At 47.7% G+C, this 72089-nt stretch overlaps 1 pseudogene; it reads left to right on the forward strand.

Annotated features, from left to right (window-relative positions):
* Positions 1-10974: 10974 nt before the first annotated feature.
* LOC144828102 (6-phosphogluconolactonase pseudogene) lies at positions 10975-26136 on the forward strand (annotated as a pseudogene).
* Positions 26137-72089: the final 45953 nt, after the last annotated feature.

Below are 72089 nucleotides of genomic sequence, written 5' to 3' on the forward strand. Positions count from 1 at the left end.
TGCAGTATTAAAAACACATACACACATGGGCATGCAGAAGTTTTAGACCTGATACTCTTCATGGAGTGTTTCCCTAAACGTTTTGCTTTTTTCTCCTGGGTTTAGCTCATTCTCTTGTAGTGGCCTTAGGCACTTTCCTACTGAAAATGCATCGTGAAAGTGTGTGTGCTCTTCCTACACACGTTAGGAGCGGTGATTCCCTGATGTTTTTAAACATGTGTCCAGCCTGCCATTGCAGGCCGCTGAGCGCACTTGCACCTATGGTCTTCTAAAAATGTACCCAGCCTGCCATTTCAGATCTGTGATTGGGCAATTGTGCTTCAGCTCAGGCTGGCCACTCTAAATCACCAGCCATCCTGACAGGACCTTTCACTACAACTAAAGACCCCATGAGTATATCTTATGGGGTGAAACAAGTGGTAGATGAAAGGCCGGGCAGGTACACCTGTGTGTTCCCTGGCCAGGTAGCGAGGAATTCCCATGTGTGTTTTCACTACCTATGAGGTTTGCTCTTCCCTTAGGCTAACATGGGAACATGGTTGAAATTACTTAAGGCTGCAATAATGGATTGCAGTGGAGCAGCCTCATTGTGTTTCCTATTATGGGATTCACAATTGCAAACCCTTCCTGGTGGTAAATGTGGTTTTGTCATTACTAGCTTAGAAATGCCTCTCCTAGAAAGTGGGCATTTCTCTGCTCTAAAACTCTTTTGTGTGCCTTTGAGCTTGACTCCAGTCCACACTGAAGGATGGTGGAGCACATCTGGGCAGTCCATAGTGACATCTATAAAACATTGGGCATGCAACTGGATTGACAGATGTTGGACTTGGCCCTTTTTGCAGGGTCGTCACTGAACTTTTTGCCTTCCTCCTATATTTCTTCTGACCTGTTGTTGGCTATTTTATGACTCTGGGCACTTTACCACTGCTGATCATTGCTAAAGTGCATATGCTCTCCCTATTGTAAATTGATGTATTCATTGGTGATTCCATGATTGACTATTTGGTTTACTTGTCAGACCCTAGTACAGTGCACTGAGTGTGCCCAGGGCGTGTAAATCCAAATGTTGCTAGTGAACTTGCAGCACTGGTTGTGCCACCCACAGAAGCGGCCTTGTAAAATGTGTCTAAGGTATGCCATTACAGAGCCTACCTGCAGTCTGGTACTATCATGCTGACTGGGCAAGTGTACCGACTTGCCAGTCCCTAAAACTCCCCTTTTCTTCATATTAGTCACCCGTATGGTAGGCCCACGTGCAGGGTGCATTGTAAATATAATACAAGCCCTGATGTGTGTGGCATGTCCTAATAGTGAATTACAGCCATTTTAGTTTTTCACTATTTTAAGGCTACCTGTTCTCCATAGGCCAGAATGGGCTACTAGATTATTACATGTTTATAAACCTAGCAGACTCAGAGAACATGGTAGAAATTCGAGTTTAGTATACCTGGACTCAGAATAATAAAATACACCTATTAGTGAAGTTTATTTTTATATTCTTTTGTTTGCAAATACCACTTTTAGAAAATAGGTACTTGCTTGCCTAACCATTTAAGCCTGCCTCTGCGAGGTTGTGTATTCCTTGTCTGGAGTTTGAGTGGCAGGGTTGGGGGATTCCAGGAGACAGAATGAGTCAGCCCAGTGGTGAATAGAGAGATCTGCATCTAGATGGGAGAGAGGAGTTGCACCTGGAACCTGAAAAGGACTGTGCCCGCCCCCCACAGTGCAGGCTCCACCCCCTGTGGTGCGTCTGATGTCTCTGCCCTGCACACTGTAAGAAGAGAAGGAAGACTGTCAACAAAGTGCTCCAGGACTGTACTTGCCTTCCACAATGTTGGCTCCACCTCCGGTGGGGCATCTGATTTGCCTGCCCTCCGCTGTGAAAGGAAAGGAGAAGTCTGGTAAACAGAGTTTCAGAACTGGTTTTGACTGGGCACAGGCTCCTCTCCGCTCAGAGAACAAAGGATTTTGGGGTATAAATATTGGCACCCTGATCCCATGAAATTAGATCACTTCTGGACTTACAAGACAAACCCTCTGCTGCGGAGAAGGAACCTGAAGAAACGGAGGAGAGACTATTCCCAAGCTGAAGTGCTGCTTGGGGGATTGGCCTGCAGTGGTTGCCTGACTGCCAAAGAGTGGAGAAAGAACTTTGTGGACTTTTCTTTCAACTTGTGCAATGATCTCCAAGGGCTTGGAAGAGAGCTTGCCCCCTGACCGAAGTCCAGGGAACAGTGGACTTCACCAGCCTTTGTGAATTGCTGCTGGAAACAAGTGGCTACAGAGGCATGGAGCTGTGACCAACTCTCACGACCGGCCCGGTGTCCTGTAGGCACCGCATCAAGCAACGTCCGACTCGACCAACACAAAATCTGCGCTCACAGACTCCGTCCTGACGCCGTAGCCTGCTCCTCGCCTGGGAGACACCGCGACGCGCAACGCCTCGCTACACCGAATCAAACTGGTCTGACCGACGCGGTCACTGCTGCTGACTTCGAGTCCTGTGACCGCACCGGAGTTGGGCACTGCCTCGCATGCTTCGCAACGCACCGCCTGACTTGCACCGCTGTCCGGACTGATCATCGCCAGCTCCCGAACTCCGGCTCGCTCGCCGCACTGCAAGCACCGCATCGAAGCACCGTCTCACCCTGCAACGCAATCCTTGGATCCACCGACTCTGTCAACGGCCCGCTGCCTGCACCGCATCAAGGGACAACGCATCCGGCAACGCTTTCCTTCTGCTCTGCAACGATCACCGGAACCAGCTCGCACATCCGTGCCGGCCGCCCCAAGTAAAAGGTACTGTGACTGAGTCTGTCGACCATTGAGTGGGCCCGTACCGACGCGGTCCGCTGGATTTGCTAGACTCAACAACGCTGTAGCCCGTCCGGGCTACCGACTCGCACAGAACCTTGACTTAAGCCTTTTTAACAATAACTCTTGAAAGCTAATAGTATTGTGGATTCTTTTTGTCGTTCATTGGTCTTGTGGTAACTCTATATAAAATATACCTTTTTTTGATATAATACCTGGTGTGGTGTCCATTTGTAGTGTCGCGGCCCAGCAACAAGAAATTTGGGTAGCTCAGGAAGTGAGCTTTGTTGAGTTGGAGGTGGAATCCAGCTCAGAGGGTGGCAGCAATATTCAGTTATCTAGTGCTGAGGGAGTAGTACACATGCCCAGAGATGTGGCACCTGACTTGGAGGGGGTTAACATACACCAGGAGGTTCAAGTACATGAGTTAGCTCCAGTAGTGCGCAGTGTCCCTGAGGGGAATAGGGTAACTGGCATAGGGGTTCATAGTCCTAGTGGTGGGAGGGACACTCTACTGACTCTAGATGAGAGGTGCAGGGAGAGGAGTTCCCCCAAAGCTGAAGTCCTGTTATGTGAGTATGAAGACTGGCAGGAAGAGTGTGGGTTGTGTGACAGAGACAGTCAGATGCTATCTTGCCATGCTCAGGAGAGTGGTGTGGAGTATGTGTGTGAGGTACTGGATGGTGAGGTGAAGGATACTTTGGTTAACCCCTGTGGGGGGCTTTGTGATTCAATTGTGGGAGAGCATATTGTAAGTCCCTGTTTTCCAGAGCTATGCCAACACCTGTTGGAGATTGAGTTCTCTGAACCCAGGGAACTCACGTTGGAGGCAGACTTTTGGTGGATTCCAGAGGGTCTGGAGAGGCATGGGGGAGGGACCCTCTTGGGAATGGCTCAGGTATCTTCCAGTCCTGTGTGATGGAAGAGGTTCAGTGTAGCCCAGCTAGGTCCCAGTGTAGTGGGAGGGGTGTAGGGGCTCACGTCCTGTCTCAGAAGAGGAGGAGTGAGTGTGGGTTCTATCCCAAGGTACCCGAAACCCAGTCTCAGGGCCTGGATGGTTTCTTAAGGGAACATCAGGTTGGGGCCTAGGCTGTACTTGTAGGCCATTTGAGGAGGATCTCCTAGTGTCTAGAGAACGTGGAGCCACTGTAAGCAGAGCTCCAGTAGTTCTGGTGTCTGGAAGTGCCGCTCCAGTTGGGAGGGTGCAGAAGTCCAGCTGGAGGGGCGAGAGGCGGAAAGCGTCCCCAGTGGAAGAACCAGTGGGTCAGGGGCCAGCCAGAAGGACTGCATCACCAGTGAATGACCATGGTAACACCACTTCTGTCCTGGGGGATCTTCGCGCACTGTCAGATGGACAGGGGACAGGAGATTTGCACCAGGCAGACTATCACACAACACAGGAGTTAGGGGGGGCATGCGTGCTCCCAAGGAAGTCCTGGTGCACCAGGCAAGTGTTCAACTGAAGGGTTTGGTCCCTGAGTTGGGAAGCCGGGTACAGGTGTTACCTGACCTGGAGGGAGGGACATCTGTAATCAGTGTCCCTACCAGTCTGTCTTCTTGGTGTACCACTCCATGTGGGAGGGTACAGCCATCTGGAAGGGGGTTCAGAGGAAGGGAGTCCTCCCCTCTGACCCTGGTGCAGCCTGAGGCTTTAGACCCTAGGTTGGAGAGCCAGGTTCAGGTGATGTCTGACCTGGAGGGAGGGACAACTGTAAACAGTGTCCTAACCGGTTGGTCTTATAGATGTACCACTCCAGTTGGGAGGGTGCCATGCTCTGGAAGGGGGTGTAGAGGGATGGAGTCCTCGCCTCTTACCCCGGTGCAGCCCGAGGGTCTAGACCCTGGGTTGGAAGGCCATGTTCAGGGTGTCCCCCCTGACCTGGTTGCCCAGTTGCAGGATATAACCCCTGAACTGGTGGGTGAATTGTGCAGGACACCTGCCACAGGTGCCCTGACAATTCTAGAAGGGGGTACCGCTCCAGGTGGGAGGATACAAAGCCCCAAGGAGGAGGACCAGGTGTGGGAGAGCCCATCCCAGTATCTGGTCCAGCCGTCGGGTACAGGCCTGGGGCTGGTGGGTCAGTGCCAGGATGTCATACCTGACCTGACAGGAGGGAGAGCAGACAAAGGGTGGCAAGCACCTGGGGCTACTGCGCCCTGCTCTTGGATGCCACAGAGGTTTGAGAGCCCTGAGAGGCATAAGGCCTGGGTCTCATCCCTGACTACTGTCAGTGGCCACTGTGACTTGCTGTCTGTCTGTTGGGACACACCTGTGAGCAAGTTAAGGTTAGATGCTGCACAGGTGGTGTCCACAGGTGTGGAAAAGGGTTCCCCCTGGATTAGCTTGATAGACCCTGAGAGTATGGACAGAGGATTTGAAATGGGTTCAGATTGGCGTAGAACTGGAATATACCCCTGCTGTTGCGGGCCAGGTCCAAGTTCTAATGCCCTAAGCAGGGAAGCCCATCAAGGTAGTGATTGGTCTACCCTGCGTTTTGGCTGGAAGGGGGTTGTGTTGGACTTGGCCCTTTTTGCAGGGTCATCCCTGAACTTTTTGCCTTCCTCCTATATTTCTTCTGACCTGTTGTTGGCTATTTTATGACTCTGGGCACTTTACCACTGCTGATCAGCGCTAAAGTGCATATGCTCTCCCTATTGTAAATTGATGTATTGATTGGTGATTCCATGATTGACTATTTGGTTTACTTGTCAGACCCTAGTACAGTGCACTGAGTGTGCCCAGGGTGTGTAAATCCAAATGCTGCTAGTGTGCTTGCAGCACTGGTTGTGCCACCCACAGAAGCGGCCTTGTAAAATGTGTCTAAGGTCTACCATTGCAGAGCCTGCGTGCAGTCTGGTACTGTCCTGCTGACTGGGCAAGTGTCCCCACTTGCCAGTACCTTAAACTCCCCTTTTCTTCATATTAGTCACCCCTATGGTAGGCCCACGGGCAGGGTGCATTGTAAGTATAAGGTAGGACAAGCCCTGATGTGTGTGGCATGTCCTAATAGTGAATTACAGCCATTTTCGTTTTTCACTATTGCAAGGCTACTTGTCTTCCATAGGACAGAATGGGCTGCTAGATTATTATATGTTTATAATCCTAGCAGACTCAGAGAACATGGTAGAAATCGAGTTTAGTACACCTGGACTCAGAATAATAAAATAGATCTTTTAGTGAAGTTTATTTTAATATTCTGTGTTTGCAAATCCCACTTTTAGAAAGTAGGTATTTGCTTGCCTAACCATTTAAGCCTGCCTCTGCGAGGTTGTGTATTCCTTGTCTAAAGTTTGAGTGACAGGGTTGGGGGTTTCCAGGAGACAGAATGAGTCAGCCCAGTGGTGAATAGAGAGATATGCATCTAGATGGGAGGGAGGAGTTGCACCTAGGACCTGAATAGGACTGTGCCCGCCCCCCCCCACAGTGCTGGCTCCACCCCCTGTGGTGCGTCTGATGTCTCTGCCCTGCACACTGAAAGAAGAGAAGGAAAACTGTCAACAAAGTGCTCCAGGACTGTACTTGCCTTCCACGATGCTCGCTCCACCTCCTGGGGGCGTCTGATTTGCCTGCCCTGCGCTGTGAAAGGACAGGAGAAGTCTGGTAAACAGAGTGCTTCAGAACTGGTTTTGACTGGGCACAAGCCCCTCTCCCCTCAGAGAACAAAGGATTTTGGGGTGTACGTTTTGGGACCCTGATTCCATGAAATTAGATCACTTCTGGACTTACAAGGCGACACCTCTGCTGAGGAGAAGGAACCTGAGGAAATTGAGGAGAGACTATTCCCAAGCAGAAGTGCTGCTTTGGGGATTGGCCTGCAGTGGTTGCCTCACTGCCAAAGAGAGGAGAAAGAACTTTGTGGAATTTTCTTTCAACTTGTGCAAAGATCTCCAAGGGCTTGGAAGAGAGCTTGCCCCCGGACTGAAGTCCCAGGACCAGTGGACTTCACCAGCCTTTGTGAATTGCTGTTGGAAACAAGTGGCTACAGAGGCAGGGAGCTGTGACTGACTCTCACGACCGGCCCGGTGTCCTGTAGGCACCGCATCAAGCAACGTCCGCCTCGAACAACGCAAGCTCTGCACTCACCGACTCCATCCTGACACAGTCACCGAGCCTGCACTGTGACTGGGAGACGCCGCGACGTGCAACGCCTCGCTACACCGAATCAAACTGGTCTGACCAACGCGGTCACTGCTGCTGACTTCGTGTCCTGTGACTGCACCGGAGTTGGGCACCGCCTCGCACGCTTCTCGACGCACCGTCCGACTCGCACCGCTGTCCGGACTGATCAACACCAGTTCCCGATCTCCGGCTCGTTCGCCGCACCGCAAGCTGCAAGTACCGCATGAAAGCACCGTCTCGCCCTGCGACGCAAGCCTTTGATCCCCCCACTCTGTCAACGGGCCACTGCCTGCACTGCATCGAGGGACAACGCGTCCGGCAACGCTTCCTTTCTGCACCGTGACCATCACCGGAACCGGCTCGCACATCCGTGCCGGCCTCCCCAAGTAAAAGGTACTGTGACTGAGTCTGTTGACCATTGAGTGGGCCCGTACCGACGCGATCCGCTGGATTTGCTAGACTCTGTTATTTTCAACAACGACTCACACAGAACGTTGCCTTAAGCCTTTTTAACAAGAACTCTTGAAAGCTAATAATACTGGGGATTCTTTTTGTCGTTCATTGGTCTTGTGGTAACTCTATATAAAATATACCCATTTTTGATGTAAAACCTGGTGTGGTGTCCATTTGTAGTGTTGTCACTGGGTTACTGTATGTGGTCACAAATGCTTAACTTACACCGCCTCTGAAATAAGTCTAGACTGCTTGCGCCACGCCACCTAGAGGGTGAGCAGGGGTTATTTTAGGAGTGTAATCCCCCTTACTCTGACTAGAGGAGAGGGTCCCTATTTGTCACAAGTACCTACATGTGCCAACTAGAGACTCCCAATTCTATCAACAGACCTCTGCCATTTGAGGGCCTGGCTGGATAGTTTTGAGGAAGAGGTTTTGACAGTTGGCCTGTGGGAGCCGCCATATCATGGCCCCACTCAAGATTAAGATCTGCATTTCATGGCCCCATGGCAGACAAGATGAACATTTAGGAGAGATATCTGTGGTTCAAACAGAAAGGCACACTACACTGGTGCAGGAAAGAGATACACTTCTGGAGACGTGGGACCAGAGAACCTGGGACTGCATGGTACAGGCTGCCAGAGGAATCTTGTGCACATGGAGGGTTGCTGCCAGTGAAAGGGAACGCACGCCCTTCCTTAATAGTGGTAGGCCTGGGCTGACTACCTGCTGCTGTGTTACACCCTGAAATGCACTGTCCAATGGCTTGTTGGCTTGCCCCCTAGTCATTCCGAGGTCTCGGAAATATCAAAGATCTCCTACGTGCCACACTGTCTACTTGTGGCACCTAGAGAGCACTGCCCTCTTAAGTTCACACTTCATCTGCTGGATCCCAACTGGTAGCGCGGCATGAATGTGGAACTAAGACTTGTGCCTTGAGACTGAATTGCCATGTGCGGAGCCCCAGAAATCTCATCCACATCTAAGGTGTGTGGCCTCTGCATCGTGAGGGCCTCAGCACGCAAAAGCATCTTGTTGATGGTGAGCGGATTCACGTTTGTTGGATCTAGCATGTCCTGCTTCGTCAATTGTGCTGCATCTGTCTTGTGCGACCAGCGACTGCATGCTCATTGCGTGCAGTATCCGATTCAAAGGTTACGACCCTCGGAGTTGGGGATGTAACCATAGTAGTGTCTTGTTCTACCTAGTGAGACACTGCTGAATTTGCACCTGTGTGTGCAACCAGAATTGTCTAGTGCGATCCATATCAATTTGCACTAGAGGTTGTGCCTTATTTCCAGAGAGGTACGGAATCTGCAACTCTTCATTGTGTGTGACCAGAACTGTCTGGCGTGACCCATATCAACGTGCACCAGACATTGTGCCCAGATTGCCTGGTTGCGGCTTTGATTGGTGTTGTCCTGACGTGACGCTTCTTCCTTCTGAGAGGCTCACCTGCTTCATTCCCCATTAATCGATAGTTCCCTTTCTGGCACTCAGTGCAGCAGACCAACAGCCCTCTCCTCACCTGGCTCCCAACGACATTATGACTGGGCTGGAGGAACGCTTCAGAGAGCGATCAGAAGCGGGTCAAGGGACAGCGTGACCCCCTGTGCTTCGCAGTACTGGGCTGGTGCTAAAAGGCCCTTTCGGTACCTTTATGAGTGACCAACTATTGCTTTCAGTACACTTCTGCTCTGCATCCTGTGGGTGAAAATCCAGAGTGGCTGCCAAACCCCCATTTGATAACTGCCTCCTACTTATTCCTGCTACCTACCCCCACCTGCTTCCTTGGGGTCCTGACTAAGTGTGACTTCAGCTGTGTGCGGCCTATTATTCAGTGGGAGAGCTGGTTATCTTCCATCTGTAGGCGTAGGACAGTGGGGTGACATGGAGGGTGGAGGGAGCCTTGGGCCACTAGGTCTGCAGTGTGCTATAAATTGGTCACCTGGATATCAGTTGCAACACATAACAGTGCTGAATGTGTGTGTGTGTGTGCGAACATGTTCAATACGGACCTGCCTGAAATCCGTTGCACAGCGCATCAGTGCAGAGTGAGTGTGTTTGTGTGGGAGTGACAGTCTACTGACTGCCTGTGATGATTCACAACACTGGCTGGCGGTGTTGCCTTACACGTTGATTTCTTGCCAGAAGAACACTACAGTTGACATTGGTTGGACCCGTGCAGCCTCAGCCCACTGTGCCCCTAAAAAGTTTTACCATTCTTTGTATGTACATATTTCTGACATCGATGTGACCTGGGATGCACCCTATTAATGTGTGGGATTGAACTATAATAAATACTGCGGTGAGCCTTGGGTTGACAACGCGGGAGTGGTTAGAATAGGATCTGTCCCAGTGTGAGAATTATTGATGTAATTTCAAAACAGTTGGGCCTATTACTGCTAGTAATATTTCCAAGTGTGATTTATGCCCTTAAATACATGATATACTGATATACATGTTGTGTTCATTATTGTGTGTGTTTAAATACAAACGTTATTTACATACATCTCGTGTGAGTTCTGTTTTGTGATGCTCATTGGATTTATCGTGATTGAGCACTTTGTCAATGCTTTACCTATTGCCTCTGTGATAAGCTTGGCTACTCAGTGCTAAGCTACCCAAGGGTGAACGCAAGTTATACAGTGTGTGTAATCACCCGCCCCTGACAGGAGTGATAGATTTTGCATGGCTGGGGCATCGCCTGAGCCAACCAGAAAGTGCTTGTTCCAACAGAAAGTCTTTTCAAGAAAGTGTGGTGTGTGCAGCACACGTTCTTTCAAGCTAACTCCAAGTGTTAGAGCATGTGCTGCAGACATCTCATCATATGAACATGGAGAGGCAGCAATGTTTTGTGTTTCCTGCAAGCTTCATACATTTCTTACAAAATAAGGCTCTTTTTCTAAATAAGTTTAGAGAATTGAGGGGATAATATATCGAGAAAACAGAATTGATCATATATTGTCAAATAGGTTAATTGTTTATAATTATATTTCTCATTTATATCAAAGCCAAGGGGAAAACATCTAACGAAAATATCGAAGGAGGGAACGCTGGATGCAGAGCTGGAATTTACTAATGAGAACTAGCCTTAGGTTGTATAATTGTTATATGGGGAAGTTAGTGCATCTTGAATTCAATGTAATCAGTATTTTCCAATGTTACGAAAATAGAATACTCCTCCGGGCACATGCATCAAAACTGAAAATTGCGATTCCTTATTTGCGAAAAATAAGGAATCACAAATAAGGAATCAAAAATAGCCATGCATCAAAAATTCTGCGAATATTTTGCAATTCACAATAAATCGCAATTGCAATTTGCATATCACACGTAGCGAAATCGCTAATTGCTATATCGCGAGAAGCGAAATCGCTAATTGCGATATCGCAATTAGCGAGATCGCTAATTGCAAATGCATCAATCGCTAATTGCGGTTGATGCTTACTGATGACATCATAACCAGGAAGTCAGTCAGCACATGCCTCATTCAGTGCACAGTCATAGTGAGAGGAGGAAGCTGACTGCAGGAGCTGATCAGTAGTGGAAGCAAACCTATGAACAACACCTGTCACTTGTCCAAAATGGATGCAACTACAGCAGAGGACAGCCAAGCAGCCATGAAGCGCAACATGACATTTTCAGAGAAGGAAATAGAGACACTAATTGAGGATGTGGTCACCAGCCATGACAAGCTTTTTGGCAAATTGTCTCTGAAAGTACCTGAGCAAGAAAAAGGGTAAATCTGGATCCGGATCCAAAATAAAGTAAATGCTGCGGGGATCACACACCGCTCCATTGACAAATTAAACAAGCATTTGCAATGCAATAGGTCTCGCATTACTAAAAGTTTGAGCTGTTGACTTAGGAAATTAGAATGTTATTTACATTTGTTTTTTTATTTGTAGTGTCATAAATGTATTTGCATAGCGCAATTGCTATTGGTCTAAAAAGCTAAAGTAAAAAACATTGTCATTTTTAACGCCAACAGCTGTAACTTTAAGAAACGCAAGAACTATTGCATTGCAAATGCTTGTAGAAAGCTACTGATAGGAAGAAGAGAAACAGGAGTGAGCTTAATGTGTAAGGCAAAAATCGGGAGGGGAGAGGGTTATAAGAGAATGAGAGAAAGGCGGTTAGGGAAAAGAACAACGGTAAAGAAGATAGTAAGGAGTAGAGACAAGGGAAAAGAGAAGATAGGAGGTCAAAACAATAAAGAAATGGGAAGGAGACGGGAGGGAGAGACAGGGAAAAGGAAAGAAAAAATGGTATGAACGAAAAGGGGAAAATAAACAGGTGGAGGAATTAGTGGAATTTAGTACTCTCTTGCAATATCCTTCCAGCAGTGGTTGATGATGGCAAATGGTCGTGTCTAGATAGAGTGCGATGAATCATGATGAAAAAATAAATAGAATTTTTTCATTTTGTACTGCAGGGTTCTGATATAGTGTGATTAGATAGTTTTCTATGCTAACTCCTTTCTTTGCATAATGGGAACAAGGGACTTGTGCCTGGCCCTACACACAGTAGCCTTCACCACAGTGTGAACAAATAGTACGTGCAAATATTAAAAGTGTGATGGTTATTGTATAGTTTCAATAAAATGGTTTATGGCTGAAATAAATAGGCCAAAATGCTTTTCAAACATTGTTTCAGTCAGTTGGTTTGTGTACTTTTATGGGTTTACATCATTACTAATACTACTATTAGTTAGACACAAGGATATTTAGCCATCTCTACATTGTGCAGGGATTATCACATTTCTCTACATGCCCATGAGGTTTCAAGACATTTTAATGTGGATTTTTATTAATAATACTGTACATGTTTTAGGATTTGTAGACATTCGTGGGGAAGCACTGAGTGGCTTTTATACTTTGTTGCATAAATTGGTTGGGTATGGCGCCAACCCACAACTGGTTTTGTTTGCCTTTCTACCAGAGTTGGACGTCTCTAGACTTTTTTCACACTCGGTGTTTTTTTTAGATGTGTTTTTTTAATCTGTATGTACATGAAGGAGGCTCGGCACTTACATTTCTTGTAAATATGCCTTCTTTCAATCTTACCATGTTGTCTTCTATTGTTTTGGTGCTTTGATTTATATTTCTGTCACTCTTGACTCATAATAAGTTTTGCTTGCAGTATCAGCTTCGAGTCTGAGAATATGCTGACATTAGGTAGTTATTTAGGACACACCTAAAAATATCTCTATAACTTGAAATACTGCTAATATTTTTGTACTTAAGGCCACACTAAGAGACATAGACGAGACGCGTTTGTGGCAATTACACAGTGGTTTGTCATTCTTATAGATTTCACCTCCAAAGAAACATACAAAGGGCTCCTTTCTGAGTGTGGTACTGTCTGCAATGCACTGTACAGAGAGGCACAATGGCGGAAGTGTGCTGGTTGCGAGTTGTCTACTGCAGAGAGATGGGGTTTAATCACACTTGTATGTTGGTATTTGAAAGCTGTTGTAATGTGCTAGTAATTATGCACTGGTGTTTAAAATACTCGCTTTCTTTGCAGTAAACAGGGCGGCCTTAGTCAATGGTGTTAACGTTAAGTTGTTTCTAGTAAATTGTGTCGAGAGTCCGCATTGTGGCCTGAATGACTTTACAAGCCATCCCGATCACTGGTGCAATCAAGGGATAGTGACAGTTGTTCTACAAAACACGTGTGTGCTACTGTGCTCACATTTCTGACCAGGGGAATGTAATGTTGGGCCCTAGGCCCGCATTATGGTGATGAATGGATACAACAGACACCGGGATAGTTGGCTAGTGAATGGCCAAGAGCACGTGCGCTCCTCCCCCTTTATTGACTGGGTCACCTGACTCGTGACACCAGTGGTGGGTGGGTGCAAAGTGTAGATTACATCAGTAGAACAACAAGACCATGTCCAGCAGGACACTACATTTCACCCAAACTTTAATAAAAGTTGAGACAAAACAAAGTCCGAACCTGTGGGAGGAAAACACAACATATGCAATCTCATAACTTTAGAAGGAGTCTCTTCAGCTGCTTGCTAGATGACCCCAGAGGAGCTTGACGCTGAAATGTTAGTTTTCTTGGGCTCGACGTTCTGGTTCTCGGTGGGCGTGCTCTTCAGGACTTGCAGCCTCACTCTTGTGGTGGCGACAAACAGATGACAAGATGGTAGATTGGATGGATGTTGTTTTCTACCAATCAGTCCTGGTTTCTTTAGTGTAGGCAGCGTGGCTTCTCTTTGCAAAGGAGGGAGTAGTGGAAAGACATCCTTCTCACTAGGATGCCCCTCTCGCGGGTATTCTTCTGCCACAAGATATTCCGGAGGCCCTCTTCATCGGGTTTCCACTGGGCCGGGTGTTCTCCGCAGCGTTGCTCCAACTCCACAGTCTGCGTGTGAATGGAGGAGACGATGAGAGTGTCACCACAAAGTCCGTAGCTTCACCTGGAGAGTGGTTATTTGACTCCTGCCTTTGCGCACAAGTTCCTCTTCTTCCCGGGACGTGCAGTATAGACGGCGATGGATCCATCTCTCTTGTCGGGACCCTCTGCCACCGGTGTCCCTGAGGCCCTTGCCCCTTGGATATCCACGGGCTGGTGTGGAGTGGTCAGTTCTCTTCCTGCCAGGACATCTGGGCGCTCTCCCCATCCAGACTTCCGCTCTATCCCATAGGTGGGTGTTGTCAATGGTCCAGCCTGTTCATTCCTGCAGCTGACGGGTTGTCAGAAGACTTGTAAGTAGATGCCTGTTCTTCTCCTTGTGCCACCGATGTTCTCCTGGACATGTATGTCACTGTGCTCGATGTTGTGGCGCGTGTCACCTCTTCTTCTGGTTTGTGGGTTGACCTGCCACACCTCTCCTCATCTTCCTGGAGGTTGTTGTTGCTGATGGTGTTATGCCACTTGACTCCTTTCTTCTTTCCATTTCTTCTTCGTGCCACTCGTTTTCCATCTTCCTAGACGTTGTTGTTTCAAGTGGCACTATGCCCTTCAATTCCATTTTTCTTTTCTTTTCTTCCTCGCGACGTGGTTCGGTCATCTGGCTTTATCTTCCTTGTGACCAGACTGGGTGGTCTGCTTTCTCATCTTTGCGAGCGGACTGGGTGGTCTGCTTTCTTTCTTTGCGACCAGACCGGGTGGTCGGCTTTCTTTCTTTGCGACCAGACCGGGTGGTCGGCTTTGCCTTCCTTGCAACCAGACTGGGTGTTCGGCTTTGCCTTCCTTGCGACCAGACCGGGTGGTCGGCTTTTTTCTCCTCGCGACCAGGCTGGGTGGTCGGCTTTGCCTTCCTTGCGACCAGACTGTGTGGTCGGCTTCCTCTTCTTTGCGACCAGACTGGGTAATCGGCTTTGCCTTCCTTGTGACCAGACTGGGTGGTCGGCTTTCTTCTCTTGCGACCAGACTGGGTGGTCGGCGTCCTCCTGGTGAGTCTTCATGCTTCCGGTGATCTGCGTGATCACTGTTCTTTTCTGTTGCAATGCTTTTGCTTTGGCGCGCGTTTGTCTGCGTTCTTCGGGTGCATCTCTGTGTCCGCAGGGTTAAGCCACCGCTCCTGTGACTTTCGCTGGCGTCGTCGCGCTACTCAACATGCGTGCTGCACTAGGCGCCACCCGGGCGTGGCAGTGTTCTTGCGCTTTGTCTATGGGTGCTTCGCTGCCTGTGATCCGCTGCTGGGAGTCTGCTTTACTTAGCTGCAGTGTTTCCTGGGTTGTTAAAGGCTTGTTTGTCCCTTTTAGCCTGCAGTTCTCGGAACTGGCCACTAGGTGGCAGTGTTGGATAGCTTTTATGACAGTCCACGTCGTTTTGTGCTTTTCTGGAGCTTTCCTCCGTTCCCTCTGATGGAGCTGCCAGTGCAGCGTGGATGCAGGAGGTGCTGTAGCCACTCTGGCTACACTGGTGCGCTGGGACAGGCCTCAAGGATGCCTGGTAAGTACTTTTATTTTATTTGTACATCCGAGAGGCAGGAGGACACAGGCACTTCCTTTGTGATGCCAGACAGAGAGGTGGGGCATCTCTCGAAATGTTCCTCCTTGTGGGGTGGGCACCCACGTTAGGGACAGTCAGCACTACCGCGCTCTGCCCCACGCTGCTAAGCTGCACCTTTTTAGGGCAGCGTAGCAGTGCTGGCGCTGCTTCGGCCATTTGCGATTGGGCTCCGCTTTGAGTATTGTACTTGGGCTCTGCGCCCTTCCGCCATTGCCACTTTCACCCCGTCGCCGCAGCTCACCTCACATTTGCACGCTGCTCGGCGGGTGAGGTTGGGGCTCTTGTGTTTGCTCGCGGGTGGGCTCCGCTTGGTCTCTTGGTGCCCGGCAGCTCTTCGCACGCTGCTGCCGCTCCTCTGAGAATCCCTCACCCGGCTGCCGCAGTTTCACAGCTTTCACGCTGCGAGGCGGGGGAGATCAGTGCGGGCACAGACTGGGTGCAGCGAGGTGGGCTCTCGCTGGCCTGGGCGTTCTTTGGGGCACTTGCAGACAGCCTCCATAACCTCCATACCTGCCACAACTGGTGAGCTCCGCTTGCACTCTGTTTCCGCCCGGCAGCTCTCCACCCGCTGCGGGCGCTTTCTCCTTTCTTTTCAGTTCAACTCACCCCGCCGCCGCAGCTTCACACCACACGCGCTGCGCGGCGGAGGACAGTGGGCGCTGCAGGCAGGCCACGGGTGGGCTCCGCTGGCCCTGCTTCACTACGGGGGAGTATTGGCCGGCTCCAGTGTCAGTGATGCGCTGGTGGGACCACGTTTGTCGCTTGACAGCGGGTGGGCTCCGCTTATCGCTACAGTGTCAATGGGGGGCGCTTCTGGCTCACGTGACCCCTGAGGGCCTTTTCAGCGTGAGGGCTCACCTCCGGCCTACAGGTCTTTCTGCCTCACGGGTAGGCACCGCGTCGGTCTCCACGCGGTGGGGGCTCAGTTGCGCCCGACACGGGTGGGCTCCGGTCGGTCCGCTGTGGCTGTGTGCGCCCTCCTCGGCACTAGGCAGGGCTGGAGAGGTGAGGGGTGGGCTCCCAGTCACCTCCTCCTTGACGAGTAGGCTCGGGCTAGGCATTTTCTCCGCAGGCCTCTCAGCGGCCGTCGCCGACCATCGCAGGGGGGGTGCCTTTAGGCAGGCATCATTCTCTCCCCCTTCTTCCTGGGCTGTAGCACGCCAGGGTACAGCCACCTCGTCGCCAGTGTAATGTTGGGCCCTAGGCCCGCATTATGGTGATGAATGGATATAACAGACACCAGGATAGTTGGCTAGTGAATGGCCAAGAGCTTGTGCGCTCCGCCCCCTTTATTGACTGGGTCACCTGACTCGTGACACCAGTGGTGGGTGGGTGCAAAGTGTAGATTACATCAGTAGAACAACTAGGCCGTGTCCAGCAGGACACTACAGGGAACATGCTTGGAAATAACAAAATGCCAGACATCGGCTCGTCCCTTGCATGAACCATGACACTGAGCTCTGCCTGACCTAAAACACAATTCAGGCTGGAGGGAAACAGCCTGGACACGCACACACACACACACAGAGGCACGCGCACGCACACACAGAGGCACGCACACGCACACAGATGCTTTCACATACACAGGCAAACACACACAGATGCTTTCACATGAGGGGGCGCTAGGTGGTGCTGGACCACGATGGCCGCCCTGGTGTAAAGCTCCCGCCGAGCCAGGCGAAAACTTAAACATCAACCCTATCCTGCCATCCACTACTGGCTTCTTGAGCCCACCGATCGAGAGCGGAAGGTCCGCTGGGGACACTGGTGAAGTTTCGTGGCAATGCACCGCCGCTTTCACCATCATCGCGCTGATTGTTGCTGAGGCGGGGTGCGACGGACCAGTCCCGGGGACCGGCCTGGGGAGCACGCACTAAGTGAAGCCGGGGATTTACAGGCCGCACAGTACCCTGCCAGGGGACACGGGAGGTAACTGATTGCCTGCACAACTGGGGGCCTAACGCTCACGACTGTGGCATGCTGGGGACCGTTCCCACGCACCTGATATCTTTGAATCTGCTGTCCCCACAGTGGTACGACCCCCTGCACACGGAGAAGGACGGCGCCGAGATAAACAAGCATAAAGCCCCTTATGCTGACCCTGAGGACCGGGCTTCACACAGCAGGCTCCATATGCCATACACTGCGGTGAGAGGGGGTACTGGAGACTGCGAACGAGCTGGGAAGACGGGGGGGACCCCTGTGGTGCCGGGAGGTGCGCGAACACGGAGATAGCCGCCATTTTAAGACACCCAGGATATGCTGAGGACACAGCTGGCGCTATCAGCAATACCCGCCGACTGGGAAGGGGCTGCCTCTGGTGCATTGGCCTTTCGCCCCCTGCTCATCATTTACCATAGTGAGAGCCCCCGCATTACTTGGGAAGGTGACTGCCATGGGCGGAGCAAGGAGAGACTACTAGGCACTCCAGTGACATAGAGCCGCCATTTTGAGCACGACCCACCGGGTCATACCAGCAGAGTAGTTCGGGTGCCCAGCCCCGCTGCTGCATAGAGTGAGAGGACTGCTCCGGAGCCGACGGTGAGGGGCTCCCAGCTATTCACCCCCCTGCAGGCTACAACCCCTGGCACACCATGGGGAAAACTGAACCCCGGCAATCGAAATTGCCCTTTGACACCCGCAAAACGTCCAGCAACGCTGCCACGCCGCCGGGCGCAGAGGGCCCTCCGGACAACAGGGATGAGGAGTGGAAGGCTATCCTAACGGGGTGCAACGCAGCCTCACATCCATTGACGCCAGAATAGACTCCATGAACACGAGATTGGACGGAGTGGGGGTGAAGCTGGACAATCACGAGGAAAGGCTGAAGGACGTGGAACAGAGGGTTTCAGACCTGGAAGATGGTGCAGGAACGAGCCGGCAACACACGCTACAAATGGATAAATTACTCAAAGTCATTGCAGAGAAGAACGAGGAGTTGGAGGCCCGCTCTCGGCGGAACAACGTCCGCATGCTAGGCATGGCAGAGACGACCAACACAGGGAAAATGGAGTCTTCATGGAAAAGTTGTTGGTGGAGCTGTTTGGACAGGAGGCCTTCTCTGCTCACATGGTCATCGAATGGGCGCATAGATCCTTGGCGCAGTGCCCTGCCCCGGGCCTCCCCCCTCGCCCGGTGATAATGCGGTTCCTGAATTACAGAGCCAGACACTGTGCTACGATTGACGCGCGAGAAGGGAGAAGTACGGTTTGAAAACACCACCCTGTCCTTCTACCCTGACTTTACCCAGCAGGTACAGGATGCTCGCCGCAAATTTGTTGCGGTCAAAAAAAGCTGCAAACTCTCGGCATACAGTATGCCATGCTTTATCCTGCGAAACTCCGGATCCACCATCGAGGAGCGCCCCACATTTTCACCAAGCCGCAGCAAGCAGAGGAGTACCCCAAACACGACAGGCGGTCGGCCTCCAGGGAGGAAACCATACGTAGGCGCTCAAGATCACACTCGCCGCTTTATGAACCCGGCTGATGGTGATACATTATCGGGGCTTGACTATTGCAAGAGGGTGCCCCATGGCTACAGATGGGCGCTCCGCAGATGGGTGATGCATAACTGTTGATGTTTGTTAAGGTGGCACAGCTCCGTTGCCTGGTCTCTCGCCTCCGTCCCGTCATACAGGCTCCTCGTGATTGAGGGGTCGCGGATGAGTGCGACAGTGAGGACGAGTAGTAAAGGCGGGAGCCCCTAGTGGCTCCCAATTGAGGGCATTCCCCTAGTTACATTTGGCTATGTTGCGGGATCTTGGGTTACACTGGCCCCTGTTGGGCAAGGGTACTGGGGACGGGGGGACGGGGTTTTCTTCTGGCCTGTTGGGGTGCCGGAGTGGGTGTTGGAGGGTGGGGGGGACTGGCAGGCGGGAGGGGGGTGCGATACGGAATGCGTGGACGGTTGTTTGAGCATGGATGCATGAATGAGGTACTGAATGGTAGGTGAGCGAGACGCACACACGGATAGACCAGCTTTGACCATTGTCTCATGGAACGTAAGAGGCCTTAACGACCCATGGAAATGTAGGCAAATACTGGGCTATTTAGATTGTCATCAGGTTCACATCACTCTCCTTCAGGAGACCCATATAGCTCAGGGTACCACTCCTAAATTAGCCTCCAGATGGGCCTCACATCGCAGCATTACCACTTACTCCAACTATTCTCGAGGAGTGGCTATTCTATTTAAGCGAGGGACCAATTTCGTAGAGGGAGGGAGGGAGGTAGACCCCGAGGGACGGTACTGCCTAATATGGGGCAGCCTCAATTCACATGATATCGCCATTGCAAACTATTATGGCCCAAATGTCGATGACACGCACACTCTGCTCACACTGCGCAGCAAACTGCTTACACTGGGGTGCAGGCAGGTGATATGGGGGGGATTTTAATACTGTAGTTGACCCCAACATGGACAGGTCCTCGGCCACAGCTACTCACTTCACCATGTCCCAACGCACGCTACATGACATTGTCCTACAGGATAATTTGATTGATACGTGGCGCTTTTTACACCGACCATACGGGAAGGGACGCATCACTCCACTTTTCATAACACTTGGGCTAGATTAGACTATCTCCTTATCTCCAAAGGTATGACACACTGGGTGGAGGCGGCGAGTCACCTCGCCAAAACCTTTTCGGATCACTCCCCGGTCTTGATCAGGGTGACACCTCCAGTAGATTTCGCCCCCTATGCTAGCTGGAGACTGAATCCCATGCACCTCCAAGGTGCCGTATTTAAGGTTGAACTGGAGCAGGAGATACTAGATTTTTTCCCCAGAAATACTGGCTCTGTAGCCAGGATGCTTGTTTCCGGTCCATGGAAGACATGGCTTGGCAGTTCGGGCTGGACTGTTCCCATGAGGCACAGGGTCAGACTGATTTGCATATAGCCATGTCTGAAATGGGGTGGCTGAGTGGGCTAAAGAATGCTGATGGATTAAACCCAGATCAGTTGACTGGGGGTGAGTGTTTGATTTGCTCAAATGCTCCGTCCATCATCCCCTTTTGTATCGCTCTGTAGCCAGCCTCACCACCGTATGGGAAGCCTTCAAGGTGACGGTACGAGGTTGGTGTATTTCCAAAGGGGGGGGGCATCTTGCGGGACCTCAGACGGACTCTGACCACACTTGAGGGTGAGATGAAGGGGCTGGACGGGACATCGCTGTCGCAGGGGATGCACATGGCTTGTATGCTCGCCAGATGGAGAAACTCTCTGAATACACTGAAGCCGCTGAGCGGGAATGCAACTTCCGGGGGAAGCATTGCAGGGCCAGAATATACAGGGAGGGGGACAGGCCAGGGAAGTCCCTAGCAGGAGCGATTCGCCCACCTAGGTTCAGGAACTATGTCACTGAACTAAGAAATGAGCAGGATGTTATTTGCCGGTCCCTACAGGATCAAATGGCTGCCCTGACAGGGTATTACCAAAATCTATACACAACCCAGAGGCGGCAACCACTAAATCTTGGAGCCTACTTTGAAGATGTCGCTTTAGCATGGTTGGGTGACGTGCAACGCAAATTCCTCTCACTGGATCTTGAGGTAGATGAGATCACTGAAGCAATAATGGGGATGAAGTCAGGTAAAGCCCCAGGGTCGGACGGCATCCCTATTGAATTTTATAAAACGTATGTTACTATCTTGGCGCCCATTCTCAAAGCTGTTTTTTATGAAGCGCTGGAGGACGGCACTCTCCCCATCACGATGAGGGAAGCGCAGATCCTCTCCCTACTTAAGCCTGGGAAACCCCCAGACAGATGTGAATCCTACCGTCCCCTATCACTCCTCAACAGCGACACGAAAATACTAGCCAAAGTCCTTGCAACTCGATTGAATCTCCTTTTGGAGCGGTTAGTGTTGCCGGACCAATCGGGCTTTGTACCCAACCGAGCCACCACACATAACCTGAGAACCCTCCTTGCCATTATTCAGGACATAGACCCGAAGAGTGACACGGTGGCAGTCTTTTTAGACGCCACCTAGGCGTTTGATTCGGTGGAATGGGACTATGTGCTGGGTACACTGGCTTATATGGGAATGCCGGAAGCCTTCCTCTGCCTGATCCGCCTATTATATACGACGCCGTGTGCTAGAGTGCTTCTTAACGGGGCACGCTCTGACTCCTTCGCCATCACAAGGGGGATGAGGCAAGGTTGCCCCTTGTCCCCTGTCCTCTTTGTCATTGCGGTAGAACCCCTTGCTGCTAAGCTGAGACAGCACCACAATCACTGCGGTCTTATATACCCCTCCAGGCAAGTCCTGGTGTCACTATACGCGGACGACATCACGCTATACGTTCACAAACCACGGGAGAATCTCAACCCGATTTTGCTGGAGATTACCAAGTTTGGGGCCATAGCGGGAGTCCAAATTAACTGGAGCAAATCCGTGGTTTTCCCCTGACGAACACACTATCCCGCACCCCCTCGACTACCCCCTGCACTGGGAAAGTGACGCCTTTAAATACCTCGGGATCTACATCATGAGGGATAAAGAAACCCTGATGAGGACTAATTATGGGCGGGCCATGACCAAGGTGACTGATAACGTTGCGGCCTGGCTCAAACTCCCCCTTTCGATGGCTGGGAGAATCTCCCTGATAAAAATGGTAATAGTTACAAAATTTCTCTACTCATTTATCAACATACCCTACCACCTGGGCGCACACTTCTTTAAAACCTTGCGTGCACAACTGATTTGTCTTATCTGGGGGGGTAAACAGGCTCACCTGAAGCTTAATACTCTCTCCCTGCCGTATCGATATGGGGGCTTTGATGTACCCGATTTCGAGCAGTACTACTACAGCGCCCAGGCACACTTCGCTGTGTACTGGTTCCCCCCCCTTATATGCCTCAACTGGCTGTGGAGGATGGCCACATGTCTCCGATCCCTCCCACAGGCTATATGTATGCACCGTTCAAGGAGCGGGACAGTGACCCCACTACTGTTGATTGCACAGTGAAAGCACTGCACTGGCTGGCTAAGGCCGAGGGGGTGACTCAGCTATACTCTCCCAGAATCCCGCTAAAGCACTGCCCCTTGTTACCTGTCACCACTGAGAAGATCTGTCACAATCTACTTGATAAATTACACTATGTGACTTGGGGTGACCTATACCTGGACGGTAAATTCCGTACCAAAGATCAGTTTTTTGGGGAGACCCCTTGTTCCTTTATGGATCTCTTTCTCTATACCAGATTGAGGCAGAGCGTAAGAGCCAAGACGCCGGAGTTCCCGGCGGAACCGGTAGTGTTCACTTCTTTACACCTCCTACTTCAATCAGAGGCCCCTGCACACGTCACCTCCATGCCATATGCACGGGTACGATCGGCTCCCCCGGACTCTATAGTCAAGGCCAGAACTGATTGGGATAGTGATCTGGAAGTTCCACTCACAGATGATCAATGGGAACAGGCGTGTTTACAAACGGACGTAATTTCGGGGAGTAGCATTCTACGATTAATACATTATAAATTCTTCCATCGTCTATATCATACGCCAGCGCGCCTCCATAAGCTCTGCCTTCGGGATAATGATAACTGCTCGAGATATGGATGGAGTCCGGCTGATTTCATGCACCTTGCATGGACGTGCCCCCGGGTGGCTACCTTTTGGGAGGAGGTCACTAAGGGACTGGCTGACATGTTGGGTACTCCCGTGCCATTACAGCCCGTCACAGCCCTGCTGGGATTGGTGGGAGACATTAACACACCACATCGCAAACTCCTGCTTCTGGGATTCATATTGGCTCGCCGTCAGGCTGCTTGTAGGTGGGGTAGGGGGAGAGCACCTACATTCAAGAGCTGGATCCAAGACATGTGTACTTGGCAGGAATACTTGCATATATATGCGGAACAACTCCCGATGAAGTCTTGGCCGAGGGATATCTAGGGACCCTGGATAGCTTACCTTACAGAGAGACAGGGGGGGGGGAGATGAGGTGGTTGGGGAACAGGATGAGAGTGTACGAGATGATTGAGGAGTGTGCATGCCGGGAGCTGTGGGATTTGGATGGCGGAAGGCTGGCCGGATAGGCTGGAGGGGAGGCACGTGGGAGGTGAGACATGGTATGATAATGCTCGCATATGTGGTGGGGGGTGCATCTCCTCTGCAACGGGACTGAAATTGATTCATTGCACTCAGGACTCATACACGATCGCACCACGGACTTCCGTATCATAGAATGATAGACCATTCCTGCAACTTGAATACGAAATGCTGGGTAGGGATTGTTGGGGAGGGAAGGGTATGGGAGAAGGGGAGTTCTCTGTTGGTTTGTAAATTGTATGTGGGAAGGACCACAGTTGACCTTGCCATGATGCTGGATTGCACTGTGATGGCTACTTTGATAAAACCTATAAATAAATAAAAAATAAAAATAAATAAATAATAAAAAACAGATGCTTTCACATACACAGGCATGCACACGCACACAGATGTGCGCACACATGCCCAGGCACGCACATAGATGCGCACACACGCCCAGGCACGCACATAGATGCGCCATCATGCCCAGATACGCACACACACAGATGCACACGCACACACGCCCAGGCATGCACACACACGCCCAGGCATGCACACACACGCCCATGTACGCACACACATGCAGATGCGCACACATATATAGGCATGCACACATACACAGGTGCTTTTACATACACAGGCAAACACACTCACACATACACACAGATGCTTTCACATACACAGGAAAACACACACAGATGCGCACACATACCCAGGCACGCACACACACACACTGATGCAGACACACACAGATGCGCACATATGCCCAGGTACGCACACACACACAGATGCGTACACATACACAGGCACACACACATAGGCAAGCACACACACACAGATGCCCGCACACACACGAATGCACGCCCACACACACACACAAATGCATTCACATTCACAGGCAAACACACACAGGCATGCACAACTACATAGATGGGCACACACGCCCAGGCACGCGCGCGCACACACACAAACATTCATGTTTCCATCTGCGAGAAAGAGGTAATTCCAAACTGCCTGAGTGTTCACATCTAAGACTCTGTCCATCACCACCCCCGTTACATCACAGGTAGTGAAGGGGGGCACTGCTGCAGTGATTTTTTTTTCACCCTGAGGGTGAGGCAGAAACGGAGAGTTCGATAGAAACTCGTCTTAGCAGCTGCTTTTTGGATCTGCCATTGCTGTGTACCAGCAGGACCCGGCTCACTTAAAACACTGGGCTCATGGTCAAAAACAAAAGCTCTAACATGTTTACCCAAGTTTCACCGTCCATATTTGTCAACAGACCTCATTCAGACGGGAAACTCCAGATTTTCTAAGCAAAAAAAGTGGTTAATTGTGTCTGTCTCTTGCATGCAATTGCCTCTGCTTTAACAGAATTCAGGAGGACGGGAGCATTTTCCCTATTCATTTTTTGTTTTTTAAATCTCCCCCTTACCTCATCTGAAACGTTGGCATGTGTTCCCATTGGTTCCCGACCTTCAGCCATGCTCTTAAACAAAAGCTGCTCTCTGGAACCTCTGATGCCAACTCTGCTTCTCACCAGGGCGGGAGACAGGTGCAAGGACTACTGGACTCTGCTTTTCACCAGGGCGGGAGAGCCTGAAACTAGGACTGGTGGTATAGCGCTAAACGGGTCACGAGGATCGGGCAGAGGTTGCACTTGAAGCTACCCAGACCGGGGCCATGACCCCAGCAACACGGACCGGGCAGAGGTTCCAAACCGAGGAACCAGGACCGGACAAAGCCCGCGAACCAAGCGCGTGTACAGGTGAGATGCAACCCACAGCACCGGGAAGTGGTAGACTGACAGACAGTGTGTGGAAAGAGGTTTAGGGGAGGCGCATAGGCCGCCCACCGCGATGGTGGATCCGTGAAGGCCTCGCATAGGCTTTCGGCACTGGTGGGTGGCAGACACCGTGCACACTGGAGCTTTTATCCCATGGGTCGGGGCACGAATTAGAGTAGAAGCAGGGTCGGGGCACAGATTCCATAGTAGAAGCAGGGTCATATGCACTCTCAATGTGCATAAAAGACATTGTTGGGGCCCGCCCCGCATTCTAGCTAAGAGTCCAGCCATGCCGGGGCTTGGGGCCAGGCCGGTGCTTCTCGCTCGGCCTCTCGGAGGCAGCCTGGTGCAGATACTGAGCCGCGAGGTGGCGCGGACCCCCCAACCCTGCTCCCACTGGCTGCTGGCATACTGCGACGAGTGTAGGGTGCCCTTGGAGGACCCTGAGAGCATGTACGGGCAGTACCGGATGCATCTCCTGCCCAAAATCTCCATCCCTGAAAAGCAGGTGCTAACGATTAACCCCTCCCTGCCAGTAGAAGAGGCTGTCTCTGATTACAGCAAGAAGCTAAAAAAGGAGTTCTCTGGCCAAGAAATTACGGTCTTTGGTCTCCTAATTTTGGGTATGGGACCAGATGGACATACTGACTCCCTTTTTCCAGATCACCCGCTTTTACAGGAGACACAGAAAATAGTTGCTGCTATCAGTGATTCACCAAAGCCAGCGCCGGAGCGGATAACAATGACTTTACCAGTTCTCAATGCAGCACATACTGTGGTATTTGTGGCAGTCGGCGAGAGCAAAGCCTCCATTGTCAAGCGAATCCTAGAGACAGAGGAAGAGAACCCTTTGCCAGCGGCACGAGTCCGGGAAGCTGTTCTGGTTCCTGGACGAGGCTGTTGCCAAGGAGCTGACTGAGCCAGTGGAGAAGCACTCAGCCCTGTAGAACCAGTGATTGCATCCAGCAGGGGATGGGCAAACCAGAGCATTTCCTGCCGAAATGGTGCACCACTTGCTTCGGAACGTATCGGATCCAGGGGGCCCGAGCAGCAGGCCCACGAGCGGCAGTAACCTAGCACTCGTCATTCCGATGTTTGTATGTGTGTATTTTTTACGGATCAGAGGGTAGCACTTTGTGGGATTACTTTCTGTGTGTGATGCTTAGGATCAGGTGGAGGGAGGGTGGTTGTGTGATTAGGCGCATAGTCCTTCTACCGCTCTGTAGTAACGTGGGAGGCTGCTGGGAAGGTCTGCAGCCATTTGGTGTGTGACTGTTACCGTGATGTAAAGTGAATGCCAAAAATAAAGTGCACATAGAATGTAAAAAAAAAACAGCCGCAATGGCGGAGGCGCTCTAGCGACACTCCGTCTCTTTGCCCAAGAATTTGGCATTTCTCTTGCGCTACACGCCATCCTCTGAGTGCAGACCCCGGTTTACTGGGTCCTCAGAGTGAGCTTGCCGAAAAAAGAAGCTGCCCAGCAAAGAAATTGCCGCCCGCATCATGCAGCCGCTATTCGGCCGCGTCTGAGGCCAGGCGCTACTGAGAGGCACGTGCCCTCTGGTTCTTCCCCCACCTGCGACTTTACGGTGGAATTACTCGCTGTTCTCTTGGTGCTGTGAGTGAGCCAGCACACAACAGTTCCATTATTTGCCACAACTTACCGCCAGCTACACCGCAACCCCTCAATTTGGCAAGCTGCTTGGACGGATGCAGATCAATGCGGTGTACTTGACCCAAGCCATGCACAGCGTGGGGGGCCTGAGCGTTGGATGCTGGTGCACAAGAGTGTGTGGACGCTGACTGCATGAGACTTGAAGGGAGCGGCTTGACGCCTACCCTGACCTACCGATGACCTTCGGGGAACAAGCACGTGTGCCTCGCAGCAGGGGGAGGGGAGAGAGGAGGGGCCCTGCGCGATTCACTTGCAGGAGGGAGCTGCTGGCACCGTGATAATTGCTGCCATATGCCAGCTGTTACCTCCCGCGAGGAGATCGCCAAATGTGCATACGTTGCAATAGAAAGCAATGCAACGTGTACAAGTTTTTTCATCCATGACATGAGGTCCTCTCCTCCCCTATGCAGCGCATGGGCGTTGCGTAGGCAAGACCAAAAAAGAGATGGTAAGACCTGCGCAGCCGTGCCAAAGAAAGGATTCCCGAGAGGTTGAAAGAAGCCAGGAAGACAGGAGGGGGAACAACCACACAGACTGGGAACTCACCCATGGATGGCCATGGTGGAGTCCACACTCCAGCCTGAAGCTGTTGTTGGGGTGATGCAGCTGAACATCTCTGGAGCGGCCAACACATCTCAAGGAAAGGTGCATGCAAGTGACATTTGGTATACATATGAAAATTATCACCTCAGTACAGAACAACACTGCACTGCTGGCACGTAGGTCTGTCACAATGCAGACTGAGATGTCCCATTGGAGTGGGGATGTGGCCAAGGCACTGGGCCAGGTAACAAATGCAGTGGAACAAATGCTTGCTGCGACGATGATGGGAGTGAAGAGGCCTCAAGCCTCAGCAGTCTGTTGATGCCTGTCACCACTGCAGGAAGGCACAAAACTCTCAGCAGTACACCCTCTGTAGCCAACATAAGGGATGAAGATGCAGCAGCCGAAAGGAATCTCGGTGTGCGTGGGAGGAAGAGATAGACTGGCATGTCCACAGTCATTCAGACATGGTGATGTAACCATTGACGAAGACAACAGTTGTGTCTGACTTTCAAGTCATAATATAATTTCCAGATTTATTTTGTTCATTAATGCTATTTATGTGCTACTAGGCACCTGCTTCAACACTAAAATCATTTTAATTTGGGATAAACAAACTTTGATCGAAAGAGCCATGTATTGTCTCATCATTACTCACCTCAGAAATAATTATGTGTAATTTCTGTGCGTCTCCTGCGCCCTTCTGCTATGCCTGCCCCATGTGCTGTACGTCGGTGTGGCCCTTGCTGGTGGTCGTCATCTGACTCGCTGTCAGATACCTCTATAGGAATGCTTCCCCTTGTGGCAATGTTGTGTAATATGGCAAATACAGCCACTATCCTGCAGCATTATTCTGATTTGTATTGTAATGCTCCACCTGTTTTGTGTAGGCATCTGAAGCGGCTCTTCAACAGCCCAAGCGTGTGCTCAATTTTGTTCCGGTTGGAGATATGCACAGCATTGTACCTCTGCTGATTGGGGGTTGTAGGATTTAGGTACAGCGTCATGATGTAATTCCGCAAGGTGTATGCGCCATCACCTACATGGAAGTAAGCAATGGGTCATTGGTGGTAATGCATTGGCATACGTACAATGTCTGTGAGAATAAATAACACATGTTTACCAAACAGATGCCCCTCTCCAAATTCAGCCCTGACAAGATGAGTGTGTATGCCACTCTGGCGGGATATATAGGAATCATGGGAGCTTCCTGGGTATTGAGCCACAATGTTAGTAATTATGTGCTGCGTATTGCATACCACCTGTATGTTTAGGGAATGAAAACATTTCCTATTCCTATATATGTATTCACTACCTGCAGGGGACATATTGCTATATGGGTGCAATCAATGCAACCTAAGACTTGTGGGAAGCGGGCTATCTGATAAAATTCCTGTTTGGTCTTGGTCAGGTCATGTGCGGTTGTGGGGAACCTAATGTGGGAGTTGATCCGGGAGATCATGGAATTAAGGAATGCTTTAAAGAAACTTGAAAGAGCGCTTTGAGACATACCTCCAGCTACTGCTTTGACTCCCTGAAAACTGCCTGACGCCAGTAGGTGCAGGCAACAAAGGACCTGCACATGTGTGGGTGTTGCATTGGTCCTACTTGTCTGGCGCTGCAAAATGGGATCCAATTCATTGATTAAATCAATGATCATTGCAGCGTTGAGCCTATACTTGTCGTATATCTCCTCTTCTGTTTGTCCTAGCAATGTAATGCGGACTCTGAAGATGCGCTCCTGTAGTCTTCTGATTCTGTGTGCTGCGGCCTGGAGCCTCATCCTCCTCGCCATCAGGTAAAGCGCTGCCATTGTGAAATTTTCAGGGGCATTCTGGGTGTGTTTAAGTAAGTTTCTGTTGAATTTCAGCAGTGTGTGATTTGCACTCATGATTATCACCTGGTTGTGATCCTTCTTATTTTACACTTGCTAAATTGCCATTTTCAAGGACAGCGCAATTAGCGATTTTTCATGCATTTAATTGCGATTATGGGACTTTGTAGAGCTCCTTGAAAGACGCTGCCAGTTTTTCTCATATCACAGATACCTGCAATAAGTTGCAGCCTTTTAGAAGGTGGTAGGTAAATGATCTGCGCAGGCAACTTTAATTTAAACTAATGGAAAAAAAAAATATTGCACCCTGTTAGCAAAGATAAGTTTGCATGTGTGGATATTCTGAAATATAGAGCTATACCTACAACTAGATGTAAATGATCTCATGAATGGAACTCACCATTTCCATATGTAGAATTGCACCTAGATGTAGTCATATAAGTGTCCACACCTCAAATGAGGGTTGGCGATTCTTACTACTGGAGTTAGGACTTTAGAGTTGGTACATTTTTGTTTTACTAAAGGCCTATTTGGAGAGGTCTCTGGTAGTGGGGCAGACATATCTGCCACCAGGCGGACTTCTCAAAAAGGATGTGAATAGGGAAATAGTCTACACATGAAGTACATCACGCACATGACACACATCCTATGTTCCCTGTAACATGTGTGCCGGCACACGAGCAGTATACATTTCCTCTAGTGCCCAGGGGCTCTCGGTGACCACACATGTCTCTCCTCTCACCAAGAGAAGGACTTTAACAGGCGCTCATTTAGAAATAACGTATGCGTTTAAAATCACCTGCTGCAGAGTTCCTAGAGTGTCCAGTAGTTTTCAGTGAACAATAAAAATGTCAATAAAACTCTGGTGAATAATGCTCCTGCTAAAGAGAGAGCTGAATGTGTACTATGCTGATCACAGAAGTGTATTGCATGTGGATAGCTCACTGGGCTACTGCTTTTGACACAGATCCTTTTGTTACTTGCAGTTCATAAGTTACAATCCTAGTATAGCGCAGTGAGCTATTGATAGAGTGCGGGCTCACCTGCTCGTTTTACCATTCTCACCTGGGCCCATAAAACGTACACACTTTGAACAGGTAAACCAACGCTAATCAGCAATTTTATTTAACCATTAAGGACCTATACCAGTTATCTTACCAATCCTTGTCACCGGTACCTAGAGTCCTAAGGGATCAAGGGTGTTACCATAATAGGCAGTAAATAAACATTTGCACTCATAAAATAACCACAGACTCGGGAAAGGTTAAAACACTTTATCTATGTAAATTCTTAAATGTTAGAGTCCATACCAATTCAATCAAAGCTTGTTCAATTAGGAAGAAAATAATCAAAGCAAGATGATGTGCAAATATTATGAGACTTTCTTTAAGCATTGAAACGTAGGAAGGGTAAGAAAAGGGAAACAATACAGTAACATACCCACGCAACTTTATATTTACGTAGAATGGTGTGAAGACCAACCCGGGCCATGGGCTGGGGTAAAGGACAGGGCTCCCGATAGTTCAGGCGCCAACAGGACAGGAAAGGTGTAGACCAGAATCAGGATAAGTACGGACCAAATTGGATCAGGAGAGGACCACCGCAGGCCAGGACCGGCACCCACAGCTAAAGTGCAACACCAGCATTGCAACCCTCTGTGCAGCTAACAGACGGACCCTGATTGGGTTATCGAACCTTCTCCCACAGATCCCCGATTGGGTTATCAAACTCCTTCCCAGAACCCCGATTGGGTTATCGATTCTTCTGACAGAGTGCTCCGCCAGCACCTCTGCTCTCGATCACCTATTGAGTGTGTTGGGTCAGTGACAGGTCAGCTACTCGGACAAGTCGGACAATCTAACTAGGTAAGCCTACCTTAGATATACCCTTTTCCAGGGCAGTGTACCACCCCCCAATGTTGCAAGTGTGTGTGTTCCCTCAATTTGATTCGTCAAAAGACAAGGAGAGGTCATCATACCATACCAGTTATGATGTCACTTGATTCAAAAATGCAAAATATCTTCCCGCCCATAACTTTATTTTCCCATGCATTTTATTCCACCCAGCAATGGATGTTTCAGTAACAAATACATTGTATAACTTTAGGTACATCCGAGCTTCCTTTGAGAAGTCGAAGGGTGAGTTTCTCACGAGTTTCTCAGGCAAGTCTGTTGCTGGCATTGATTCAATGTCATGGCTTGTGGACTCGGAGATTTTCTATACATGCACAGTTACGGGACCCAAGATGGAGCAACATTGTACTTGATTGGTCCAAACACGAGCTAATAGCAAAGTAAAAAGAACAGTTTTAGAACAAAGAATAAAAGAATGCACTGTATACCACTGTATACCACTTATCTCTACTCTATTCCCATTACTTTATTTTAACTACAGCATTAGGGATTAAGCAGAACCAACTATTTAGTAAAAGCAGCAATGCAAGCGTTAGCAAGTGAAAACATAGAGCAGCCATCTTTAGTTCCAGTGCGCAGAAGCAAAGTTTTTCCACCAAGCAAAGAATACGTCACATCACGTGAGTGTGACAGACGCATGCACAGAAAAGTTCCCGCGTTGCGGCAGCCATATTAGGTCACTCGACTTACGGTTAGTAGAAAGCACATTGAAAAGCTTCCCTTAATACTAGAAATGTTGTGTGGTGCATTATTAGTAAGACGAAACATGTTTATTAGTGCATTACGTTTAATTTCGAGAGGGTTGAGTCCGAGCAAGTCTCTTTACGAGTGAAACCTTGCTCCATCAATCCCCTCTTTGATGATATTTTATATCATCACAAATTACAGAAACAGATGCCAACTTTTCATAATGTACTCATTTCTATTTCTTCAAACACTCTTTTAGGGTTTTCCCCATTATTCATGTGGAAGTTTTTCATCCTTTTATACAAATCCCCATTTAATTCTTCATGCTCAATTTCATAAAATTTTTGTTTTCTCCCTTTCTTATTTACTGTATATGCCTTTTTATGTTTGCGGCATTTGCCACAAATTATTATCCCTAAAATCAGTAGGGCTACTCCCATCATTGGCATCAGTATTTTACCTACAAAACTCTTTTCTACGTTAGAGAACCAATTACCAATTGAAGAAAGACCACTAATTAGTCTCTTCCATGTACTGTCAACCTCCAGTGGTTTTATTTCTTCACTCAAATGTGTAATATTTCTTGCATACTTCTTAATTTCTATGCTTTCATCTGGGATATAAGTGCAAAAATGTTGCGTTTTCAGCATTCTACAGACTCCACCCTCTTTTGCCAATAATATATCAAGAGCAAGTCGATTTTGTAAAACCATTGATCTTACCGCAACTAATTCGGTATTGATCATCAAAAATCCACTAGCAGTGTCAGTCGATAAGTGATCCACCACTGTTGACAATTTGCAAATGATGCTCTTTTAGTACGAGTTATTCCATTAGTTTTTTCATTGCTTCCAGTGTTTTTCTCTACATGGTACACCTTTAGGAATACTATTCCAAAATAGCAACTCCCGTACCAATGATCAGGCAATTTAAAATAGGCCTTATTCCCAAAATGTAATAAATTCCAGGGAATACTGGTTCAGTTCCATCTTTGAAACCCCAACCCCCAATAACTTTGAAATTATGTTCACATTCACTGGCAATGAATATATTGTTATAATAATCTGTTTTCTCTCTATGGAGACAGAGTTCCCCTTTCTTTTCGAAATCCAGCAACATAGCAGCTTGAGTCTTGCCATTAGGGTTAAACTCTTTATTTTCAGCCCATTTAGGAATCTTTAGTTTATGATTAGATGCTTTCTTATGACAATCCTGTCTCCTTTTCTCTACTAAGTCTATAAACATCTTTTCTTTCTCCTTTAATGTACATGTTAGATTGTTTTTGTGTGCTTCAGCTATGTCTATTGATCCTACTGTTAGAAAATAGTCTCCCATGAAGTGTGTAGAGTCTCTAATAATACTGTAATTTTCCAGTTCTATAAAACAGACTAGCTAAAATGCTAAATGAAAGACCATATATAAGGGGTAAGTGATGATAGGTGACCCCTTCAGCTACTGATGTGGCAACTTCATGCACATATTGCAATCACTGATTTCCATTGCTTTTACATAATCTACTAACAAATTAGCAAATACATTTAAATGAGTTCTATTTCTAGCTCTCCTATAGTGTAAATCTCCCTCATCTGGTGCTTCTAAACCTACTCCAGGTTGCTTAAGACTAACTGCTCTCTCATGTGTATGTGAATCTAGTTTCTTGAATTTACTTGCTCAGGTATATTAGTGTTATTCTGCATTTCTTTGCTCATTAGGTATGGTATAGCTAATGTCTACCCAAACCATACTATAACTCCTATTACTATACTACTTGTGCATATTCTACAACATGTTTTTAGACAATTTCTTTTCAGTCTTCTGTTAACATTATAATCAGCCAATTCTGACTAAGGAGATTTTATCCCCTCTTTGTAACTTTTCCACAGCCTTTAACCTGTAAATTTTCTAAACTTGGTCTCACTTCTTCGTCAGCCTGATCAACAATCAGTTCGTCATCACTTAGTTCTAGATTTTCGAAATCTTCAAGTATGACATACGTCCACTCAGGTCCTTTGAACTAGTTATTAAGTCTTTTCAGACGTGGACTTCTCCTTCTTGGTTGCTCTGTGGACGGTCCAGCTTGGCTTGATATTTCATTTACTTGCTCTGGTTCTTCATTTATTGTTTCAAGGCGAAATTTCAGTCTTTTGACAAAACCAGGCCACTTATCTCCCTTCCTAAGTCTTTTGGCCGGCACTGTGCTTTGACTTTCTTCAGATGTTCTTTTATTTTCGTTCAGTTGTGGCACTACTTGTTCTTCGTCAGCTTCTGAATTCCTAACTATCTGACTTGGTCCAGGGCTTAATTTTGTTTCTTCTGCCTGGATACTAATCTGGCCTTGTTCAGGATTTTGCTGTATTTGACTTTGACTTTGAGTTCAAGTTTATTCGCTTTCTTCCTGAACACTCTTTTCTACACCTATCTGGTCCTGCTCAGTTCTTTGGATTTCTTGATTGTCTTCTGCCTGAGCTTTCACCCTAATACCTATCTATCCCTCCTCAGACTCTGGAGTTCTGACTGGAGTTTCAAATGTCTGAGTACATCGATCTTTCCTTATCTGATCCTCCTCAGAATTACTATTGACTTAGATTTCTGTAATCTGAGTACATTCTTCTATTCCTGACTCGTCCTCACTATCACTCTGTCTATCTAGATAGGTTTGGCTTCTGGTTCTCACAAATTCTGCAGGTATGTTGACTATTGGAATCCATTCATCCGGACTGGTGCTCGGTTGCTCTTCATCAACTACTTCTGGATCAACTTCTCGAGACCCCTCAGCTGCACTACCTTCAGCTTCTACCTCATCAGGTTCTGTCACCCTCTTGGTATGACACGTGTGGATCCAGTTTGGAATTCCCCTGCACTTTCCAGATGTGGTGGTAACCAGTATCACTTGATGTGGTTCTCCCCACCTTGGTGCTAGGCAAGATTCTCGAGTATGTTCTTTTATCACTACCCAGTCACCTGAATTCAGATCATGTGCTGGAGTTGATTGTCTGGCGACAGCGTCTTCCCCGAACCTGGTGGGAGATAGAACACACTTGGTTAGCCAGTTCTTTGCAGTACTCAAGTACTAAATCATCAGGTATATTTATCAGCTTGTGTCCTGGTACCCATGCCTGCCTCATTGCTCTTCCCATGAGTATTTCATGGGGACTCAAGCCTGTTTTTCTGTCTGGGAAACTTCTGAGTCTCATCAGAACAAGAGGTAAAGCATCAGGCCACTCCAATCGGGTAGATTCATACATCTTTCCCAATCGTGACTTGATTGTGCCATTCAGTTGTTCTACCACTCCAGAAGCCTCTGGGTGGTATGCACAGTGCAGCCTTTGCTCAATTTGGAATGCTTCACAGATCAGATGAATTATTTCATTATTAAAATGAGACCCTCGGTCTGATTCAATTGTTACTGGAAAACCGAAACGTGGTATGAGTTATTTCAGTAGTAGTTTAGCTACAGTGATGCTATCATTCCTGCGGGTAGGGTAGACTTCCACCCATTTTGAAAACAGGCAGACAATGACAAGGACGTACTTCAGTCCTCTGCAAGAGGGTAACTGGATGAAATCAATCTGGAGTCGAATGAAGGGACCTTCAGCCTTTCCAATCTTTCCTGGCAACACTACAGTTCTCTTACCAGGATTCATTCGTTGGCAGGTTATGCACCTCTGGCAAGGACTCTCTGCTACATTCCTGAATCTCACATTGAACCAACTTTGTCTAAACAATCGTATCATCGCGTCCCTACCTATGTGTGTACTTCCATGATACATCCTAGCCTTAGGAGCAAGCATACAATCTGGTAACACAGGTCTCCCATCAAGGTAAACAATGACACCATCCTCAACCCTTTTCCGACATCCTATTTTCTCCCACTCTTCCTTTTCCTTTATTTCTGCCTCATTTTGAAATGTCTCACTTCTTCCCATGTTTTCACTCTTTCAAGTAACATAAGTTGGCAGCTGTTTCCACATGCATCCGTTTTCTTATTTATTGCCATTTTATGTTTGGCACAATGCTGGGCTAGTAGGTCAGCATATCGGTTACCTGCTATCACTTTATCATTTCCAGATTGGTGAGCAGCACACTTGACCACAGCCACTTCTTTTGGTAATTGAATTGCTTCCAGCAAGTCTTTTACATAATGTCCATTTTTAATAGGAGTACCCGAAGAAGTCAGAAACTCCCTTTGCATCCAGAGTTGGCCAAAGTCATGCACAACCCCGTAACCATCAGTGTATATGGTTACTTTCCAATTTTTCCCAAATTTACAAGCTCTTGTCAATGCAACTAATTCAGCTACTTGTGCAGACTTGACTCCAGGTACGTAGGATGCTTCAACTGGACCACACAAAGTACACACAGCATATGCAGCACTTAATCTACCTTCTTCATGTCTCATGCATGAGCCTTCCACAAATAGTTCATATTCTGAATTTAATACTGGCTCTTCTTTTATGTCTGGACGGGGCTTAGTGCTGTATTCTGTGAGGTTGATGCAATTATGCTAGACTTCCCCTTTCACCTCTTCAAAGTATGAATCAGGTAACCGTGTAGCTGGATTTAAGACAGTATATCTGGCAATGGTCACATTCCCTGCACCGAGAAGGATTCGCTCATACTTAGTCAGCCGACTAGGACTCAAATATTGAGTATGTGTTCTGGTTAACAGGATCACCACTGAGTGTGGGGCATACACAGTTATAGGGTGTCCCATAATGATGGATTCACTTTGCTCGAGACTCATGCCACTGGATCTAGCGTGGATGAAAAATATGCCACAGGACGTCTCATTAAACCATGAGTTTGGGTCAGAAGAGGGAGTTGTACGACATTACAACGCATGCTAATACATCGCATGCCATTACATCGCGGTTTTTACAACGCGAGTCATTACAACAACTTGCGTTGGAGGGCGCTGGACTTAGGAGTAGTATCATTTACTATTCCAACTCCAGTCTACATACCGTAGGGAAGGTGTTGGATAGTAAATGATACTATTCCTTGTCCTAGAGCGCAATCCAGCAACGACTTGCGTTCTAAAAACCGCGATATAATGGCATCGCGATGTAACGACCGCGTTGTAAACGACGTTTCCCGAACAGACAATGCACAATTGTCACCTGCCTCACAAAACAACAGTGCAAATTCTTTTAAATAATCAGCCATCCCTAAGGCTGGAGCTGGGCAGAGACAGTCTCGCAGCTTCAAGAAGGCAGTCACACTTTCGTCATCCCACTCTACTGGGTCTTTTGCTCTCTTCGTTGTCATTTGTATCAGAAATTTAGCTAGGACTGCAAATCCCACAATCCACTGCTTGCATTAACCTACAACTCCAAGAAACATTCTGATTTCTTTCAGTGTTTGAGGTAGATTCATGTTTCTGATTATTTTGATTCTTTCAGAAGTAACTCGTCTGACACCTCTCTCTATCTGGTGCCCCAGATTCGTTACCGATGTGGTGCAAAATTGTAACTTTTCAGGTGACACTTTATGCCCTCCTTCAGCCAGATGATTCAGCAATGCAATGGTATCAACTACACAATCATTTCGAGTTTTAGACGCCACCAACAGGGCGTCTATATACTGCACGAGGACAGACTGTCCGGGCAAGATCGGAGATTCAAGACATTTTTCCAATATCTGATTGAAAATCGATGGACTTTCCGTGTACCCCTGAGGCACACGGTTCCAAATGTAAACATGGTCGTCAAATTTGAACGAGAAAATAAATTTGCTATCCGGATGTAATGGTATGGAGAAAAATGCATGGCACAAATCAATTACCGTGAACCATCCGGCTCCCCGCGGTATCTGGTACAGAATCACTGCAGGATTTGGCACAACTGGACAACATGGGACGACAATTTTATTAACTTTGCGGAGGTCTTGTATGACCCTATCTTTCCCGCTCGTTTTCTTTATGCCAATTTTAGGTGAATTACATGGACTGCTCATGATTTCTTGTAAAATGCCTTGCTCAACCAAACGCTTTATTTCTGCTGCAACACCTGCTTTTATTTCTGGGCTCATTTTGTATTGTCGAATATTTGGGTAAACTGCACCTTCTTTCACTGTCACTTTTACCGGGTCAACATTTGCCATTAATCGTACATCTTTTCCAGTGAATTCCCACACTTCAGAATTCACTGTATGCTGCAATTCTTTTGGGAGGTCTTCCACTAGCATCTTTTTATTTTCATTTTCTTGTTTGGCTAACATTAATTTATAAACTCCATCTTCATATGGGGCTTGAATTTCAACACCACTTCGGGTACAAAAGATTGTGCAGTTCATTTTACACAGTAAGTCCCTACCTAAAAGGTTCACTGGACTGGAGTCGCACACCACAAATTTGTGCATTTCTTTAAAATTACCTATTCTGATTTCCATAGGTTCTGTAACAGGGGTACTAATTTGTTTATTAGAAACGCCCACTACTTGGATCGCTTCTCCGGAGAGGGGTAGGTTTGGAACGTTTGCTGTACTCAAAGTAGAACGGGTAGTGCCAGCATCCAACAAAAAAGTAACATCATTTCCCTCAACTTTCCCCTCAATGTATGGACTTGACTGATCTACCGGCAAGGATGCGCCAAGCACACACTCCTCGTCCTCCCCTCTCAGTCACCGTCAGTAACTATCATGCTCAAAAAATGCATCACTCAAAAGAAATTGTGATGTCACTGCTTCTCTCCTTCCACTTCCCTCCCAATTTGTAGTATCCACTTTGTAATTTTCTTGGCTCCCTGAATCTGGCATAGGTGCAAGTGGTAACTGGTTCTGTATTACCTGTTGCTGTGGCTTCCTTGACACCCCATTCTGCGTCTGTGGATTCAAATTGTCAGTTTGCACATTGTTACTCAATGTAGCCTTACACTCGTTTCTCCAATGCCCCATTTTTCTACACCCATGACAAGGGAACTTTTTCTATGCCTCCTCCCTGTTCGTTCTTCCTCTCGGTTTAACCCCCATTTCCATCTCCTTGATTCTGAATATTTTTCCATTGGCTTAACTGGAGTTCCTGTTGCCCTGCCAATTTTACCTGTGCCCACATTACCTTTTCTTCTAAATTCTTTCGTTTGTTGTCAATTTCATCCCCACAATATTAGGCATATTTGAGTATCCCATCAACAGGCTTGGCCTGCAAGCAAATTTTATGGTCTTTAATCATTTTTTTTAATACATCTTTTTATTAGGGTTTTTCTTTACAGGTTCCCATAAGGGACATCAGACAAGTCATAGGCCAAGTATCACATACGTTAGTGATTACACATCATCTACAATTATAGCACATCGTTATCATTCGGGTTCTGGTCCTCCAAATATGGTTACACATCATCTCTCAGGTATCTATTACTAGATCGTCTCGTTACATGATGGTGTGCCGTGTTACGTCCGGTCCCTTGAGTTGTATACTGACGAGGAATGGTGTGCCCTCCTCCCCGTTACCTGTGTATGATCACCCTTTAGTGTATGTCCAATCAATGGTAGTCCGCGAATAGGTCTGCTTCCGAATCGCCCCCAGGAACTGAACTGGAAACTGTTGGAAGAAACGTCTCCCAAAAGAGAGGGGATTGGGGCAGTATAAGGGGTGGGTGAGGACAAGAGACCATGGCGGGCGGTATGTGAGCTGGGTACTGGCCTGGGGGTGGGGTCGCATGCGGCCCGGGATGGGGAATGAGTAATCTGTCATGGGGTGGACTGTAGCCTCTGTGATATGGACTGCCTGCCCTATTCTATCCTCTCACCGGGGGCTTCACTCAGCTGGCATTGGGGCCTGTGACCTGGGGTGTTGGGAAGCATTGCATGGTAGGGGCTGTGTCAGCTCCGGTGTCTCCTCTGCTGTTGTCTCTTGTTTGAATTGTATTAATAGTTGCGCCCACTCCATAGAGATTGGGTATTAACGTGTGCCTTTCACCTCTTCTTCTCTCAAGGTCTCTTCTTCCGCTGCCCCCCATTTGCTCACTGCTCCCACCCAAGCCACCTCTGGGGGTCCCGCGGGGGCCCTCCAGTGCATGGATGTGCGTCTTTTTGCTAGGAGGATAGCTAGGGATGCGAAACGCCACTGCAGCTTATCAGACTTTTTGTTCCGATAAATTCCTAATGCGCACGCCTCCCATGTGGTAATGTGGGGCAGGTTGACTATTGATTGTAGTGTGCGATGTATTTTGTCCCAGTAATGGTGTAAGGATGGGCAGTCCCAGAACATGTGTCTGAAGTTCGCCTCCGGTGTCTGACATCGGGGGCAATTGAATTGTGTCCGGGTAGTATCGATGTAGTTTATCTGGTGTGAGGTATGCACGGTGCAGGATATTAAACTGTATGTTTTTGAAACGTGCATTCCTGGAAACTTTTTAGGGTATTCTAAGGCCTGGGACCATTCTTTGTCATGGAGGGCTCGACCTACATCGTCCTTCCACGAATGCCTCAATCCGTCCAGGAAAACATTGGCCAGTTCCTGGATCGCTTTGTAATGCCATGTTACCAGGTGTCTGCCCGTCCCCATTCGTAGTATCGTATGTAGTACTGGGTGTGTTGCAGGTTCCCCATCACGTAGGTCCCAGCATTGCCGACCACAATCCAAGAGTTGCCTATGTGTTAAAAATTGCCCTTGCGGGAGGTCGTATCATTCTATCATTTGCTCAAATGTTTTTAGTTGCCCTTCGTGGAACAGAGCTTCTACTTCCATCACGTCGTGATCGGTCCACACCTGCAGGGCCCTCGCGGTGTAATAGTCTGCCTTCGGGGAGGCCCACCAAGGGAAGCAGTGGGTAGTATAGCGGTCGTCCCCTCGACATTCTGTGTACTCGCATCATGCATTTGCGGGCTATGGCAAACTGTATCGGGTGCGTGCAGGCCGGCTTGGTGCCCGGTAAGAGCAGTCTCCTGATAGCGGGAAGGGGTAACCTACCAGTCTCGGTGGTTGTTTCACCCATGTGTTTCTCTGCTGTTCAGTGGGACAGCCACTGAAGTTACGCAGCAATAAAGTACGATTCAAAGGATGGGGCTCCCAAACCTCCGCACGTCGTGGGCAGATACAGCTTTCGCAATGCTACTCTATTTCGACCATCCCCCCATATCAATGTTGTGAGGAGCGTGTCCAAGTCCGAAAGAAGGACCGAGGTGGGATCACAGGAAAGGTTCGTGAAATAATACAGCATCCTGGGAACCACAATCATCTTAGCTATAGCTACCCGCCTGATAGGCGCCAGGGGTAGTGTCTTCCAAAAGCCCACCGCCACTCGAAGGCTTGCTAACGCTTTGCAATGGTTACCTTCGTAGAGGTCCTCCAGGGAGTGATATAGGCGTACACCCAGGTATCTGGGGGCCGCTCCGCTCCACTTCAATGTCTGTGTGCCTATGTCTATGTTCTGTGGCACTAATTGGGGACCGAGAGGGTAAACCGTTGACTTTTCCCAGTTGACTTTGAGACCGGAGGGCTCTGCGAATTCCTGTAAAGTCGCCCATATGGAGGTGAGGTCGCCTGTTAAGCCCCGAACGAATATCAGCAGATCATCTGCGTATAACGATACGCAGTGTAGTGTGTCCGCTATCGGGATACCCCATGCTTCTCCCTCTTGCCATAATCGTATGGCCAGGAGTTCCACTGCCAGTGCAAAAAGGAGAGGAGAGAGGGGGCACCCCTGCCTTGTCCCCCTCTCCACCGGGAAGGGGGCTGAGATAAGTTTGCTGACTCTCACCCTAGAGGTGAGGCCTCTGTATAGGAGCTTTGTGTACGCCATCAGTGTGGGACCAATATTTTTTTCCGGAGGACCTCGAATAGATTAGACCATGTCAGGGTAGCGAATGCCCTTTCTAAATCGAGGATTAGGCACGCCGCAAGTGGTAATCTGTTTTTCACCATATACTGTATATGAAACAGTCTACGTAAATTATGCGAAGTATTACGTCGTGGCACGAAGCCGCATTGGTCAGGATGCACCAGGGCTGGGAGATTTGGACTGTAGCATTCGGCCAACAGCTTTCCCAGGATCTTGCAGTCTGCATTCAAAAGTGTTATCGGCCTGTAAGAGGCCGGGAGTGTGGGGTCCCTATGGGGTTTCGGAAATGTCACCAACACCGATTCGCAGAACGACTCCGGTAGTATGCCTCTAGCTAGGGCATCATCGTATGAGGACGCTAGGTGCGGCACTATCTGGGCCGCGAACGTGCTGTAGTACTCAAGTGGGAATCCGTCCATACCCGGCGCTTTTTTCTTTGCTAACGACCCGATTGTATGCTTTATGTCGGAGGGTTTAATTTTGCTGTCTAAATCTTTCCTATCTGCCATGGAGACTATGGGCATGGGCGATGGGTCCATAAATTGTGCCAGCTCACTTGGTGTCTCCGGTTTCGGGGCACGGTATACTTCTGTATAGTAGTCCTGAAATATGTGCAAGATGTCGATTTGGGAGTATTTGAGGTGCCATTCCTGTCTGTGAGCTCTGTAATGGGATGTGACGCTGTGTCGTGTTTGACTACCCATGCCAGCAACGCTCCCGTTCTATTGCCCTCTCTGTGTGCCCTGGCTGCATATGCGTGGAAGTTGTATTTGCGCAAGTCTCATAGCGCCTCTGCGTGTGAGAGTTTCGCTGCTGAGAGCTGCCCTAGTGTGGCCCTCCCCTGATCCGTGTCTTGGGACAGGTCTGCTAATGTTTTCTCTGCTCTATTTAGTGTCTGTTCTAGTGTTCTCCGTACCCCCACCACCTGTTGAATACAGTGTCCCCTGGCATTGACCTTATATGCATCCCATTCTATTGCTCTGGAGGAGGCAGAGCCAGCGTTCCGTAGAAAATGTTCCTGAATATATTCCCCATGGACGTGGTGAAAGGCCTGATCAGTGAGACAGTCCCAGGGCAGTTTCCTTGTTGGAACTGGGGGGTGGAGAGGTCTCCGTCTAAGTGTCACTATGTGTGCGTCGTGGTCCGACACTATCCTCCCCATATAGTCAGCGTAGTGTATCTTGGGTAGGAGGTCTGTGGAGCACGGGAACCTATCAAGTCTAAATCACAAGTCGTGAGGGATGGAGTGAAAGGAGTACAGCCTAGCCTCGGGGTTCGGCGCCCTCCAGGCATCTACTAGTACCCAGTGCCCTACCTATCTACGGAAGCGGTCAGTTTGCTTTTGTGCAGGCGAGTGCGGTGGTGGGGGATGCGACCTATCTAGGTGTAAATCTAGTACGCAGTTGTAGTCTCCCCCCAGGAGCCATGGGATGGCTGTGTGATGAGCCAGCACGTTTGTAAGCTTGTCCCAGTACTGGTCTTGTTCCACATTGGGGGCGTATATACATCCTTTGAGTATCGGTTGTCCCTCCAATAGCCCTGTCATGATTACATATCTCCCTTCCCTATCTATGTGTCGAGTTTGTTCCTTAAAGGGCACCCCTGGTCTTATCCATATAAGTGTACCCCTGGCGAAGGCAGATTATCCCGTGGCACAGACTATGCCCCGCCATTTTTTGTGCAGGCGGCCCACTTCCTGTTCTGTCAGATGTGTCTCCTGCAGGAGGGCCACTTGGGCCTGCTGTCTCTTAACATAGGCATAGACAGAGTAACGTTTATTGGCTGTATGCATACCCCTGACATTCAGTGTGATGAATTTTATGTCCGTGTTTGGTGCTTTAGGTGTCATGCGTCACACAAGCAATCCGAGTTCTTCTCTAGATGTACTGTCCCCTTCTCCTCCGTCACCCCGCCCGCCCCATTGCTCACCACTTCTGAGAACTCTGTATTGTCCAGTCTCTTCACACCTCACCCGCTTTAGGATATCTGGGAAATTTAGGAAAGAAAGGGGGACAAACTGCAACTCTGAGGAACAGTCCCAACTTGGGGGACCTACTGCATGAGGCAATACATCCAAACTGGTCATCATATGTAGACTTTAGTTCGTTGTTGTGGGGTAGTGGCGGTTTCTCTCCCCGACCTCTGCCGGTGTGGCCGCACATTCATAAAGGACTACGGGACTGTGCCCCCTCACATCGCAGTCGGTCTTGATTGTTCGCGCTGGGTTGGAGTGACTATTTGCGTTGTAATCACCGCAATAAGTCCTGACGATCGCTGCTCCGTATCCAGGCGACTGGATGGCATTGCGCCTACACGCATTTCAGTTCTGGGACATTCAACCTCCACTGTACGACCTGGGCCCCTTCTATACTATTATATCAACGTGTCAGCTGTTTGAGGAATCCCTATTGGAGGTGTCATTGAGCCTTCTCCGGACGCCGGCGCGTCACTGCCCTCATCTTCGGAGCTGAAGAGGTGTGGGCCTCCCTCTGCGCCCGACCCTCTCTCCGCGGGGTCTAGGGTTGCCACCGCCCACAATGCCCTTGTAGTGTAGTTCCTATCATCCCAATAGGCTCTGCGCATTGGAATAATACCTTCAATAGTATAGGCCTAAACCAGACGTTAACTAGGTCTAATACTGTCGATATTAGACTTAAAGTTTTGGGTTTGCCAGCTTAGCTCAGAGTTCACTAGAAACTTTCTCGAATGTTCAGGAAGGAATTAACTTCCCTGATTAGACAAGAAGGGATTTAGTTTCTGACAACCATAGAACATGACAACTTTGCTCTCCCCTAATCAAGAGTATATCTCGAGAGTCGTGTGAACAAAAGGCAATTTATTTTACTCAGTCAGTACGTGCATTCTTAGTCTCATCAGATTGTAGAGAAAAGGAAGAGACGGGCGTGTTCAATAAAAGGTGTTATTTATTGATCAGTCTCTTTTCTCATACAAGAGAAATGGATCGATATTATCGCAATACTTATGGTTAAGTAAAGTGCATACATTAAAAGCAGAAGTATAAAATAATACTGTAAAAACATTGATATGGTTTCTAAGCCATATGAAGGTTTAAAATGAATAAAATATATACATACACATATACATTTGACTAATCGTACTCAACTGGTGTTTCTAGCTACGCCTACCCCGTGTACCTGACCTAAGCCTAATACGTGGGCGGGAATAGAAAGTTACAGTTTAAGTTAAGTTTGTTTTTGCCAAGTGACTGACTAAAGAATTCTCTGTGAGGGGTTATTCAGTTCTGTACCTGGAAGTTAGGATGAACGAGGGATGGTATCTCTCTCTCTGGTCTCGATATTCCAGGCTGCCTGCGAGGGCTACCCGGAAGCGCCGGTGCTGGATTTCTCGGCAGGAGAAAAGCAGCGTCTCGTTCTCAGCGCGTCAGGAAGGCGGGGCTGCGCCAGCGGGGTCTGCTCTGCTCTGGGCTTCGGCAAGTATGGCTGCTCCGTCTCGTCACCACCGCGTGTGTTTGCATAGGGCAATATCGGTAATATTTATACCTTTAAGGTGCCGAGATTGACGTAAGGATGGACATAGATACGTCAATAAGGATGTCATACGACTTGGTCGTTAGCACATTCTTTTGCTGAAGTTCTCGGTGAAATCAAAACAATGGCCGCAGGGTTTTTCCAGGTCTGTCATAGGTTTGATTTGTTTAGAGAACTCCGTATGCCTTATCAGGGGCTGGAGGAATATCGCTTGTCTAATTAGATCGCAAGCGTTATGACCTAATCAGATAACATGTTCCTGTGCCGTAGTGTGGCTTCGTCAGATAACGGTATCTGCATCATGGGGGTTTGCTGCCTCATGGGCTGACTGCTAGTTAACTTGTTGGTTTGTTAACCAGAATAGGGTCAGGAATAGGGGGATCGATTCAGAACCTATAGGAATACATCACACCCACTCCACGCTAACTATGGACATATTTACTAATCTAGGCATAGTAAACATAGTACAACATACTATAGAGTATCGTGTATACCTTACCACCCCAAAATACATAAATGCATTTTGAAATTTTTCAAATATACGGAAAAAATTGCAGTCATAAGCAATATATGCACTCAAGCTGTAGAATAATGCTAAAGTAATTACGCATTTGTATACATTATTGCTATTTGGTATATGAGAATTTACACATGAAATGGCTCTTAATACAGAAAAAAGGTTCGAGACCATTTCATCACAAAATAAAATATTTATGAACATACCAGCGGGCAGCTAATGTCTATAAGTATCTAAAATTAGGAATTTTAGTTCTCTAAAAATAGTTCTTACTTTAAGCAGAAGATAAGTGTCCCGAAAAATATGCAAAAATATTTTGGGGCTGCTGAAAAAAATTGCTGTCCGTGAACTGGAGGGAAAATTGTTCATGTGACTTTATTATTAAAGTTGAAGGCCAAATTCAGGGTGTTGGGAACGCCGTGTGCGAGCTTGCTCAAAAGTCTCTATTTCTGCTCTGGTGAGAACATCATATCATTTAGGCTTTCGAAAAAGCTGTCAACAGCTTCCTGGGAAAGTTCCACTAACTCGGAAAAAGGTGTAACCATGCATTCGTGCGCATGATTGTCTCCATTGACATTCTGATTTGGATTGCTGACAGAAGGTCGTACCTGATCGATGCTGCTTTCATCTTGAACTTCACTACCCCTTAATCGTAGTGGTGAAGCTTCCACGAATGCCGTCATCAGGATTGGTAGCCGTTGAGGGCAGCACAAAGCATGAGCCTTTGTTGGACTCAACAATGTTTCTGCATCCATTGGCGCATCCGATTGTAGCGTCAGACAGGTGTCTAACACGCATTCTTCTCCGCATAGCAGGCACCTTAATACAGGTAAAACACATCGTTGCCACATTGGTCGAAATGATAGAAACCAAGTCATGTTCAGGTCTCTAAGCCGGGATAGTCCCAGGATTTTTGTTATCCGGTCCCGGTATCCAATGGCTAGGATTGTTTCTTCCCTTGTCGCAGGTGTTTTGTCTGTGACATGGTTTGCCATAACGAAAAATAAGGACTAGGAATAGGATTCCTGCAATCAGTCCTAAAATGAGGGGAAGTCCGCCAAAAATCGAATGGACGAAATCTGGAAAAATACCCAGTATGGCTTTGAATGGTGTTAATGCCATCGAAAATACTGTCTTAAATACCTTTGAGACCCCATTGGTATCAGAAATATTTAAGATTTCGTTCAGGATTTCTGCGAAATGTATGGGGGAATTAGTTGATAACAAAGAATGTATCTCTGCAGTCGTCCTTGCGACTTGGAGATCATACGTTTCTTTTGATGACGTGAGCCTGGTAGGCATCTGAAGAAGCACTGTTTTCATTCTGCTTAAAGTATCTATTCGAATAGAAGTAATTTTCAAGTTGGGCCATGCCCTTGCCTCCCTGTCTGGAAAGGAGCTGGGGAACAATGAGTGTCCACAGCACTTGACCTTCGCAGTCGTAGTTACGAGATAAGGAGTCCCGGGCATAAGACTACAACATCTGCGATCTACAATTAGAATGTAACTCCCATTATAGAGTCTTTGAAAGAATGGTTCTATCTCTGTTGCAGGTGCGCCTTGCTGGTGACATGAAAGGTTATTTGAGTTCCCTTCACAGGCTCCGTGCAAACTAATTCCGTTACACAGAAGTGTACCGCTTAGTGACATCGCACAATTATTGCCACTAAGAAACACTTTCTGTCCTTTATTACTGACACATGCATGTGAATAGGGCAGGTTCCATGTTGTTTTAATGTACCCCTTTCCCAATTTCTCGTACATGCCAGCCTGTATATATTTTTGGCAGTATTGAAACCTGAAGGTTGATATTGGAATATTAATTATCCCATGTATTATCCATTCACTGACAGGTCGTTCTGACATTGTCACTGGTAATCTTTCGAGTTTCTCAATGCTCAGGATTGTATAATCAGCACCCTTTTGTGCCATACTGATTTGTCTATCAGTAAGGTTAAAGATATGGAATAGTGACGTTGTGTTGATTAAACGCCAAGGCACATAGCCTGAACGCAGATTTTGTAACGTCCAGCCAAGCTGTACAATAGAACGCAATTGAGACTGACCGTGTTGTAACAACAGTAAGTCCTGCGATAATATGTCGATTGCTGAAGACACAATGCTGTCCAGAGAAAAAATTCTGGAGGACAGAGTCATTAACCCATTGTCCACTACAGAAAGTGATTTTTCCAAATTAATACGGTCAATTTCCCGTATTCTCTCTGCTGTTTCAATTTGAGTAACCTTCCAGGCCTCATTGTATGCTGCATATACAGAGGCTGCTATGAAACGTTTTTGACGCTGTTTGCGTGGTCCCATAATGAAATCACGCAAGTCAGCACCATCAGTAAGTAAAGTTAGGTGTTGCTTAATTTCTGCCAGTGTGGAAGTTTGTAGCCATTGAAGGCATAATTTGCCCACACTGTAGGTGGTTATTATCCCTGGGTGTTGTCTTTGAGGATATCTAGGGTCTGGCCTGGTCATTTTGAACCCCTGTGATTTGTTCAGGAATCTGTCTTGACAGTTATTAGTATCTGTGTGCCAGATCAACCACTGTTTCCAATCTGGATGTGTTCTGTTTTGGTTTAATACATAGTTTACGTCTATCTCTTCATCTGTAGAGCTATTGCTGTTCATTGTTGGTTTTGGAATAGACGGTTTATTTAAGTCTTTGATTTTGGCTAAGCCAAGACAGGTGGTTTGTTGAACAGTGTCATTTAAAAATATAATTTGTTCTGGGATCATGCAGGCTCTAAACAAAGATTCTATACCTTGTACTTGCCATTCTTTTGTGCCCCAAACACTTTTCAATTCAACATGTTTGTCCCAATAATCAAAACCAAAAGTATTCATTTTTTCAAAGAATGAGTCTGAATATATCAATTTCGTGTTTGTTATCATGGTCTTTGTCCCTGTCTTATTTGACAATTTGAAATAAAATGTTTCAGCATTACTTATGTTAAACCCTGAAAAATATGAATATTTGTCGTAAACGGTTCTTGAGCTTCCTTTTGGAGGGGTTGCACAATGTTCCCATTGATTATAATTTAAAACATTTCTAGGTTGTGCAGATTTATGTAAAAAATGGTTACCATAGTGGTTGTAACAATACATACTATCATAATTTGTTGAACCCTGCAAATAATCATGTTTGGTAAATTTAGCAGACATTACTAAGTCAGACATCATATTATTAATGCTTTCGAAGTCCCAATCATCAGCAAATGTGCTTGGTTTTACAAAGTCACTCAATGAGATCTTAATTTGGTGTGGATATTTCAGGATTTCAACCGGACCATAGATTTCGTAGTCAGTGTTGTCCCATGCTACCCCACCCGGTATAGGATTGGCTGTGAAGTTGACTGAAGAAAGTTCTCTTTTCTCGACGTGTGAAGATGTGTGTGGTTTGAGGATCAAGTTGATTTTCTGACTTGCTATGTCCATTTTAGCATATTTTCCCTCAATGAAGCGTCCCAAAGTTAGTATCATGATGAGCCAAAGTATGAGGATAAATGCACCAAAACCCACCCACAATTCAATCCATGGAGAAATCAGATATGTTTCTTTCAGTTGTTTCAAAAGTTCTTTAGCTTTATCTTTAAAGGTTTTTGATGATGGCTGTGTTTTTGATTCATTGAAGCCTTCAGAGGAATCATCGAAGTTTATGAAGTAGCCGGATGCAGTTCTGTCAATTGTTCCAATTGCTTCAGGATTAATGTTCCTTGCATTATCGTTTGGTACTTCATTATAGATTGGTGTGTCTCTGCTAAATGTTTTTATTTGGGTTTCCAGAGGTCTAAGTTCCATTGCATTGTTGCATAGTCCTTGTTGTTCTTCTGTAGGCGTTTCGAATGTGATTAGCCTATTTGTTAGGACCTCTGTACTGGTAGCAAACCTTGGTGTTCTGCTACTTATTGGGAGTCCACTTGGCCTACTGTTTGTTATCGGCCACATGATTGTGGTTTTACCAGGTCGATGGATACAACTCGGTTCTCCTTTTTACCAGCAAGCGGCGGTAGTACAACTGATCTTGTCCCGTTGACAGACAAGACAGGAACTGCTTTTCTGTAAGAAGGCCCAAATTCCTTCTTTACCGCGATCTTTTCTCTGACTAGATCCCCGACTTTTGGAATCCAGACAGGTCTTGCTGGGACAGGTGGTGGTTCTTCAGTGGTTGTTGGCTGCTATTTCAACTTTATGTTGCTCAGGTCTTTTCTTGTTTTGTTTAAGTCCTGCAAAATAGCCAAACGATCTTTGATATCAAAGCTTTTTTCCTTCACCACTGAAGTCTGACTGTCAAGGTCAGAGATTAACATCCTAGTTCCAAATAATAATTCGTACGGACTGAATCCCTTCAGAGAATTTCTTGGCAAGTTATTTAGACTACGTTGGACACTTATTAGATGTTTGACCCACCCAGCTCCCGAACCTAATACCTTTGCCGTTATAGATTGCTTTATGTCACGGTTTTTTCTTTCAACAATTCCGTTCCCCTCAGGGTGAAATGGACAAGAGTACCGCAATGTCACGCCCATGCTGACCATGGCCTCCTTATAAGTCCGAGAGCTAAAAGCAGGACCGTGGTCTGAATGCAGCATGCCAATTGCGTATGTGCCGATAAAGACTCGCAAATCTTTTATAACAGTTCTGGCGTCAGCCGAGTGCTGGTGATCTACATTATAAGTGGAAACTAGCCTGTATATGTTAATCGCAAGCCTTGCTTTTTACTGTTGATTTTTTCTGCCGTGAAACGACACGGTATTACACCGTTTCCCTCACCACTGCGATTCCTGTTGCAGTTTGGGCAGTTTTTTACAAACATGGTAGGATGCAGGCTCATGCCTGGCCACCAGTACCTTGATTGTAATTCTTCCAGAGAATCTTTTAGTTTGAGGTGTCTGAGACCCTCGCCCATATGTGCGTCTGCGATTAACAAGTTTCTCCTGTCCATGTTTGGAATCACTCTATCCCCCACTCCAGGGATTCGAGCAAAAGGGACGGAGTTTGCATCGATTATGTATGTATAATTGAGTGGATAGTTAATGGGTAGCGCTGAGCAGTCGCCTTTTGATGACGTTTTCACCGCCAGCATTGTTTCACCGTCAATGTATTTTAATGTACGCTTTTTTCGAACTACGGGAGCCGATTTAGTGGCTGCCGCTGTGGCTGTTTCAGCCAATGAATTCCCTGCAACGTGAACGCCATCACGTTGATGACTCAGTGTATGTATCACGTGAGTCTTTGGTAGTTCTTTTTGTAAAAGAACTACTTGTTCCCAGAGCAGTTTCTGCTTTATTGTTGCATCTGTGTCATCTTTGTAACCGTTTTGAATCCATGTCTGCAAATCCTTGTTGTATGATTTGACGCAGTAATATGAATCGGACACTATAAGTGTCGGGAATTCGCGATCCGCATTATCTAGCGCCATTTTCAATGCCATTATTTCAGTCTGTTGTTCTGAATTAGTTTCTACTGAGTGTGTTTTTGTTAATAGAGGTCTTAGTTTACCTCCGCGCCACACTTCTTTTGTAATCCCACATGTGGGGTTGTATGCTTGTTCTCCCCAAACGGGGGGTTGAGCATGTCCGTCTGTATAGATTACACAGGCGTAATGTCGTAAAGGCAGAATGTCGATTGGCAGAGGGAATGTTCTTACATATTCTAGATTTTTTATTTCTTTTAATTCTGGATCAAAGTAGTTGTATACTTTGTCCGTTGTGATTGAATTCACCCATTGTATCCATTCCGGATTCAATGTTGTTGTTGGTAAATTACACGGTGTTGTTAATGCCTCAAAGGCTGATTCTGCTGTTCTGACTGTGATGTGTCTACCGTCCGCTTGATCTTTTTCTCTAGCTATTGCGGTTTGAACTGCATGAACAATTTTTTCTTTAATACTGAACTTCTTTTCAGCCTCTGTGTACAAGTGTGATTTGAATGCAATTGGTACCTTTTCTCCCTCATTAGAGGTCAGGTATGTGAATCCGCATCTTCCTGGGATGACTCGAATCACAAGATTGCGTGTGTTATCACGTGTTTCTAATTTTGTTTTAATTAGCATGTCTGTTTGTAAGGATCTCAGAATTTCTGTGTGTATTTGAGTCCAATTGGTTCTTTTAAAATCTGGTTTAATTAGATCATAAAGGGGTTTGACCCTTTCTGCGTAATTTGCAATGTATGTTCTTCCGAAATTTAGGAAGCCTAGAATTGACTGTAGGTTTTTTAGTGTTCTAGGTGCTTGGAGTACGGCACATTTCTCTAGGAAATTGTCAGCCAGGCTTTTGCCTTCACTTGATAATTCATATCCTAAGAACAGGACTGTCAGATGGGCAATTCTGGATTTTTTAAAGTTGAATTTGTAACCCTCTGCTGCGAACCCAAGTATTATGGTGTTCACTCTCTTCAAGTGAGTCTCCAAGTCATCATCTGTTAAGTATATGTCGTCGACATAAGATAATGCTTCATCATCATATATTTGTAGTAATTCTGTTACTCTCGCTGAGAATACTCCCGGGCTGTTCTTGTACCCCTGGGCTAACCGACAGAATTGTTTTTGAGTGCCATTTATTGAGAACGCAGACAAATATCTGCTCTCTGGTGCTATGTTTTGACAAAAGAATCCATTAGATATGTCTAATGTTGTTTTGTATTTTTTGCGCACTATGTTATTCATTAGTGCAGCACTATGCGAATTTTGCACTGCAAAAGTTTTGCAACATGAGTTAAGGTGTCGGTAATCCAAAACTAGACGATATGAATTGTCTGGTTTGGAGACCGGAAACAAAAGGTTGTTCATTTGTGAGGTGCAAGTTTCAATCACCCCTTGGTATTCTAGCTGATCTAGGATTTCTTTTACCTGTTTTTTAGCTTCTTGCTTAATTGGGTACTGCCTTTGTGCAGTAGGTTGTGATTTTAACTGGATTTTGTGAGGAGGAGAGTCCTCATCCCATCCTACGTGATTTTTATATAAAGCAGGAGCTTGAGCTACTGCCCACTTTCTAGCAAGTGTGTATTTTTTTATGAATTGGGATATGATTTGAGAAGGCAGGCATAATTATTTCTTCGCCATGAGGGCAATCCCTGACAAACTCTGGTGGCCAGTCTTTTTCAGCTAGAAGGATGTCATAGCCCTTGGAGAGATTATCCCAAAATAGTCCCCTTATTTTCCTAGTCTTATCCCCCTCTATACGTAATGTTATTTCATATATTTTGTGAGGTTTGCTAACTCTGGTGTCTGCAGTTTCCACTTGAAGATATTAATTCGTGTCCACTGTCTCCAGATGATTCATAAGGACTTTGCGAGCTATGCTCACTTCTGCTACGCTGTCTAGCATTGTCTGAGCCCATTCTCCATTTTTCAGTTGTGTCCTCAGTATTCTCGGCATTGTTAACTACTTTAATACTGGCTACCTTCTTTTTTGGAAATTGTAATTTCTTTTTTAGTTGAGCAGGTTCCTTGTCTTTGGACTTGGCATGCTCTTCTCTTTGTTCTGATCGTCCTCTTCTTTCCGATTTCTGCGAGGAAGTCTGAAAAGATTGAGAGGGACGTGTATCAATGTCTTGATATCTATCAGGCTTCTTTATATTATCCCTATTTCTAAGGTTATATCTTTTCCCAGAGGGGTCACTCTGAGGTGACCTGTGTCTTTGGTTCGGAGATTTTTCTCTTCGCCTAGGAGACCTTCCTCTGGACTGGAATTTCTTTTCTTTAGGATTGGATTGTTTGTTTCCATCCCAGCTTTTTTTCTGTGATGTTGAATTATTATTATTAAAAAATATTTTTTCAGGACTTTCAATCAGTTGTGGTTTTACTGGTATTCCACCTAAACTATCTCTACCTAGTTCCTCATAGGATTTTTCTATGATTCTGGCAATTTCAGCTGGTTGGTCTGCTATATCTGTCTCTTTTAACCTCTGGCGGATCGCCACGTTTGCTGCTTCTCCCTTTATGTTGGCTAATAATATAGCCGAGACCTGCTTGAAGTCTTTCAGTAATTTCATACCAAGAGTTAAAGCGGGTTCTGGACCATATTCGTCTTGAATTTGTTTTAGCACATCTGGTATTACCGAGATGGATGGAACACCGTGCGTTTTTGTATAACTGGAAGCAAAGACTGTACCCCAAGTGTCACAGTCCTCAATGTGTGGTGCGATTCCCATTGGAAGACAGATAGTCAGAATCCTGTGTTTTTCTAACGGGGTGGTGTCTGGAAACACCGCCTCTATTTGGGTGATTTTTTGTGCTAGCCAGAATGGTATTTGTTCCCGTTTAGCCGGTACTTTACCTAGGCAAGATTGTATGTTCTGTGGTGTAATTTTATTTGTGTTCCCCTGGTGAGGGGTCAGCTGTGGAATTTTAATTGCTGGTTGAATTGTTGAAGTCCGCATCACATAATGGACTAATTGTCTGTGTATTTTTATTAGTTGTTTTAGCTGTGTTAAAAGGTTTGCTGCAGACATCCCGTTGATGTCTGGATGTGGTGTGTATCCGGCTAGGACCGGCCACGTTGCTCCTGGTCTACCTAAAGGACCGAGCCTGGTGATGTGATTATTATGTTTTAGGGCGCCATCAAATAAGAGCAGGTGCTCTTGAAATTTGAGTGGTACTTCCACCTCCTCGAAAGGAGTGTACGCATCAGGAGGTTCCTCTATTTTGTAATAGTGGAAGTACTTTGTTACAGGATTTGCTGCTGGAAAATTTATCCATGAATAGTATACCTCTGTCTGCCGATATTCGTGTGCCTCAATTACGAATATGACTGTGCCACCTCTAGGTGTCAGTCCGTTTTCTATAAGTTTTAAGGTTATAGATTTCCTTTTGATGACCGGGATGAGTATTATATCCTGGTCTGCTTCCTGCATAGTAGCATCAGCTTCTGCGAGTTCAGTTGCTATTCTAACTGCCTCTCTTTCATCACCGCTGTCTACCATTTTTCCGACAGGAAGGTTATTCTGTTTGTTTGCAGATCAGGTTTCTTATGGAAACAAAGATTAGATGCACAATATTTTGGAACAGTGTATCCTTCAACGTTGACTATACCAAGAACCATACATAGGAGTTCCCTCCTGCGAGGTTTTGGAGATTATTACCTTTTACCCACTCCAGACGTCTTTGGAGTATTATGGGAAAAAAGGGGTCTGAATGAGAAAGCACGACTGAGTTACTCTAAATGTCTTACGTTAGTTTTATCGCCCTTTCCAAACGCGTTGGGCGCCATGTAGTGTAGTTCCTATCATCCCAATAGGCTCTGCGCATTGGAATAATATCTTCAATAGTATAGGCCTAGACCAGACGTTAACTAGGTCTACTACTGTCGATATTAGACTTAAAGTTTTGGGTTTGCCAGCTTAGCTCAGAGTTCACTAGAAACTTTCTCGAATGTTCAGGAAGGAATTAACTTCCCTGATTAGACAAGAAGGGATTTAGTTTCTGACAACCATAGAACATGACAACTTTGCTCTCCCCTAATCAAGAGTATATCTCGAGAGTCGTGTGAACAAAAGGCAATTTATTTTACTCAGTCAGTACGTGCATTCTTAGTCTCATCAGATTGTAGAGAAAAGGAAGAGACGGGCGTGTTCAATAAAAGGTGTTATTTATTGATCAGTCTCTTTTCTCATACAAGAGAAATGGATCGATATTATCGCAATACTTATGGTTAAGTAAAGTGCATACATTAAAAGCAGAAGTATAAAATAATACTGTAAAAACATTGATATGGTTTCTAAGCCATATGAAGGTTTAAAATGAATAAAATATATACATACACATATACATTTGACTAATCGTACTCAACTGGTGTTTCTAGCTACGCCTACCCCGTGTACCTGGCCTAAGCCTAATACGTGGGCGGGAATAGAAAGTTACAGTTTAAGTTAAGTTTGTTTTTGCCAAGTGACTGACTAAAGAATTCTCTGTGAGGGGTTATTCAGTTCTGTACCTGGAAGTTAGGATGAATGAGGGATGGTATCTCTCTCTCTGGTCTCGATATTCCAGGCTGCCTGCGAGGGCTACCCGGAAGCGCCGGTGCTGGATTTCTCGGCAGGAGAAAAGCAGCGTCTCGTTCTCAGCGCGTCAGGAAGGCGGGGCTGCGCCAGGGGGGTCTGCTCTGCTCTGGGCTTCGGCAAGTATGGCTGCTCCGTCTCGTCACCACCGCGTGTGTTTGCATACGGCAATATCGGTAATATTTATACCTTTAAGGTGCCGAGATTGACGTAAGGATGGACATAGATACGTCAATAAGGATGTCATACGACTTGGTCGTTAGCACATTCTTTTGCTGAAGTTCTCGGTGAAATCAAAACAATGGCCGCAGGGTTTTTCCAGGTCTGTCATAGGTTTGATTTGTTTAGAGAACTCCGTATGCCTTATCAGGGGCTGGAGGAATATCGCTTGTCTAATTAGATCGCAAGCGTTATGACCTAATCAGATAACATGTTCCTGTGCCGTAGTGTGGCTTCGTCAGATAACGGTATCTGCATCATGGGGGTTTGCTGCCTCATGGGCTGACTGCTAGTTAACTTGTTGGTTTGTTAACCAGAATAGGGTCAGGAATAGGGGGATCGATTCAGAACCTATAGGAATACATCACACCTGTCGGGCTAGATGGTGTACTGAGCTGCGTGAGGGTAACTCTTCGGAACTGCCAACCCGTTCGCCTTACCGGTCGGTCCTGTTGTGTCTCCCCGGCATTCACAGGGCGTGAGGTGTGCTGTTCTACCCAGGCGTCCGCGTCTTTCGGGTCCGTGAAGAAGTGCGTGGTGCCGTCGTGGATGATCTTGAGCTTGGCAGGGAACAGAAGGGCATATTGTATGTTCTTTTGGCGCAAGGTGCGCTTGATCACCTGAAAGGTGACCCTCTATTGTTGTACAGTCCGGGAGTAGTCCGGGAACAGCATCACCTGCTTATCCTCTATTTGCAGCCTGCCATGCTCCCTAGCTGCCCGGAGAATAGTGTCCCTGTCTCGATAATGTAGTAGTTTCATCAGGAACGGCCGGGGCGGCAGACCCGGTCTGGGTCGGCGTGATGGGACCCTATGTGCTCTTTCAATTGAGAAGTAAGGGGTCAAGTCGTTGGCGGGTGTGAATGTCACAACCCACACCCGGCAGATTCATAACTCAAATATTGCTCCTCCTAAAGCGGCCTTCCAAATCATCCGTTTTATGTTCCAGAGCCTTGATCCGGGATTGCATTTCCTTGATAGCGTGATGGTGTTGCTGTACTTGAGGTTCCACTGCCTGCATTGTCTTTTCGCCTTGCGTTACTTTGTCCGTTAGCTTCCTGTGGTCATCTCGAAGGATGTTGAGATCAGTGACCAGGGCGTCAAATTTATTCTCCATCGCCACTCTAGAGTGCTCTATGGCAGCAAGTACTTGGTCCAGTTTTCTGGAAATGGGGTCTTCTTTGGTGGGTTCCTCACGTGATCTAGTCGCGGCTGAAGTCTGGGGTGTTGTTTTGTTCTGCTCCATGGTGTTGGTTGTCCCCACCGCACGTTGACAACCCATGATGGGAGGCTTTGCGGCTGTCCCATAGCCCCCGGCAGCTGATGGCGCCCATAGTTGGTCTCTTGTGTCCCTGCATCCGTTTGCAAGCGTCTAGCCCTCCCGCGCCCGGCTCGGTCCTTCTTCCTTTGTGTCCCGCCTGCAGGGTGGGCTAGCGGTGGCAGTCCGGGGTGGTCCCTCCACGTGGGTGGTTATCGCCCATTCCTTGGAGGTGGCTCAGAACTTCAAAGGGGCAGCGGCGCTGCAGTGTCAGACCTGTTCTATGGGACGCTCAGTGCTGGTGGGTCCCTCCCCGCACCTCTGTTACATCAGCTTTTGAGTGTCCCCTAGGGCGGAATCAGGAGGGTGTTCGTTTTGAAGCCCACCACTTTAGGGGGCTCCTGCCCAGTCTCTGTGCCTCCCGGATTGGTGGCCCTATGGCGCTGTACTGTTCGGTTCTCGTCTGCCAGTCGCTGTGGTATCTTCTTCTACCCCCCCGACGCCACAGGTCTCAGCGCGAAGCGAGGTAGGGGAAATTGTGGGTCCTGCACCTCAGTACACTGCCCCCTCATAGCTGGTAAGGCTCAATGACCCCGGGCTACTCACGGCGTTGGCAAAGCGGTGTGCCGTGCCTCCTCACCTGGTTATTCCTGGTTGTCGCCTGGGATGTGCGTGTGTGTCCGGGGCCTAGGGGCCACAGGAGCGGCCCGTACAGTTTGCGACTCCTCGGGGCACCCGGGGTGTCCTCTCCTCTTCTCTCCGTTGACAGGGGGCACCGAGTGCTGTTCGCACCGTCGAGGCAGGACCTGTGTTGTTCGCTTCGCGCACCCGCCACCGGGTCGCCCCCTGGTTCACAACGCTGATATCACCGGCGGGAGCAGGGGCTCTCCCTTCCCGCCCGGCTTCGCCGCAGATCACCCTCGCGGCAAGGGCCTCCGCCACTCCGTGAGCCGTTACGAGCCTCCCTGTCTGCCGTCCCTGACACCTCCGCAAGCATAGAGGAGACCTGGGGGGAGCGGGTCCCTCACTCTGCCGTCTGGCCCAACCGGGGTCGCCACCTCTTCACCTGGTGTCCTCGGATTTCGCACCAGCACCGGTGCACTTCGCCTCTTGGATGTAGCCGTTTGCCCCGGTCCTCAGCAGTCAAGATCGCCCCCCCGTGGGCCTGCCATTTTGTGCGGTCGTCGTGAGGGTCGCACAGGGGGTGCTCCAGGCGTGCCGCTGCAGCCTGTGTCGGGACTTCAGTCACCCCAGCGGGATCTCTGCATTCTCCGGAGTCATATTCTCCCCATTGTACTGGTGTTCGATGCGAGAGGCCCAGATGTTTTAACTTTCGTGCAGGCCGGCAGCCTTAGCCTTAGGGAGAAGCGCCAGCCATCTTGGCTGGCTTCGCCACGCCCCCACCTAATGATCTTTAATCATTTGTGAAATTTCTGGCTTTAACCATGACACAAACCGATAAATAAAATGTGTCATGTCTTTCGTATCAATGCTTTCCAAACCACTGTACTGCCTGAATACCTGTAAAAGGCTTTCATAATATGCATGTACTGATTCATCCTTATTTTGAGTAGTTCTGTCTATTCTCGTCCAATCTATTTCTTTCAGGGGTACCTTCCCTTTTCAGGAAAGTAATGACTTGATGATATTTTTCCATCACGTCATCTGATGGTGCTCCTGTCTTTGGGTCTCTTGGGTACTCGTCATTAGGCCAATCAATGGTCATTTTACAATTGGCAAACAGGAGCACAGTGGATCAGTGCCTTAATCTTGAACTCCTGATAAATAGGTACTCGATCGCCAGGGGGGTTCTTTGTACATGGCCTTTATGGGCCTCTCCTCAGCTTTCGACCTTGTCAACAGGGCGAAGCTGTGGAGGGTCCTCTTGGACATGGGCTTTGATCCCCCACTGGTTAGCTATATAGCCGAAATTCATTGCGACCTATCGGCCTCGGTTAGAGTCACCAAGGAAGGCAGGTGCACCTGTCATTTTAAATCAGAGCAGGGGGTTAGGCAAGGATGCATCCTAGCTCCCCTCCTCTTCACACTCTACATTAATGCCCTTGAGCCAGTCGTGGCGGATGCATCCCTGGACATTCCGCGTGCAGGAGAGACAAAGATCCCGGTCCTCCTGTACGCGGATGACGCCGTCCTCCTGGCACGTTCAGGGGTGGCCCTTAGCCGTCTATTGGACTCTTTTGGTAATTTTATGGCCTCCCTAGATCTGAAAATTAACACCCAGAAATCGCAGATCACGATCACTGGAGCTGCAGGCAGAAAAAAGAAAACTAAAACCTTTTTTGTACTGGGCAGGAGCTAAAGAGAGTCCCATCCTTTCCATACTTAGGAGTCTTATTTGATGATAGAGGAACTTGGGGGCCCCAGCAACTTTCAAAAAGCAACACTGTAGCTAGAGCGGCTGCAACTTTGCTTGGATTTACGAAAAGGCTGGGAGCCCGCCCAATGGAGACTATTATAAAGGTATATAAAGCAAAATGCCTGTCCATAGCCTATTATGGCTCCGCCATTTGGGGACACACGAACCATGATAAGATTCAAAAGGTGGAAAATGAATTCCTGAGATCGTTGCTTTCTGTCCCTAATTCCACCCCTATATTCACTACACGCTGAACTGGGTCTGGGTTACGTAACAGCCGCATTAAAGTTAGCCCCAGTTACTTGCTGGCTAAAAACTTGGCTTAACAAGGAGATTTCATTAAATCATATAATTCTTAAAGATTGTTTAGCCTTGGATAGAGCCTTAAACATCCCATGGGTGAGATATGTAAAGTCACAACTTACACAAGCGGGCCGTCCTGACCTTTTTTTCTCACCAGAATGTATTACAAAAGCGGATGTCAACACAGTGAAAAGTAGCTTGGCAAATATGTATATATTAGAAAGGGAAGAAACTGAATTAAAGAAGCCACTTGTCAGAAAGAATTACACACTAACGACAGTCCCGGGCATTGAAACCTACCTTATTTTAGTAACCAGACCATTTCATCGATTTCTCTTAATCAGATTCCGTTTTAACCTTATTCACTTAATGCTTGGCCAGTATCAAAATTGGGATATACCAGAGAATGCGAAATCCTGTGACTGTGATCATTTTTCCGTTCAGGATACTTTACATTTTATTATGTTTTGTGGTCACTATACCATGATAAGGAAAAAATACTTGCTACCAATTTTGCGTGAGGCAGGCTTTGTACAGGTTAGGCCAGCACTTATGTTCCTGCAACTTTTACCCACTGCAAAAGTAACATTCCATGTAGCAAATTTTTCAGTCGCAGGAGTACGCATTAACAAGAATCGCTTAAACTCAGGATCTTTACTGTTTAATATTTGATCATTTTTAGCATAGATGATGTTTTTTTACTACTTTTTATAACTTTTTATAACTTTTAGATACCACCCATATGTATTAATTTTATGAAATATGGTCGTATGAATTTCTTGCATTTTTTAAAATTTGTAACCAATAGATCAATGTACTGTGCATGTAATGTTGTAATGATGTAATGATGAAATGTATTATGTGTCCATCTTTTTTTATTTTTATTAATCGAATAAAGAAACTTGACTGACTGACTGACTGACATTTGGTACATAAATCTGCAGGTACTACAATGTCAAACAACCCATCTAAATCTTTTAACAATACTTTTGAAACTTTTACAAATCTTTCGACCTGTCTGTACCACTCTACAGGTTTCTCTCTGAGTTTTGGGAAGTCATTTGTAAATGATAAAATATCCTGTCGGGACCATGGAACATGCACATAACCTCCTCCTGGCACTTCTCTCATCGGGCATACCCTTTCCACTTTTTTTGGTTCTTTTAGTAAATATTCAGATGCAGTGCTTTTCCCCTGGGCTTCCTCCTTTTTCTTTATCCATCTTGCTTTCCATTTGTGTAAATCACCCCATTTTTGTAACAATGACAGCAACTCTTTAATTTGCAATTTACGTCCTGACATATTCATGTTTTCTAAATCTTTATCAGAAAATTCAGCTCTGTAAGGTTTCTGTAACACTTTAGATTTACCAATGTCAATTCCCATCTCAGAAGCCAAACTCATGAACTTTTCATGATATGTTTTTGTATTTCGAGTGATACTTTGACATGTAAATACCAATTCGTCTTCACTGAAAGTGTTTAACCTTTCCAATCCCACATTTCCAGCAATCATCTCTTCTAATTCAACTCTTAATTTAAAAATATCCAATACCTTCGGCTGTGATTTTGGCTTTTCTATTTCACTGGACCATCTCTCTATTTCTTCCGTGGATACTACAGTAGCGCTTCTTGTCCCTGAGGATGTTTCCATCCATACCTCTCTAGAGCTTCCTGGAGTGTTTTTCCTGATCTAGTCACCCACCGGCTCCATTATAGGTAAATCCATCAGGGAAATCACTGACTCGCATTCACTTGCTTGATCATTAACTATTAAGGGTTCCCTTCTTGTTTGCACTACAGGTGCGGTCAGAACGGGAGGTTTAGGACAGGACTGCTTTTCTTCATATAATGGAACAACGGGACCTATAGTTACCGCAATGGTCAAGGCTTCAGGACTCGTATTTAATTGTGAGATTTTCTGAATTAATTCATTTTTTTTTGTTGACATTTTTTATTCACAACTGGTTGGCATCAATCATAACATTACATTCATTATTTTCGAGTGTTACAGCTGGGTTTTATATTTTCTCCCCAACTCAGATCGCCGTTTCTTACAACAGTAATCGTCACATAGTGCATCAGAACATTACATAGGCAATCGTCTCAAATTGTCACGACAGTCACTGTATAAGGTAATGAAATATCCGCAATCAAACAACCCTCCATCCACCCACCTCCCCCCACCCTCTTTCAACCAAAAAACTAGTCGTCTCCCGGCTATCCAGCAGGAGCAATCATTGAGATGAAAAGTTGAACATGGGTCTCTTCCCGGTAAGCATAGGTGCTAATGTGTGTCATTACGTGGGTCACTCCACCGTATAGTAGTGTTTCATATAGGGGAATGTGAGTGGGGTTCGGACCTACTGTTGTGTGCCAAACGCAGCGTAACTATTCCCATCTAATTCTCCTGTTCAGTATTCCCCAGTTGTGTTTGGTCTTCCCCCTCCAGTGTAATGAGCATAGCCTCCCATTCCAAGGAGATAGGGAACTTCCTAAGGCCTCTTGCTTCTTCCCTCCTGAGTGTCGTCCCCTCCACCCGTCCCCACCTGAGTACTTCTGAGTGCCAGAGGTGTGCAGCGGGCGGCCTGCGCGACTTCCACCTCATGGTGAGCATTCTAATTGCAAGCAGCAGTGCCATATCCAATAATTTCAACTGAGCCTTCAGTTCTTTCGTGCTTCTGCGCAACCCCAAGAGGCAGCATTGTGCCTCCTCTGGCACCGGAAGGGTCGTGACCGTCCTCCGTGTCCGGCACACTTCCATCCAGTAACCACGGAGTCGAGGACACGACCATAGCATGTGGATGAGCCCGGCCTCGTCCTCGTCACAACGTGGGCAGGTGTGGGGGGAGTTGGGGAACATTTTATGTATGCGAGTAGGGGTCAGGTATGCTCTATGCAAGATCATTCTTTGGATAAATCGGAACCGGACATTGCGGGAGACTCGCCTGGGATGCTCCAGCATTGCGGTCCACTCCGTATCCGAGATGTCTCGGTCCAGATCTTGAGCCCAAGTGTTCCGGTGAGTAATGAGTGATACCGCAGCGTGGACCCTAACTCCCACATACAGCCAACGCACCAAGTGCCCTCCCAATCCCATAAGATACATTAAGTGTACCAGTTGATGTTGTGGGGGCTGAAGGCGTTGAGGCGCCCATCTATGCTGTACATAGTGTGTGACTGTGGCGTGCAGTAAGTACATTCTGGGGGGAGCTCCCGTGGCTTTAGGAAGTCGGCATGTGTAAAAAGATGGTCGTCACCAAACAAGTCGCCCACCACCTCCACGCCCGAGTCAGACCATGGTCTCAACGCTCTGTCCGTCAGTCTGCCCTGTGGTGTCGGAATGCCCAGTAAGGGAATGTTGGGCGCATATGGCACCGTTGCATTCGTATACGCTAGTGCCTTCCGCCAAACCTTCAGTACCGTGTGGAGAAGTGGGTGGCAGTCCGCTGGGATGCGGCTCCTAGGGAGGAGTAGGGCATGGAGCTCCCCACGTTTCAGTCTGTCGGTCGTGTACCCTATTTCATGGAGGTTCCGTCCCGCTACCCAGTAGGAAAGCCACTGGAGTTGGCCAGCGTAGTAATACCCCCGGAAATCTGGAGCGCCCATCCCGCCGGCTCTGGTCCCCAGCTGCAGCTTTTGCAGTCCTATCCGTCGTCTACCCGTCCCCCAAGTCAGATTGGTTAGCAGAGAGTTAAGGGCGTCAAAGATGGATTGCGGTAAAAACACTGGGATATTCACAAAGAAGTATAATAGTCTAGGGAGCATCACCATCTTGGAGAGCGCAATTCTGCCCGCTACGGATAAGGGTAATGTCGTCCAGAACCCTACAGAGGCTCGAAGTTTTGCCCCGGCCTTCTTGACGTTTCCCTCTATCTGATCCTCCTGGTGGCGATAAACCTGTATCCCCAGATACTTAAATGTGTCCGGTGCGATCGGGAGAACATCGGCGCCAAACCTCAATACACGGGGATCTGGGGTAGCTGTAAAATAGAAGCCAGTGGACTTCTCAGGGTTAATAGTAAGGCCCGATATAACAGAAAATCTCTCAAAGATGTCATACACTGGGCCGTAATCAGCATCCAAGTCCCTTAGGAACAACATGATGTCATCCGCGTAAATGGACAGAAGGTGCAGAGTACCACCACTCGGTATCCCCCTGTGTTCCATCATGGCCCCCAGGGCTATGGCCAGGGGTTCCAGAGCCAGTACGAATAACAGCGGCGACAGCGGGCATCCCTGCCGCGTGCCACGATGGATTGCGTATGTTCCCGAGATATGTCGTCCCGTTCGTGCCCTAGCCGTGGGGACGGTATAGAGCAATCTAATCCATGCTATGAGAGAGGCCGGGAATCCGAACCTCTCCAGGGTCGAGAACATGAACGTCCAGGCTATAGAGTCGAAGGCTTGGCGGAGGTCCAAGGCTATGCAGCCCGCCTTAGGGAGTTCAGGGTTGGCAGATGCCATAAGAGCGTGCAACCTGCGTATATTCATAGAGGTGCTCCTGCCCGGCAGGAACCCGCATTGATCCCTGTGAACCAGCGTTGGGAGGTATTGCTGTAGTCGTCGGGCTATCACTTTACTAAGTATTTTATATTCCGTTGCTAACATGGACAGTGGTCTGTAGTTCGTCAAGTCCAAGCTATCCCTCCCGGGTTTCGGCAGGGAGACAACCAATGCCTGCATCGTGGTTTCAGGCAGATGGCCCTCCGTCAGTGCCTCTCGGTAAATTCTCCCCAGTATCGGCATCAGGGTGTCCGAGTACGTCGCGTAGAACTCCACTGGGAGGCCATCCATGCCCGGCGTCTTGTTGCGATTCAGCGACTTGATAGCCGTCTGGATTTCTTGTCGCGTTATGGGGCCTTCGAGATCCCTCTGGGCATCTGCCGTCAGGACAGGGAAGGGGAGGTCAGTCAGGAAGGCTGTGATCTGGTCAGCGTCGACTACCTCCGGCTGAGCATATAAGGCAGTCAGGTGGTCATAGAATGCTTGGTTAATGTCCGTCTGTGTACCCACTATACTCCCATCGCGTGCCCGTATCCTAGTTATCACAGGGATGTCTGGGTGCTCCCGCACCAGGCGAGCCAGCAACGCTCCCGATCTATCTGCCTCGGCGTGCTGGCGGCGCAGATACTCCTTATGGTCTATGACTCGCAGCGTCTCGAGCCTGTCAGCATGTTCTATATTCACCAGCCGCAGAGCATCTCGTTTAGTAGGGTCTAGCCCCACCTCAGTTTGCAAGACCTTCAATCTATCTTCAATATCCTGAAGCTTCTGATAGGTTTCCTGCCGGGCCCCCACTAGCTGTCCAATCGATGCACCCCGAATTACCGCCTTCATGGCGTCCCAGACTACCAAGTTCGAGGAGGCAGTGTCCCAGTTCTCCCAAAAATATTTATCCAGCGTCTCAGCTATGGACGTGCGGAAAGGCCCATCCTCCAAGAGAAGCGGATCTAGCCGCCAGGTGGGGACCGGGGACGGGACCCTGCCCCAACGAAGGGTGAGCATCAGGGGTCTATGGTCAGAGAAGGATTTTGCGAGGTATTCGGGACTGTCGGTTCTAGCTATCAGGCCCTCAGAGCATAGAAACCTGTCTATCCTGGTATGGAGCGCGTGTGTGTACGAGTAATGGGAATATTCTCTACTCTCTGGGTAAGATGCCCTCCAGATATCCCTCAAGCCCCAGCCAGTCGCCCATGTGCAGAACACTTCCGTTAACTTGGAGACCCCCGCCATTTGCAAGGGGGGCTGCGACCTATCTTTGTCAACATCCATGACCATATTCCAGTCTCTGCCCAATTTCCAGGGAACGTCCGTCCAGTCTGCCAACGCCAGACTTACTCTGCAAAAATTTGTCTTGGTTGTAATTCGGTGCATACACACATCCAAGTACCACTGGAGAATTATCTAGTGTGCCCCTCACTAAGACATACCGCCCCTGATCATCCACTCTCCTGTCCACTTCAAGAAAGGGTGTGCCGTGTCTGATCCAAATTGTCGCCCCCCTAGAGAAGGCTGAATACGTTGTGGTCTGTATCGTACCCCTCCATTTCTTCCTCATTTTGCTAGCTTCAGAAGCCGTGAGATGGGATTCTTGTAGGAACGCGATCTGCATGTGGTGACGCAGTAGGAATGCGTGTATTCTGTGCCACTTCTGGACCGCCCCCAACCCTCTCACATTCCAGGTCGTAATGTTATATTTCCCCACTACTCCAGCCATGGTCACAGTTGTACCTGACAAGTACCTGCACCCGCCCGCCGGTTCTTACCCCACATGATTGCCGCCCAGAGACTACCCTCCCAAAAAACTAAAAAGAACACTAACGGCGCAGCCCAAAAACCAGGCTGTGCCCAACAATGTAACAAAATAAAAAAGGATTAGGAATCCTGTGCGTTCGCCATCGGGGGGGTGGTCGAGCGCCATCACGTTCTGTACCTGCTGCTCAGCGAGCGCCGCCGGCTCCACGGCTGCCGTCATGGGGCCACGTTACCAATATGCAAAGGGGAAATGAATATGTAAGTCACCCGTGTGTCAGCTACCTACTACCTGTGGTTCAACCATACCAAAAGGACAAAACATTAGGATAAGATCCATAATTATCATTGGTCCCCACGTGTGCTACCCCTGCCTCCCTCCGCAATGCAATCCACAGCAATCATACAATAGTCAATCAGGGTAAGCAGGGAATACAATACGGTTCTCGGGCTCTTCAGCTACCGCCAGTCTGGCCATCTCCACCGCAATTGTCTATCAGGTCATCTGCTGTGCCAGGCGTGACATTAGGGACCAGCAATACACTGAGGTCCGAGTCCGAGTGGACCGTGCTGTCCTCTGAGTCTGTTAGTATCTTCTGGGAGTCTTCCCGAAACGACCCCGCCACCTCCAAGGCGTCCCGCTGCTTCTCCTTCTGTTGTGTCTTCGATGGGCCCCGGCTCCTTCCATTCCGTCGTGGCTTGGGGGCCTCCGATCCGCCCCCGTCACGATGCCTTCTTGGTTTCCGGCATCCGACGTCTGCGTGGGTCCCCGGCTGCCATCGATGCCCATCACCTCTAACCATTGCTCAGCATCGGCAGGGCTCTCGAAAAAGTGTGTTTTCCTGTCGTGCATGATTTTTAGACGGGCCGGGAAGAGCAAGGCATACTTGAGATTAGCGGATTGTAGTTTCTTCTTCACGTCCAGGAAGGAGGATCTGCGCTTTTGGATCATGTTGATATAGTCCGGGTATGGGGAGATCTTGTGGTTCTCATATTGGATAAGGGACTTTTCACGGGCCTTCTGCAACAGGATGTCCCTATCTCGGTAGTTCAAAATCCTCACTATCAGCGGTCGTTGGGGTCTTCCGGGATCTGGCCTGCCCGTCGGGATCCTGTGTGCCCTTTCCATGCAGAAGTGTGGGGAGAGTCCTTCCTCCGCTATGTATTCTCGGAACCACTGCTCCTTGAAGTCCACCGCCCGAGGGCCCTCACATCTCTCCGGAAGGCCTATGACGCGGATGTTGTTGCGGCGGTTATGTCCCTCCTCGTCCTCCACCCGGTCTAGAAGAGTGGCCATCTGAGTCTGTAGTTGTCTTATGGAGGACGTGTGTTCCGCCACCGTTGGCGTGATCTCGACGATGGATACGCCCTGTTCCTTGACCTTGTCCGCCAGTTTGCCATGGTCCGCCCTTAGGAGGGACAGGTTTGTCGTTAGGGTGCCCATCTGCTGCTCCAACACCGCTCTGGAGTCCCTGATTTCCTGTAGGATAATGTCCAATTTATCCATGTGGGGTCCCTCCGTCCCAAGCTGCGGCGGCGTCCCTTCCTCTGCTACCGGTGGCGTCGTGGTGGCCATCGACTGTCCTCCAGGGTTCTCTGGTTGTTTCGCTCCCTTACGGACCATTGGTGCAATGAACTTAGACCTCAATGCGTAGTGCTATGTGGAGCCTACCATAGCTGGCCCCGCTTGACTTGCCGTGTCCAACTCTCCGGAGAAGTTCCGCCTCAGCAGCAATACATACAGGGTTAGACCAGATGGGGATCCTCAGGTCAATCTCTCACAGGGTGAAGGAGTCGTCGCAGCCTCCCACGCGGTTTCCCGCCAGATTGCGCTGCCTCTGTGCGCCACTGTCAGCTCACCACCCACGAAGATAGGGGGGAGCGGGGGGGGGATGGGGGGCCCCCAGGCTGGGATCGCCCCCAGCGTCTACCTCCATCCACGCTAGGCGACGTCCACACTCCTCCGGTGCGCGGTCTCCTCCCTTCAGGGGGCGAGTCGGGCTCCCCAGGCCCGTGTGGCAAATCCGCGGTCAGAGCTCCGCTCTCCTCCGGGCGGCGCCTCCGGTGTTCCTGTAGTGCAGGGGGGGCAAGAGTGAACCCAGGTCCAGGGGGGCAAGCGCACCGAGGGGGGCCGCTCTCTCACCCCCGATCAGGCAGCGCCGCACCGCACAACAGTCTCCCCCACGTAGTCGGGGCCTCCCAGGCGCCCCGCGGCTCAGCCGTACCTGCAGTGGCGTCCGTCTCGCGCCTCCTCCCCATGCTCCGACACCCCTGGGGGGGGTCCTCCGATGATCCTCAGTGACGCCCCGGGCACTCCCCGATCTCTGTGCGACCATAACCGGGGCTCCCCGGCACTTCCGGTGTTGGTAGACTCAGTTCAGGCGGCCACGCTGTGTACTGCGGGTCCCGGATTCTCAGGGCCCACCTTCGCCGAGGGCCGCACCGCCGCAGCCTCCGCCCTATGGGCCGTTTCCCCGCACTTCCATCCACCGCAAGGAGGCAGGGGATAGGTGCTCGCCTCCGGTCCGTTTGGTAGCTTGCTCGGGTGTCCCCAGGGTAATTACAGCAGGATTATGCCCCGATCGGCGCCGGAGCTCTAGCGGCGCACGTCCATGCGCTTGGCTAGCAAGCCACGCCCCCTTCTGAATTAATTCATTTCTCTTTATTTATTGCTTCTCGTTCCCTATCCTGTAATACTTTTTCTAACGAGGTTTCATGTACAACTTGAGGAACCAAAGGGGGTTTTAGGAATGGGGCACTAGGGTTAACTCTATTTGCTTCTTCATAGTAAGGTGGCGGATTTTTCATTAATAAATCCTCCAAGTAATCTTGATCTGATTCACCACTAGTCATTAAATTTCTCGTTTTCTCTGTGCACTTACTTCCTGATGGTTCTTCCAAAGTCAGTACAGGATATAATCCTTCCACTAACATGGACTGTCTCCATTTCTTCATTTGCTTATCTCTTGCCTCTTTAGGAAATCTGGGATAACATTTACTCCAATTTCTGTCACTTCTGGGTCCATCTCACTCAAAAGCTTCAGTCTCCCATTCTTCTAATGCTTCGTATTGGGTTAATCTAGGTCTGGGATCTAATTCATTCATGCATGTTCTCAAATTGTACAAAATTCTTCCATTAAAGGTACCATGTTCTGGAAATGCTAAAACACCATCATCTTTTATGTACTCCATCCAATTTTCTAACCACACACAAGTGTGGTAGCCCCTTTCTACCATCATGCATGATGCTGGCGTATTTGGTGGTGGAATAATAATTCCTACTCTTGTTTTAATCATTTTATCTTTCTGAAAGAAATTCTTAATTTTCCTAAAAGCAACATTTTTCTCTCTCCTTCGCACATGATATGAGGTCTTCCTCTTATGTATTGCTCTTGCGCAAAACCTAAGTACCTCCTATCGGGTCTATTTCCTATAACTGTTGGATCTAAATGCCACATATGAAGAGGATTTTAATATGCAGCTACACTCAATTGTTTACTAAATGCTTCACCAATACCAGCGCGTTTCTTATTTTCAAAAACCAATCAGTGATTTGAATTCAAATAAATTTCGACCACTAATTGCGTGGCTTTTCTCGTGAGACAAGTTCCCACGATCATGCACTCACCCCTCCTTTACAATTATTACCTCAGCTACACACCCGCTGTCTCAACCAATAACAGCGTGGCTCTTGGTGACGTCAGTTCAGCACCGTTCAGCACCGTCTTCCTTTGCAAGGTAATACGAGAGCTTATTTCTTTTCACTTTTAAATGTAATATTCATTAATTAACAACGTAAAAAACATTTGCCACTGTGCCTAAGTGACTAAATTCAAAGGAAAGAATAATTTCTCTTACTGCAGGTAAATCACTTCTGCTTACTCTTCATACACTGCGAGTAGATCCCTTCCGCCTATTCTTCATACAAACATTAGAGAACCTGTTACTCCCTCGGGCTTACCCTTTCTAGGTGATATAAGGCCAAAGTTTCACAAGCGAACCCCTTTGCTATCAATTATTCACACATTTATACAGAAAATTCCTAATCAGTGCTTCCAGTTTTACCTAACCATGCACTTACTTCCTTAGGCATGTGACCTCACCGCTGTGTTGCTTCCATTTACCACCCGCTATTCTGCCCCCGGGGATTCCAAAATAAACATAGAACAAAACAAAACAGGTTTTGGTTAATAAATAAATCAGTACAAATTTAAAATAAGCAATATGCGACTAACTACCTTTCTTGACTAAACCCTAACAACTGCTCTGCTATCAAAAGAATACTGATAGAGCGGGGGCTCACCTGCTTGTTTTACCAGACTCAACTGGGCTCATAAAACGTACACACTTTGAAAAGGTAAACCTACGCTAATCAGCAATTTAATTGAACCATTTAGGACCTATACCAGTTATCTTACCAATCCTTGTCACCGGTACCTAGAGTCCTAAGGGATCAAAGGTGTTAGCATAATAGGCAGTAAATAAACATTTGCACTCATAAAATAACCACAGACTCGGGAAATGTTAAAACACTTTATCTATGTAAATTCTTAAATGTCCATACCAATTCAATCAAAGCTCGTTCAATTAGGAAGATTATAATCAAAGCAAGATGATGTGAAAATATTATGAGACTTTCTTTAAGCATTGAAACATTGGAAGAGTAAGAAAAGGGAAACAATACAATAACATACCCACGCAACTTTATATTTCCCTAGAATTATCTGAAGGCCAACCCTGGCCATGGGCTGGGATAAAGGACAGGTCTCCCGATAGTTATGGGGCAAACAGGACAGGATAGGTGCAGACCAGAATCAGGATAAGTACGGACCAAATTGGATCAGGACAGGGCCACCGCAGGTCAGGACCGGCACCCACAGCTATAGTGCAACGCCAGCGTTGCAACCCTCTCTGCAGCTAACAGTCGGACCCCGATTGGGTTATCAAACCTTCTCCCACAGAACCACGATTGGGTTATCTAACTCCTTCCCAGAACCCCGATTGGGTTATCGAATCTTCTGACAGAGTGCTCTGTCAGCACCTTTGCTCTAGATCGCCTATTGAGTGCGTTGGGTCAGTGACAGGTCAGCTATTCGGACAAGTCAGACAATCTAACTAGCTAAGCCTACCTTAGATAAACCATTTTCCAGGGCAGTGTACCACCCCCAATGTTGCAAATGTGTGTATTCCCTCAATTTGATTAGTCAAAAGACGAGGAGAGGTCATCACACCATTCCAGTTATGAGGTCACTTGATTCAATAATGCAAATTATCTTCACGCCCATAACTTTATTTTCCCATGCATTTTATTCCACCCAGCAATGGATGTTTCAATAACAAGTACATTGTATAACTATAGGTACATCCAAGCTTCCTTTGAGAGGTCGATGGGTGAGTTCCTCACAAGTTTCTCTGGCAAGTCTGTTGCTGGCATTGATTCAATGTCATGGCTCGTGGACTCGGAGAATTTCTACACATGCGCAGTTATGGGACCCAAGATGGAGCAACATTATACTTGATTGGTCCAAACACGAGCTAATAGCAAAGTAAAAAGAACAGTTTAAGAACAAAGAATAAAAGAATGCACTGTATACAACTTATCTCTACTCTATTCCCATTACTTTATTTTAACTACAGCATTAGGGATTAATAAGAACAAACAATTTAGTAAAAGCAGCAATGCAAGCATTAGCAGGTGAAAACATAGAGCAGCCATCTTTAGTTCTAGTGCGCAGAAGCAAAGTTTTCCCACCAAGCAAAGAATACGTCACGTCACGTGACTGTGACAGACGCATGCACAGAAAAGTTCCCGCGTTGCGGCGGCCATATTAGGTCACTCGAGTTACGGTTAGTAGAAAGCACATTGAAAAGTTTCCCTTAGAAACGTCGTGTGGTGCATTATTAGTAAGACGAAACATGTTTATTCGTGCATTACATTTCATTTCGAGAGGGTTGAGCCCGAGCAAGTCTCTTTACGAGCGAAACCTTGCTCCATCTCTATGAACTGTAACCAAAGAGCTGCATGTAA

The sequence above is a fragment of the Lissotriton helveticus genome, chromosome 4_1 (assembly GCF_964261635.1).
Source record: "Lissotriton helveticus chromosome 4_1, aLisHel1.1, whole genome shotgun sequence".
Lineage (NCBI taxonomy): Eukaryota > Metazoa > Chordata > Amphibia > Caudata > Salamandridae > Lissotriton > Lissotriton helveticus.